Source organism: Pygocentrus nattereri, chromosome 10 (genome assembly GCF_015220715.1).
Source record: "Pygocentrus nattereri isolate fPygNat1 chromosome 10, fPygNat1.pri, whole genome shotgun sequence".
Taxonomy (NCBI): domain Eukaryota; kingdom Metazoa; phylum Chordata; class Actinopteri; order Characiformes; family Serrasalmidae; genus Pygocentrus; species Pygocentrus nattereri.
In genome coordinates this window covers 23054791-23126879 of record NC_051220.1, presented here as the reverse complement: position 1 = coordinate 23126879, position 72089 = coordinate 23054791, and the positions used below count along the sequence as shown (strand labels likewise).

Genomic DNA, 72089 nt, shown 5'->3' with positions numbered 1-72089 from the left:
TTAAATAGCTGTAAAAACTAACTCACAGAAAGATTCTACATTAAATGGAGACATTATTTTACAATAGTTTTAAGATTTTCTCCTATTTTACCACTACCAACATGACATCAAAACATTAAAACACTGAAGACACGCTGAAAAATCTGTGGAATTCTTATTCACTGTTGAGCATGTTATGATCACAGCAGAGAAAATATCATCTCAATAGAAAAGAAAGCTATAATAAAGAAAGGTGAAAGACAAGAATGATGTGCTGTAAAATGAAATCTGATCTCTTCAAAGCAAGTCAGACATGTAACTGTGACAACCAGCAATGAAGAACAATTTCCTTCTATTTAATAAGTTTAAGTATGCATGTCATGTAGTAGTTGTTGGCAGTGCCATGTGTGTGCCTATGTATGTGTGTTTGTTGGTGAGGGGTGGGGAAAGTTTGCTGATGTCTGGCTCCACCTATAAAAAACACGTTCTATGGTCCATGGTGTGAGACTGTAGGTGAACTCACTCCCCATGGAACACTCTACTTCTCGGTACTGTATATGTGTTTGTGAGGGTTTCTGGTTTCATCACCCCTGACGGCTGCTCTGGGTGGGGTGAGGTGAGTGTTTGGCCCTGGGCCTGGCTGCTTTTGTGTTTTCCTCGCTGGGCCTACCATCAACCTGTTCACTATGTAACAAAAGCAGGCTTGAATGTCATTAAAAACAGAGGGACTTTTGCAGGGTAAATCTCAGTGGCTGAAAGAAAGACTTCCACTCCCTGCCTCTACTAAGCAGGGCAGCCTCCTCTACTTGACACTAACGGCAAGTCTTTGGCCTTTGGCACAGTTCATGAACATGTACCTTTGAGAAAATGAAAGAGAACACATACAGTAAAACCAATGTAGTGTGAAAATAAAGCTGCTCAGAAAATACGTAAGATTTCCAATTACAAGAAAAATAGAGTAACTTTATTATTGTGTACTGTACTGTGCAAAAGTCAGATGCTTCCCTTCATTTATTTAATTTCTAGTAAATAGCTATGAAGTACAAGTGATGTATTGTTATGCATATACTTAGGAGATTAGATATTTGACATACATAGGGAAGAATAAAATACAGATGGTAAAAATTTTAATAACTTGAATAAATGGCTTTTTGACACGTAACTTCATAAAAAAGGGTGGTCTGACTTTTGAACAGTACTGTCAATCAGTATGTTGTATATCATTTTCATGTAGAGGCAGAAGAGTAATCATTTCCACCTTTTAGTATACTCTTCTTCTTAATAATGTGATTTCTAAACCTATTTTCTCAATATTTTGACATATAAAGTGTATGTGACACAGCCAACATTTAGATTTTTTTTAGTGTTGCAGCCCATCTTTTTCTTTTTGAGAAGAAAGCTGAAATGCAGCTCACTGTAAACTTTTGCAGCGCAACACTGTAGGCAGCATCATGCTTCTTTTATATAGCAATGGAATACATGGAAAGCTCAAGCTCCACATGCTGATCCAATTTACTTTGCCCAATGTGAATAAACATGTCTCAACTAATCTGGCAGCAGATTGTAATGAGTTAAAGAGGACAACATCAGAGTCTCTGAATGTATCGTCAGCATCTTGTTCAGTAAGACTCCAGCAGCCTGATGACTTTGCTCTGTGTGGATGACTGTTATCCTCCATGTTGAGTGCTAAAGCTGACTGATTGCTGGCTGCTAGCAGACAGGAAACACGCCACAGCACAACTAATGGAGTTCTTAAACCCAAAGGCCAGAGGAGGTATCATGACCTTTGAACTCTGCAAGGCCTTGCAGTTCCTGTAAACAGAGCAAACCAAGTCCAGAATGTTGACAGATGACATTCTGGCTCAAAAGGCCACTCGCAAGCATTTGAAGAAGCGTCTTTCACAATACTTCAGTCATACATCCTCCTCTCCAACGACTACAATCAGCTGCCCAAGAAACGTGACCACCAGCAGAGACTGAATGACAAAGACAATCGAGAGTCTGTCCCAGCCCGGCTGTGTGGCTGACCCACAACTTCCTGCTCAGTGAGGGTCTCCAGCCAGACCTCATATGAGAGAGATAGATGGAGATAGAAAGCAAGAGGGAAAGGGAGAGAGAGAGAGAGAGAGAGAGAGAGAGAGAGAGAGAGAGAGACTGAGGCGCCATGAGAGAGGTCCTTGTGCTGTGTCCAGCCGTCTGGCTTCAATCAGAGCCATCCTGGTGAACTGTTGCTTTGCACAAACAGGATAGAGCATGAGAAAGCAATCCAGCTCCATGGATACACTCTTAAAAATAAAGGTTCCTGAATGTTTTTTGCATTGGTCAAATGGTTCTAGCAAAATCCTTTGACTGACTCTGCCCAGAAATGTGTTGTTTTATAGCTGTTACAACGTTGGACAAGTTCTACAGTATCTTGGCAAAACTCTAATTCAACCTAATGAGAAACTGTAGCAAACTTTGTTTGGAGTCATAGCGAGTTTCCAGTCTGAAATGCTATGCTACTGAACTGGACTATGTAACTGTAGTTTTTATTATTCTGCTCCAAAACATCATAATAATCTGTGCCACAACATGGATTATGCAGAGTCCCCTCATTTTGCCATTTCTCATAGATTGAGTTGAAAATGCTCAAAGCAGTTGAAAAATGGTCAATGTCCACCAACGTCCAGGGTGTTGCCTGCCTTCTGCCCAATGACTGCTGGGTTAGGCTCCAGCTCCCCCAGCAACCCAGAAGGATCAGTGGCTTAGACAATGTGTGTGTTTGTGTGTGTGTGTGTGTGTGTTTGTGTGTGTGTGTGTGTGTGTGTGTGTGTGTGTGTGTGTGTGGTTACATTAGCTAATGCCTGAGACATTGTTTAACAATAGTTTTATGATAACATTGAAACATCTCAATAATCCATTTTTACCAAAGTTCTAAAAAGCTTAATGAATGAAATTATGAAAATAATGAAATTTTACTTTTAAAACTTTTACTTTTACACCATATGGAGGTTCTTTAAACTTTAAAAAGGTTGTTCACATTCATACATTTACAAAAAAAGGTTTTTTTGGGAACCAAAAGTGGCTGTTCTATGGCATCACTGGCCAATGCATTTTGGCACCTTTACTTTTAAGAGTGTATAAGTGCAGGAATTTTCTGGGAGGGAGCAGTTAAAGTAAGCAAAGGCTCTGTAATAGAGGCTGTCTGTAATGGCAGATACGGGTTTTGTGTGGTTTTTAGGTCTTTGTTACCTTATAAATTTCCCTCCCTTCTGACACCTGATACTGCAGGCTCATTTGTCATTTGTCACCAATGTTTACTTCAGGTGTGAAGGGGGTGCACTGATAACCAACCCCCCCCCCGCATGTGGAAGGATGGTGTCACTGACAGAGCGTAGAAAAAGCCTGAGGAGACCAAACCATTGTGTCAAAAGGGGATGAACAGGGACATGAGCAAGAGGACAAATCCACAGGCTCTCAATGCACTCCATGGAGCTGCCCTGAGGAGACACGGGCCATGTGCACACACTGCAGTGTGTTCTTGAGAGAAAAAAAAGAAGGAATAAGATAAAAGAAAAGAGAAGGAGGCATAAAGAGAGGGATGAATGGAGATGGGTGCTGAATGTGACAAGCATAGACTAGCAACCTGAATTCGTAACTAACTCTTTATGTGATTGTGAGTGTGTGAGTGTTAGTGTGTGTGTATGTGTGTGTGGGTATGTATGGTCTCTGTTCATCAAGGGAAACATATTGTCCATTGAGTGAGAGCAGCATTCTCTTGGTCCCTCCTCTCCTGTACTCCATCTATTCATTCACACAATGGTGTTCTACAGCAGCATCAATAAATATTCACCAGCTCTGCGGTGCAGGGAGGAGGAAAGAAAAGCAGAGCCGGGAAGAGAGAGAAAGGAGCCTCAATGAAAAGAGGAGATAAAAAGGGAGGGGAAGAAAAGAGAGAAGAGGAGACCAGGGGTATGAAAAGAAAAGAAGAAGAAGAAAAGGTTTTGGGAGCTGGAGTTGGGACGAGTTTTTCCAAAAAGCTGGGAGAGGTGCTGGCAAAGGGCCAAGAGGGTGAGACAATGCGAGACCTGGTGTGGGCCCTCTATAGAGGCTCAGTGGAGCATTGGCCTATTGGAGGAGAAAGTGAGGGCAGCTGGAAGCCTGCAAATCCAAGAGAGAGAGAAGAAGGGGGGGGGCTATAGTCTGGGAATCAGTAGAGTTATGGCCTTGGCCACTATATAAACCTGTTAGTGTTGGCTCTAGACTCTGGAGCGAGTTGTCCCAGACACCGAACACTGCATATCCCCTCACCTCCCTTTTCTCTCCCCCAAAGTCCCCCTCCCCGCCAACCACCCCTTCCATCCTGCCCTAAAGCAGGGGGGATAAGGGAATCCTTTTGGCAGAAAAGGAAAAATAAGATAATGAAAATATGTGATGTAATAAATAAGAAACAGGAATCCCTTTGGGAGTCGTGACTCTCGGTATGTTGTTTTTTTTAAATGGTTATATAATGAAAAACCCTTCCTGCCTTCTTAATTTCCTAATTTCCACCAGTGCCTTGTTGTTGGTTTGAAAGGGGGATGTTGGGGGTGGAGCTGGTGGAAGGTCAAGACTCACAGAGAAAGAGCTTTGGATGGGTGGTTTTTTGCTTGGCCCCCCAAAGATCAAAGCCTCATTTCCCCATTGTGCTGCCTTTACAATGGAGGCTATTAGAAGATACAGAGAAAGGAGGGGAGTTGACCCCCTGCTGGCCAACTGACAGCTCCCTCTGTGTGTATGTGTGTTTTACAGTGGAATGGGGGAGGCTAAGACTTACAGTAAAGCCTGGTTTGCTGGGGCATATTTACAGATTTATCAAAGGAGCTTACATGTGGTATACGTTTCCCACACATAATGAAGTGTCACGTCTCTGGTTTCAGTCTTCTTGGATCTTGAGGAAACTAAGTCTCTTGTATGTCTACTGTCTAACCCTTCTTATCTTTCCTTAGGTTTGCTGAAAATGTCATGCGAAGTTCTGTGAGTGACATTCAATAGCTTTCTTCAGATGAAGCCCCAGGGATACGTGCAGTTTCACCTGAGCTAGTCCTGACAGACAGCTGCTAATATTGAACTAATGCCACCAGAAAAGAGTGAGTGGTAGCTGCATGTACTGGCATTTACCAGAATTTGCTTCTGAGGAAAGCACTGCAAGGTAGAGTCAACTAGAAATTAAAATGTTAAAAATCAAAATAAAAAAAAAATAACGTAAAAATAAACAAATAAATAAACTAAATGGAGTTACAAGGTTGACTTAAGACACTGATGATAAGCTGGAGCTGCTCTGGGGCAGTGGAGGTAGTTTCATGGCTGGTGCAGAGGCCATTAGCCCCCTGTGCTGTGCTCTTTTCTCATCATTAATCTGCTGTGACAGCTTCACTGTTTACCAAATCCACCCGGAGAGATCCAGGGAGAGGGAGCCTTGGCGCCGTTCGCCTCCATTAACCCCTGACCCCAAGTGAGACAGCAGCAGAGCCAGGCCTGGGGTAGCCCCTTTACCTCTAGACCGGACACCTGTCCAGTCCTTGAGGAAAGACATCCTGCTGGACACTGTGACCACACAGATAAGGGAGAGATCATTCAGATACTTACTGCACAGAAAATTGAGAGGCTAACTTCAACACTTAAAAAACAGAAGTAAAAAATATGCATGAGAAAAAGGATTTACATGCAGAAATCACTAACAGTCTACCAGCTAGTTTTCTAATCATTAATGATTAAGATTATCAGCTTATGAAAGTGTTTATCTCAATTGTTCCTTAATTGTGCTTCATATATCTATTTGTTATTGTCATGTATTATCTTTTATATAAAAAGTGGAATAATCAACCAATTGCTGTTTGAATTTTAGCATCTTAGGCACTGTTATGATTTGAATACCTAGGCTAAAACATGCACTTTTCTTTAAAAGAGTTTCATGTATTTGGATATATTAATTTTCCTTTATTGATTATACTGAATGTGTTGGGCTTTTTATTATCGGTTATTTCATCTCTGTTCTTATGTTTTTGTTAATGTATGTTTATTTTAATTCTTTCTTTAATTGTTTATTTACTTTTTCTATTTCCTAAAGTTGCCTTATGGTACTTTTACAATACAAAAGCACTATATACGTAAAGCCGAGTTGTTTTGCTTTTAACAAAACATCATTTCATTTCAACTCAAATAAGGCTCAAAATTCTCATAAAAATCCCCTCGTTCATTTCTATATATGTGACCAGTGTAGATCCTCAAAAGGCTACATTGACCTGCTATGACTCCTTTGATCCCAGTGTAACCTATGATTCACATAAACACTATCTCTCCAAACACTGTCCCACAATGGCAGTGCATTTGAGTTTAGTTATCTCCACTTGACCTCCTTATCTTTACTCAATTACAATAACCCTAAAGCCTGGCACATGTCCACACCTCTCTCCAGCAATCCCTCTCAGCTAAGCAAGTCCTGATACGCTATCAACACATCAGTCATCCATCAATGTTATGTAACTGCCTGCGACCCACATAGCACCACGGTACCTTAAAAAGCCCCATGCAATACATTAGTAATGCCAACACAACTGATAAAACCAGTTGAAACAATATATTAGATCGAAGATATCACGTCCATCTTAGTTCATTATCCATATATCGGTATAGATAAGTCCAATATTGCACATACATGATTAGTCAGTAAACAACATTTGACTGGAGAGGTTCTATTAATACTTTGTAAATAGCAACAATGTGCATATGTCTTTGTGTCTGAGTTGTACTAGTTTACTTTGTTATGTGTTTTTCTGGTCATTCAGAAAATACCAAAATGTTACCAAAATGTTGTGCTGAATTTCAGAAACAAATGTCAATGTAGAGACGCAATACCCAGCTTTAACAATAGTTGGCAGTGTATGCTGCCTTCTTGCATCAAAACTGAACACTGGCCTACTGTACAAAACATTTATCTCACAAAAAGTAGTGAGGTCTTACACTCATATACTTCAATACATTCATATACTTTAACAGCTAAAAGCATATAGAGGTGAATATCAAACTGATTCATGTTTAAAATGACAAATATAACTGTAAAACAGCTTACTATTCCCCTGAAAAAGAGATCATGACAAACTATTGGCCTAATATACTGCTTATCTACTAACTATATTACTGTAATGGGCTTATGATGTACATTTGCCCTCATACCCTTGTACATTTGGCCCTGTTGTTAGTTATGGTCATTTTAGAGAGATTTAGAGAGTAAACAGAGAGCAGGGGACAGAAAGAGAGAAAGGGACAGTGTGTGTGTGTGTGTGTGTGTGTGTGTGTGTGTGTGAAAGAGAGAGAGAGAGAGAGAGAGATGAGACAGAAAGATAAGAGAAAAAGAATGAGAGATAAAAATGGCACAAAGAAAAATGACAGAAACCCACAAACCCACATGCACACAGGTCACAGTGTTGTTTGACAGACAAGTTTGTGGCCTGTCCATCAGCACCCTGACCCCTCCCAGGCCTGACCTTTGACCTTCGTGAGCACACGCTGTCATCACTAACTCCACTGCAATGTCCAAACAGCAGGGTCAGGAACTCAGTTTCAACACACTCGCAACAGCCAATGTGTACATGTGAGCATGTGTGTGTGACTGTGTGTATGAGTGTGTAACGGGTGGGGAAAGAGTGAAATGTTCAGCATCACTGATAGACTCACTTAGTTAAAGACACTTTTGAAGTGCCTATGCTGTAGTGTCCTGACACTGATCTGGCAAATTACACACACACACAAAAGAATAACAATCACATGTAAAGACAATATATTGTGTATTAAATGTTAGAATGATATTGACTTTAACAATAATGATCTCTGCAATATGTAAACAAACCCTCTAACAAATCGCAATGTTTGTACTGTATATTGTGAGCATTATGACAAATCAGTTCCAGATGTTTCTATGCATGTTATGATTTATCAATGTATGGTTTCTTTTGTGCAGCTGTCTTACTGTTTGGAGTGTACCTCTGAAAAACTTCTATATGGAGGGGCATGAAGCCCTAACACTTCACCCTACCCCTCTATCTCAACAAAAATCGGGACAGCCTAAGGCTAAGGCTAAGTGGTAGGGGCAAGGGGTGAAATGGGATTGGGCCTAAGAAGCTGTATCAGAAATAGATTATTCAATAGCCTAATTTAAACTGTAAGTAAGCCCTATTACTTAATAATAATAATAATAATAATAATAATAATAATAATAATAATAATAATAATAATAATAATAATAATAATAATAATAGGCAGCACGGTGGCGTGGTGGGTAGCGCTGTCGCCTCACAGCAAGGAGGGCCTAGGTTCGATTCCCCAGCCGGGTGACCGGGGTCCTCTCTGTGTGGAGTTTGTATGTTCTCCCCGTGTCTGCGTGGGTTTCCTCCGGGTTCTCCGGTTTCCTCCCACAGTCCAAAGACATGCAGTCAGGCCAATTGGACATGCTACATTGCCCCTAGGTGTGAGTGTGTGAGTGTCTGTCTGCCCTGCGATGGACTGGCGACCTGTCCAGGGTGTATCCTGCCTTCCGCCCGAAGACTGCTGGGATAGGCTCCAGCACCCCCCCGCGACCCTGACGGAGAAGCGGCTTAGAAAATGGATGGATGGATGGATGGATGGATGGATGGATGGATGGATGGATGGATGGATGGATGGATGGATGGATGGATGGATGGATAATAATAATAATGACCACTCTTGCTTCAGATCTGAAAAAATCCACAGGTGTTTCTGTCCATTCTTCCACTATGAGAAGACTACTCGGAGCTCGGGTCTAAAAGGATGTGTAGATGTCAAGAAGCCAGTATTGAGAAAAGGAAACAGACCAAAAAGAAGAACAAATCAAAAAAAGGAAGAGTGAGTCAACAAAGCAGCTGCGGGTGTTTTCAGAACAATCTAAACATCACTGAATGTGTTTGGGATTACTTGGCTCACGAGAAGCAGAAAATGCAACCAACTTCTGAGCTTTAGAGGTATGAAAACATATCTTTTCTTTGAAAAACTGTTAGCAAGTCTTCTGAAAATAAGAGAAGCTGTAATAAAGGGAGGGCACAATAAATAACAGAATAGTTCTTAAACTGAATAATGAATAACTTGGACTACATGTACCTTTCGGTGTAGTCCAGGACTAGACTTAATCCTTGTCTAGGAAACCAATCCTCTGTCTGTATCTGGGCCCACTCTTTAACTTTTCATTCTTTTAACAATATTTTCATTGTGGAGCAGTTAATGAACAATACAGTAGTACTAAATAATAGACATATTAAGATCAATAAGCTGAGTAAGATTCATAACTAGCCTGTAATTTAAAGGATGAACTATCAAACCAAGTGTCTCGGTGGTGATCCACTAAAACTAGAACTAAAACTGTTTAAATATGCCATGAGGTCACTTATGGCACGTGAATGTTCATGTTTGGCCATAATTAATCGCTTCAGCATAAAGAATAAGTGCCTTGTGCGTGCTACCATTTTTTTCTATTATAAAACATGCACAAGGTTTCCTTTTGGTAAACGTGATTGGTAAACACAGTTTTCCAAAAGCAGTTTAGAGTGACCATCACTATAATTGAAAGAAACAGTGGTCAGTGTGATGCTCACTCTACCATTTAAGACTCTTTAGAAACCTTGCCTTGATCGGAAAGCACTTATTAGTGTCAGAGTAACAATAACATGCAACAACAGTGCTGAAAAATCACATGATTATTAGAGAAGAGCAGATTAAATGCCAGAAACAGCCATGTATTTTGTCCAGGCCTAAAGGATTAAACTGAGTTTAGACAGGGTTTAATGGGTTGTCACTTTCAATCTAAAATCAATGGACAAAAAAGCAAGACAGAAAAAGTGCTGCTATGATGAACTGTTTGACCCAGATTCGTTAATGAGTCAAACACACACACACACATTCCCCATACCTTACACCTACTAATATGAGCCACAGTGGAATCTCTATAAACTCCACCCACCCCCTATAAATAAATTCACCCCCACAAACGCATGTCCTTTCACTGTCACACGCACATGCAAGAACATGCATGCGCTAAAACTCATGCACACTCATACACTCCCACAAGACACCCCTGCAAGTTTTATTTCTTTTTTCTTTCTCTCTCTCCTTGTCTTGCTCCACCAATCATTCTTAAGCCTCTTTCCACAAATCATACACTAATGTTTATGGTTTTTTCCACATATTAAACAAACAAAAAGGCCCAGAGAAGCAGACGAAGAGGAAAGCGGAGGGGCGGGGGATGCTGAAGAAACATTTGGGCATGGTATAAGCAAAGGCACAGGGCCAATAAACCCTCCTCAGTGCTAGAATTCTACACTCCCTTGAGAAAGTTCAGACAGCTGGAACACAATGACTGGAATACACTCAGAGGAAAAGAAAAGATTATGAGACATACATATATATATATATATTCATCAAATTTTGGGGTCACTTTGCCTTCTTTGAAAGTTCCAAATAAATATTTGCACTTCTGAGTTTTTTCAGTTTCTTTTTAATTAAGTACAAAAAATAAATGTAAAAGTTTTGTCAAAACAGTTATTTGCTAGTACTAACAAGCATATTTCCCAAGAGTCTTTGGCACGAAGAGTATGTTTTGCCTAGTTTCCAACCTATTGCTAAAAGCCCATTTTACAGGCCTTTTCCCCAAAGGTGGTTTATCCGTTCCAACTGTTTGTTCCCAAGGTAGTACTTTTGTCATTTTGCAGTTAACAGAAGAAAATGGCAATACCTGGACAACTTTCTGTCTAGTAAGTTACTGAAAACCAATAAAAAATGATATTCTCACGTATTAAAAAGAGCTTGATAAGCAAACTGTCACTAAATGTTTGATGGCCAATATTAGTCTATCAAAACAAGAATCAAGAGTGTTTAATAAAAACTTGAGATAATTCTTCCACACTCACAAACACCCAAATACAATGTAAATACTAATACAATATAAATGCAGTCTAAATGATTTGTACAGAACTTCAGAGAAATAATGCTTAGCTGCATGTTCCAGTAAAAACACATGACTGCAGATATGTTACTGACTACTTCAGCTTGTGTAAGAATATGATGCTAATGAATCACTGGTACCTCCCTTCAGGCCAAAATAAGAGGAGTGATATGTTCCTCAGCCAATATGCGCTGCTTCAGCTTAAGAAAGTGCCAAAAATTGTTGTTAAGCATGGAAGTCACACTGTTGGTAACTCCAGTACTTTCTCAAACAAGGGAAGTTTCACAACACCACACAAGTGCTCATCTGCAGCCTGAGAGAGATGAAGAAAGAGATTCATCTCTAGAGCTTTCATAGGTTTGTATTTCCAAAGATACAGAGGCAACACCCTTGCTACTATGTTTAGGCTCACTGCTAAAATCCTGATAGTGCTTGAAGGAATTTTCAGTGGTAAACCTTTAAAAAGGGAAATACTTCTAGATTTGCATTGTTAATTGTGTTAAAATGCACTTGGCATTGAGACATAAAGTCTTGAAGAACATCTAGTACAACCAGGATGGACAGACTTCAGCTGAATAGATGAAGGGGAAAAACATCTGTCATTTCTCAACAGAACAAATTATGCATGTGAAAGTAACTCTATATGTAATACTAAACCAGGGGTTGAGAAAGCCAAAACCTCAGTTAATAATGAGCTAGAGCAAAGTCTATCATTGTGAGGGAAACTGCTTATTGTTAGAGGGAAGGTGCTGAAATCTGTACTTAAGGAATCGTGATATTTACAACCATGCAACTCTAGATCCAGACCCTGGAACCCACTCCAGAAATATGAGTCTTGCTGGAATAAATAACATAAATTGTGTGCAGGCCCTAGACAATCTCCCCTAGACAGAATGACTTATTTTGGCATTCCCATTGTCCCCTTGAAGTGAACCTAAAGATAACTGTTGATTACTTGTTAAATCTAGGTCTTCATACTCCAAAATGTAATCAAAATGTGGATCAAATAAATGGTGTCAGACACTACCAATTATTTTGCTGATACAAACTGTGTCAATGTATGAAGATGAATCAAATTAGAATTTAAAAAATACTGTCATGAGTTTTATGCTTCATACATGATTTTTGTAGAAATATGCAACTGTACCTGCTTACACAACTTAGAAAACCTAAACCATTTTTCTTGGGTTTTCATCTTTGGACAGCTGTAAAAACTGTGCATCAAAGACCCAAAACGAGGTTAATTGGTCTCATGTTTTACATCAAGTCTCTATCTGGATATTGAGTCAAACTGAAATTAAGGCAAATTTAGTAAAGGGCCAATGCTGCGAATAAGGGAAATCAATGTCACAATTTCCATCATATTCACACAAGCATACCATCCCCATAGTGGTGCAACATCTTCCTCCAAGGACTGATGCGTGCTCCTTGGTTTGATGTAAAACCATTCCAATAAAAAACATGATATAAACTAGATTTTACTGGAGGAAACAAAAGTGGCTGTTGTACCTTTCAGCATTACCTTTTCATACAAAAGGACTTACAGTGTTTCAGAAGATCAACCATGAAATTGAAACCATTGCAGGACCTAGTATTGAACCCTGAAGCCAATGCCCATATGAAAGAGGCCGGTTTGCTCTTGCTGCCTCTCTTCTGAACATGTTGGTAAGTGGAGAGGCTCCTAGTTACCAGCTCCACCTGGTCCCTATTGCCTCTCATGCTGGCTTTTATTTAAAATAATGCGGCTAAAGTACCGAACACAGAAGAATGATGTCAGAGGAGTTTCAACAGGGATTGAACCCACAGCCCTCTGCTGGATCTGGCTATGAAACTGCTTGAGTATATGACACTTAAAGGGGAGAATGGCCCAGAGGTAGAGTTCAGAAACCCCTGACTGCACTTAAGCACTAGACCATGGAGAATGTGAAGGATCATGGCAACAAGGACGTATGAAATAGGTTTAAAAAATGGGTAGAACAGCAAGGTAGGGGTAGCACGGTAGTGATGTTTGGCCAGCAAACCATTTTGCCAGAAGTTGAGAGTTACGTTGAATTTGCTATACTGTCCAAATGCAATAATGCAGTCACACACTGAATTGCGATTACAAACCATTTACATTCTGGAACAACAGCTTCAAGTCACCATTGTCTTATCTTTTGCAATAGCAAGCAATGACTTCAAATTTAAATCAAAATAAAATATTTTGTACTTCTACTTATAAACACAAGTATGTATCAGTTGAGAGTTTATGGTCTGCACTTTTAAATTGCAACATACTTTATTCTATACTTTGTTATCACTGGCGAGTTACAAGGGTTAATGTTACCATACAATATCTGAAACTTTGAAATTTGTATGAGAAACATCTGAAGCCTATAGATCCAATTTTGACTCTAAATGACATGAAGAAGTTGGATATTCTACCTTATTTTATCTTTCCAAGACATAAGTGCGCTGTAAACCACCTAAATAACTGTAAAACTGAGGGAAACGTGAGTAAACAGATCCATTTCAGCTTCAAATAGCTGGAGGAGCTGGAGGAGTGCGATACAAATAGCACTGGCTGAAATATTTGGGAAGAGCGCCGTTTTCAGGCCGATCCTAATGATTCCATTCAGGCCTCATAAATTTGCTGGATGAAAAAGGCAGGCTAGCGAGGCAGCTACAGCACTGTTGCAGATATTGTTGCTGGGGAGATGCCACACTGGCCTCTTCCTCTTCCTAACTTGGTAGTGCTGGAGCTGAGAGAGGGAGAGAAGATAGGACTGTGAAACCTTCTCAATGAGCAAGAAGTGTGCATGCACAAACACACTACACAGTACACTACACATGTGCCAATGCACATCTGGGCCCGAGTGTTGATGTAGCCGGGAAGCACAGCCCTTTCCCATAATTCCCTCTGCAGTTCCCTCTGCAGTACTCATTAGCTCACTGGGTCTTTGTAGCCAGAACATACTTCCCACTACGGGTTTGTCACGGATTACACGCCGAGAGAGAACCCAGTAAAACGAAAGAGCAGCAGACTATCAGCAGTGGGGGTGGCTGGGAGCGGCAGCAAGCACCACGCACCATGACGCAAGGTGTTATAAAAGCCAGATGGCCATTCTAATGCTGAAAATATGTTCTGTTTTTGTTTGTTTGTGCTTCAGAGCTCAAACATTTAGGAAAACAGTGCCAAAGCCTAGATATTATACTATATTGCAGCAAATATTATTACCATCAAACTTTCTCTGGCATATGCAGAGGCCTACTATAGATGTCAGTGGTTTACTTTGCTCGTCCCAGAAGTTAAAACGCGATGCATGTACACTGAAATTCTGGGCACAGCTGTGATTTTTAAAGTTTGCAGTGTTTCACAATCATTCTTTAATAAGCCATTACAAAGCTTGTTTTATGAGTTTGTTACTTTGGAACACAGCTCTCACATCCCATCCAGCCTTTTCTCTCAGCTAATTAAAAGTAACACAATCGTCTGAGAACACTGATAACACTTTTTTGGCCTCCTTACAGTAACAATAGTCTGGAACAAACACCTACTTCGGTAATAAGTACATTCAGCGCATTATTTTACAGCTAGAGAGAATGAAGCCATGTCTGCTAAATGTGTCAATTAATAAACTTTGTGTGCTGACTGCAAACACACTCCAGAACCAGGAGGGCAGCACGTATTTAGGAAATAGCTCCAGTTGGAGGAATCGAATCCATCTATGGGGAATATCCCAAAATAAACCCCTCTGTTCTCCCGTATCAGGCCTTATATAAATAAGATATCACCACAGGCACAAGGCACCACGGGAAATAGCCAATCCAGTCCTGTAAACATCAGCCAATGACTTCTGGCAGGCTTGTGCTCTCTCCAGAGGCCTATGGGGGAGAAGGGAGGAGGGGGGGGGGGGGGACTCAGGGCTGGAATTCATAAATAAATCACTTTTTTAGGGGAGGATTATGTGTCCACAGACCCCTTCTACCCTTCCAGCCCCCTCCCCCCACCAAAACAAACAAGGCGAGGCAGAAATAGCTGATTCTAAGCACCACTACAGGAAATTATTTTAGCTTTGGTAATTTGGCCGATTACTTTACTAGCATTTGCATTATAGTTAAACCCAGACCCATTTAACCCTCCAATTCCCCTCCCAAAACACAGGCATAAGCACACACATACTTACAGAACACCTGGCCCCATCTATGGCGCCAACATTAAAAATGCTCGTAGCACTAGCATGAAGCTAACTGTTATGAAATTACAGTTAAATTTGGAACACTTAAGTTTCCATCATCCGCTAAGAAAAGGTCAAAAATGCAAAAACAATCTGACATTTATGATAGCAGTGAGCTGTAAGATGTCATTTGAGGAACTTTTGTAAAAGTATGACTTGTTTGCTAGTGCTTGTTTTTGGCCTCCTTATATCATTAACCCATTCCCAGAGGAAACCACTCTGGCTCTATTTAAACTCGCTTATCCTGGCCCTTCCCGTAATCACCCTCCTGAACAAACACAGGGGGCCAGAGAGCGCTATGTTTGCTGGACCATCACTGGGAAGGGTGTTAGTGGTTAGCCCCAAAAACAGGCATTCACCTTCTGTTCCAGTCTTCGAAGTGATTCTGTGATTCAGTAATGGAAACTACAAGACAAGAAAAGACCAGGGACATTACAAGCCTCTGTCGCCAGAAAATGTTGCAAAACAGCAAACAGACATAGTCTCTGTCTCTGTGTCCCTGACCCCAATGGCCTAGAATGAAGGGCCACGTAATTCTGAAAGCGTGAGTTCTGATCACTCTCAGACTAAACACAGAGCACTCTGGAATGGAAACATTTTGCAGCCATTTATACAGTATGGCATGATAATTCAATTTTTCAGGGGAACATTAATACTTCTGCAGTATTAGATGAAGCCCACTTCCTGTAAATAAGCCACTGCCAATAAGTTTGTAGGTGTTTTTCTTTTTAAATTAAATGAAGCGGAGATTCCTGAGTGGGCACGGAAAGGGTTAAATGCATGTGTTTCTGTGCTTCTGTGGGTTGCATATGTAGCTGTATATGTATGTGCACTCTGACAAGAAAGAACTGCTTCCACCTCTGCATGTTCCACTGAGCGAGACAGAGAGTAAGAGAGAGAGATGAAGTAGGGCAGGATGTTTTGAGGCTACTTTCTCCAGTGCCGACACCCTCTCTTTCTCTTTCTCTTAGATGCATACTCTTTACATAAACACACTTATACAAAGCTCATTGTCCCAAAAAAGTTGGTACAGGTCATAAAATGTAAACAACAATAAAAAGCAATGCCTCTAAATCCACTTTGAACTGTATTTAAACCAAAACACTACAAAGACAAGGCATTTAATGTTTAATATTTAAAGACATAATGTACTCTTTTAACAACTTCATTTTTTTCATTATTAAGCACATTCTGAAAGAAGAGCAATCATGCTTGAATATAAAAGGAGCATCCAGAAAAGGTCTAGTCCATTATAAGGAAGGATGGGTCAAGGCTCGTCACTTGGCCAAAAATATATTAGCAAATAATCTAACAGCCTCAACAGGAGATTGCAAGGATTATAGGTAATTTGCCCTCTGAGGGGTATAATATCATGTCATCAAAAGATCCAAGTACTTCTGAGAAATCCCTTTGCGTGAAAGCCTGTAACCTTCAAAGCCTCAGATGCCACTGCATTAAAAACTGTCAGGCTTTTGTGATGGCCACCACTACATTAGCTCAGGAATACTTTGATAAAATGTTGTCAATAAGCACCATTGTGCACTGCATCCACAAATGCAAGCTAAGATTGTCCCGTGCTCAATGGAAGCCAGATGTCAACAATGTCCACAAATGCCTGCTCACATCTCTGGGCTCATCATCTGAAATGGAATAACACACAATGAAAATGTGTATTTTGGACTGACAAGGAAACCTTTCAGATTGTTTATGTAAATAATGGACATGTTCTCTGGGCCAACCATTTATACTGTTACCAATGTAAAGTTAAAAAATGACTGTCTGTCTTGGTACTGGGTCTATTAGCACCCATGAAGTAGGTAATGTGCTGTGACAAAGACATATGTGCAATTTGAAGTAGAACCTCAATTCCAATGAAGTTGGGACATTGTGTGAAACATAAAGAAAAACAGAATACGAGGATTTGCAAATCCTTTTCAACCTATATTCAATTGAATACACTACAAAGACAAGATATTTAATGTTCAAGTGCATAAATTTTATTGTTTTTTGCAAATATTCACTCATTTTGAATTTGATGCCTGCAACATGTTCCAAAGAAGTTGAAGTTGAAGGCAACTGTTGAAGCTTTGTAGGTGGAATTCTTTCCCATTCTTGCTTGATGTACAACTTCAGTTGTTCAACAGTCTGGGGTCTCTGTTGTCGTATTTTGTGCTTCATAATGCGCCACACATTTTCAATGGGAGACAGGTCTGGACAACAGGCAAGTCAGTCAAGTACCCGTACTCTTTTACTACGAAGCCACGCTGTTGTAACACGTGCAGAATGTGGCTTGGCATTGTCTTGATGAAATAAGCAGGGACGTCCCTGAAAAAGACGTTGCTTGGATGGCAGCATAGGTTGCTCCAAAACCTGTATGTACCTTTCAGCATTAATGGTGCCTTCACAGATGTGCAAGTTCCCCATGCCATGGGCACTAACACACCCCCATACCATCAGAGATGCTGGCTTTTGAACTTTGCGCTGATAACAATCCAGGCAGTCCTTTTCCTCTTTGGCCCGGAGGACACGACGTCCATGATTTCCAAAAACAATTTGAAATGTGGATTCGTCAGACCACAGGACACTTTTCCACTTTGCGTCAGTCCATCTCAGATGAGCTCGGGCCCAGAGAAGCCGGCGGCGTTTCTGGGTGGTGTTGATATATGGCTTTCACTTTTCATGGCAGAGTTTTAACTGACAATGTTTTTCTGAAGTGTTCCTAAGCCCATGTGGTAATATCCGTTACAGAATGATGTCAGTTTTTAATGCCGCCTGAGGGTACGAAGGTCACGGGCATTCAATGTTAGTTTTCTGCCTTGCTGCTTACTTGCAGAGATTTCTCTATTTTCTCTGAATCTTTTGATGATATTATGGACTGTAGATGATGAAATCCCTTGCAATTGCATGTTGAGAAACGTTGTTCTTAAAGTGTTGGACTATTTGCTCACGTAGTTGTTCACGAAGTGGTGAACCTTGCCCTATCCTTACTTGTGAACGACTGAGCCTTTCAGGGATGCTCCCTTTGTACCCAATCATGACACTCACCTGTTTCCAATTAACCTGTTCACCTGTGGAATGTTCCAAACAGGTGGCTTTTGAGCATTCCTCAACTTTCCCAGTCTTTTGTTGCCCCTGTCCCAACTTCTTTGGAACATGTTACAGACATCAAATTCAAAATGAGTGAACATTTGCAAAAAACAATAAAGTTTATCCATTTGAACATTAAATATCTTGTCTTTTTAGTGTATTCAATTGAATATAGGTTGAAAAGGATTTACAAATCATCGTATTCTGTTTTTATTTATGTTTTACACAACGTCCCAACTTCATTGGAATTGGGGTTGTAACATAAGTTGCCAAATCTTTTTCAAAGATGTCCATGCTTATGATATCACATCAGTTACAACAGTATGACTGTATAGTCAGAGAGTGCAAGTGCAAGACAGGTCTCCCTACAGTCCAGATTTGTCTGGAAATGTGAGGTGCATTATGAAGCACAAGATATGACAACAAAAGCTCCTTATGCCGTGCAGCTGAAGACGTGTGTAATGGAAGTGGAATGTGTGGAATGGAAAAAATCAACTTTCCAATAAAATCAGTTGGTGTCTTCGGTCCCCAAACGATTACTTAGTGCTTATCTTTTTTTGGAACATGTTGCAAGCATAAAAGTTTCACTGAGCGTACATTTACAAAAGATTAACTGATAAAGTGATTCTTTTATTGGCAAAAAAAGATTTAAAAAAGAATCTACTAATAATTTTCTTCTAAATATTTCATTAGCATCTCTTACCTTTCTTAGAACTGAGGTTTGTACACTCTTACATGCCTACAACACAATGTCATTTACATATCATGATAAGGTACATTCATATAGCAAATGCAACTCTCGGCAAATAGCGATGTATTAACTGCATGTAGATTAGAAGTATTCGAGTAATAATGGTAAAAACTATGAAATGTTGTTGTTTTATTTATACAGTTGCTTTCCCAAGCTCAAGGTTACATACAAAATCAATGATAGAAATAAAAAGAAGATATACATCACAGCAAGTACTAAAACAACTGCCATATATTGTTGACATATACTACAATATATTGTCATTGGCAGTCCCAAATGTCTTGAGAAGGACTAATTTCAGAGACATCATTCAGTAGTGACAGTAGCTTTGACAGGAATCCTCATATTATGAAGCAATATTTGAGTTGAAACTCCTGGAAATGGTGCAATTCTAAAAACTGAAGCAGTCATAACACTTGTTTCACTATTACACATACGGCAAAACATTCAGCCTTTATGAATAAAGTCTGAAATGAGTAACTGGTGTAATTTGGAGAAAAAAAGTGTTCTCCTAAGCTCTGCAACAAGCTGGAAGGCCCACAAAGGAGTGTAACTCTCTCTCACTCACTTACCCGCCACAGTTACAACAGGGCCATCAAGTTCCTGGGAGATAACTGTGTCATAAAAATCTGACACTAAAACTTTGTGTACTAACAACCATTGTGTCAGAGGGAACAGTTTGTCTCTTTCCACACCATACTAGGCCAATAGCGTCTCTGCTTTGCTAAGTGCAGCAGCAGACTCAGCATAAATACACTTTGAGTCACACTTTGTTTGCCTAAAGACAAAAGGAAAGCGCAATCTGCCATGGACTTCACCTCTTTTATGTGGGCCTTGTTTGTTCCTCAAGTAGAATGCTGCTAGTGGTACATTATAATGTTTTGCTTATGGAGCTCTAATCTGTATGAATGCTGCTTCTTCACTGTACACTGTATATACACTGCACTGTATTTTATTACTGATGAAAGACTTGAAACCTACCATGATGAGCTGTTCCTTTGTGTGGTCTTACCTTTGTTGACCATTAAAAAAAGGCACTGTTTTTATGATTGAATTATAAACAATATAAATGAAATTAATTATAAACAATATAAATATATACGTTTAGTTTCTTATACTCATTTCCTGTTACACCTTAAGTGATGCAGCAGTTACATTCAGATGCCTGTAAGGGCAGTAGCGTGTAAGTGCTGAAGTATTTAAGGTGGAAATGGAAATTTAAATAAGAATCGAACATCAGCCTTAAGACATTAGGATGTCAAATTCAGTGTGGTGGTGTAAATCTGGTACTGGTTGATGCAACAGGCAGTGCTCCACAGAGTTATTTACTTTTTGTATTACCAATTTAGCAAGTTTCATTTGTAAGCCATGTGAAGATGAATAGCAGCAACAAGAGCTGCAAAAAATCATGATGGCACCAAGAAGATGTATGAAAAAGATATTTAAGGAGATTGAGGACAAATTCAAGCAGGTGTGCAAAGAGAAATGGTGTAAAGACCTGCTGTAAAGACTAGACAAAGTACGACTTTTATTTCAGACATTTGTATTTGTTTTAATGGTTGTTATTGTTGAGACGTTGTGTAAAACATAAATAAAAACAGAACACAATGATTTGCAAATCCTTTTCAACCTTTATTCAACTGACTACACTACAAAGACAAGATATTTAATGTTCAATCGGATAAACTTTATTGTTTTTTGCAAATATTCACTCATTTTGAATTTAATGCCTGCAACACATTCCAAAGAAGTTTGGACAGGGGCATATTTACCACTGTGTTACATCACCTTTCCTTTTAATAACACTCAATAAGCGTTTGGGAACTGATGACACTAATTGTTGAAGCTTTGTAGGTGGAATTCTTTCCCATTCTTGCTTGATGAACGACTTCAGTTGCTCAACAGTCCGGGGTCTCTGTTGTCGTGTTTTGTGCTTCATAAAGAGTCACACATTTTCAATGGGAGACAGGTCTGGACAACAGGCAAGTCAGTCAAGTACCCGTACTCTTTTACTACGAAGCCACGCTGTTGTAACACGTGCAGAATGTGGCTTGGCATTGTCTTGATGATTTGAAAATGTAGACTCGTCAGACCACAGGACACTTTTCCACTTTGCGTCAGTCCATCTCAGATGAGCTCGGGCCCAGACTTGCACTTGTAGACGGAGTGACGAACTGTGTTCACTGACAATGTTTTTCTGAAGTGTTCCTGAGCCCATGTTGTAATATCCATTACAGAATAATGTCGGTTTTTAATGCAGTGCCGCCTGAGGGATCGAAGATCACGGGCAATGTTGGTTTTCTGCCTTGGCCGCTTACTTGCAGAGATTTCTCCAGATTCTCTGAATCTTTTGATGATATTATGGACTGTAGATGATGAAATCCCTAAATTCATTGCAATTGCATGTTGAGAAACGTTGTTCTTAAACTGTTGGACTATTTGCTCACGCAGTTGTTCACAAAGTGGTGAACCTCGCCCCATCCTTGCTTATGAACGACTGAGCCTTTCAGGGATGCTCCCTTCATACCCACTCATGACACTCACCTGTTTCCAATTAACCTGTTCACCTGTGGAATGTTCCAAACAGGTGTTTTTTGAGCATTCCTCAACTTTCCCAATCTTTTGTTGCCCCTGTCCCAACTTCTTTGGAATGTGTTACAGGCATCAAATTCAAAATGAAGTGAATATTTAAAAAAACCCAATGAAGTTTATCCATTTGAACATTAAATATCTTGTCTTTGTAGTGTATTCAATTGAATATAGGTTGAAAAGGATTTTCAAATCATCGTATTCTGTTTCTATTTATGTTTTACACAATGTCCCAATTTCATTGGAATTGGGGTTGTATGATAAAATACTATAAGTTAGAATATGTAGTCAAACTGTTAAGTTACAGTAAAAAGTTTTTTTCTAAGAAATTAAATCACCATAATTTGACAGATTTTTAACTTTCAATGAGAAAACTTATAAAATTGTTTAAACTTTTTAAAACTGTTAAATTACTGGTTTTGTCCGACACTTCACAAGTGAGCTATTTGGATGTGTTTGCCTCGGATGTGATTCCTGTTGTCACTGTGCTACAGAAACTGTTATTAAAAGAAACAGATGATTAAAACTATGAATAGTATTTTACTTACATATTTCTGATTTAACTGTTGAGGTATATCACACAAATTTTCTACTAAATTTAAGTAGGTTACTCAGTATGGTATTGGAACCGATATTAACAAGTATTTTAAATATATACTTGTACTTAGCTTGGAAAAAAAACAGGATTCATGTATCACAAGTATATTTGTTATACTACTATGTTCTTTTTTTCTCTTAGTTTTAGAAATACATATCTACATCCACAGGATCCTGACAGGTTCATGACCACAGTCAGACCAATTTGGGAAGAACTCATTTTGCTGTAAGGCTGACTGTTTGGAATGATTTAGTTACGTTAAAAATATCTTTTGCAATTTGGTCAGTTTAAAGATGACCAAAAAAGCTTTTAGATGACCAACTTAGTAAGAGCTTTATATTTTAGTATATTTTGATATGTTATTATCTATTTCACCCAATAAACAAATTCAAAATTTAACAAGTCTCACACAACACATCAGAACACTATATTGAGTTAAACTGCATATGTACTTATAAAGAAGCTTTAGATGTCATTGGTAGGAAAGATTTTTTACTTACAGTTGTGTATCTAATAATACATCAAAAACAAAATAAAGGGAAAAAAGCCCTGGAAATTCTAGGGTCCCGAGGCCAATTTCCATCGTGGTACACTGTGGCAGGAAATGACCTCACTTCCTGAAAAAGGGCCTGCTAAGACTAGAGGAAGTATAGAGCGAGGCACCCCACTTACTGCCTATCTCACAGTGTGCCACTGAGCTGTTGCTCTCTACTGATAAAGGAACATTACACATTTTAATGAAAGAATACTGGAGGAATAATCAGCCCCCTTTCGGAAAATAGCCCCTAAATGACCTGACATTTCTATGCGTATGTGTTACATCAAACAGAGTTGACCCTGTGTGCTGTCGTGTTGGGGAGTACAGCTTGTGAGGTGCTGACTTTTGTGAGACGTAAACAATGTGCAGCAAACGAGCAAGGAGTCGTCATCACTGACTCATTTCTCTGAGAGCCGAGCTCCATGTGTGACATCAATGCAGGCCTGTGAGTAGGAGAGCAGACAGACAGACAGACAGAGAGAGAGAGAGAGAGAGAGAGAGTCCTAAGAGGCTAGCAGGCACATTGTGAAACATTAAAGTTGATTGTTGAACTCTCTTAAGGGCCAGGTTCACCGTATGACTCATAGTGATGGTACTCAGCAGTAAGTAAACAATACGACACCGAGCCTTTGCATGATCTTCACAGCAGTGAGAGTGGCCCGGAAAGTACCAAGAAAGCTCCCTTGTTCGTGGGGAAATCTCTCCTGTTGAGAACTCTTAATCTGGTTACATATGGTGCTGGCTTGAACTGATAAAATTCCAAATCAAAATGCTTTCTAAATACATTACTGTGCAAACTTCTTTGGCACTTCAGCACATTATTTTAAAGTATTTATTTTGGCAAATAGTATGTTTGTCTTTGGAAAAACATCATCTATCAGATGTAACATGAAGAAACAGAAAAAGTAACAAGAATTTTTTATTTTGAAATAAATAGCTTGTGAGCTAGTTCAAAGAACAAAGCTTGGTTCCAGAAGTCTCCTCAATGCCCCAGCCTTCCCACAGATTTTTTGAATTCCAGAAGCAGCACAGGTTTGGAAATGGTTTAATAAACACACTGACATGTTAATTCACTACTGATTCTATTAATGTCATTTGTATTTATTCTAATATTTGTGTTTTTTAAATAAGTGTTTACCGCTCAGGCAATCTACTTTTCAATTTTTACTTTTTTAGGGGTCTAAAACCATTGCACAGTACAAACAATATATCACCATAGTATCATATTTAAAATCGCACTGGCAACGGTAACGAAGCCATGCTTCCTCAGTATTGCTATGCTATGCTAAAATGATATCTTGCAGAGATGACATGGCTTTGTCTGACTGGACTGTTAATCTTATCTTAATGTTACACCAAAGGGAACGATACACAGTATTTTAAATTTTAGGACAGAAACCACATTGCTATCAACAAATAATTAGGAAGAAAATGAATATTTATTTTTTATTTAGTTCTTTCAAAACTATCTTAAGCACCTGGTAAACTAAATATTGCAGTGTTATTACTCACTACAACTAAAAATGTTCTGTGACACCAATATCGGTATATTGATAGAGCACTAATTACCTTCAAAAGTGATATGCACTTCTCGTCAGTGTCTCGAAATGAAATAAAAAATAAAGACGGTCCTTTTTTAAATGAGGTCAACATTTCACTGCTGTGTTTGGTTTGGCTCTTAGCACATGACAAAAGCCATGGAGTATGTTTAGCAATAGTGAGACGGGCTGGTAAATAAGCCCAGTGGGATTGAACCACAGAGCTGAGCTTTGGCCTGGGGAGAACAGTGGAATGACTCAGAATGGCTGATCCCAATTCCCCCCACACCCCGCACCCCCACACCCCCACCCAGAAAAAGGAGCTCATGGCCAGGTCATCGTGCCTCTCACTGCCTGATAACAGAGGATATGTGAGGACAAAGGGCAAAGGTCAAGTTACAAAGTCAAGTCCCATTCATACAACACAAGTACACACACACACACACACACACACATTCACACTCATACAGGAGAATAAAGTCACCATATAAAACAAACACACACAGAATTTAACTAACTGTGTATATATATATATATATATATATATATATATATATATATATATATATATATTCACCAGCCACTTTATTTGGTACACCTGTTCAGTTGCTTGTTAAGACAAATAGCTAATCAGCCAATCACATGGTTGCAGCTCAATGCATTTAGGCATGTAGAAGTGGTCAAGACAACTAGCTGAACATCGAGCATCAGAATGGAGAAGAAAGGTGATTTAAGTGATTTAAGTTAACTTTGAACGTGGCGTGGTTGCTGCTGCCAGACGGGCTGGTCTGAGTATTTCAGAAACTGCTGATCTACTGGGATTTTCACACATAACCATCTCTAGGGTTTACAGAGAATGGTCAGAAAAAGAGAAACTATCCAGTGAGCAGCAGATGTGTGGACGAAAATGCCTTGTTGATGTGAGAGGTCAGAGGAGAATGGGCAGACTGGTTCGAGATGATAGAAAGGCAACAGTAACTCAAATAACCAACCAAAATCTCTGAGGAATGTTTCCAACACCTTGTTGAAAGTATGCCATGAAGAATTAAGGCAGTTCTGAAGGCAAAAGGGGGTCCAACCTTTTACTAGCAAATACCTAATTAAGCAAGTACCTAATAAAGTGGCTGATGAGTGTGTGTGTGTGTGTGTATACAATTATTAGGCAAGTCTTATTTTTGAGGATTATCTTTATTAATGACCAACTACAGTGCTCTCGGTTAATCCAAGATGTTAATAAACCTCAAACATGAATGTTTAAGAAAAATAAAGTGAAGTTTTGGCTTTCTTAGGAGAATATCTATATCTATATATACATTTATTGGGCAACTATAACGGTGCAGAATTATTACGCAGCTAAATGAAAAACACACATTTTCCCATCTCACTTTTTTTTAAAAATCTGTTCAAGTGAGAATTATAAAAAAACAACTCAAAGCTTTCCAATGAACATTTCTGAGAAAAAAAAAAAAATAGTGACCAATATAGCCACCCTTCTTTTCAATAACAGTGATAAGCCTTTCATTCATGGAGTCTGTCAGTTTCTTGATCTGTTGACGATCAACTTTTTGTGCAGCAGCAACCACAGCCTCCCAGCCTTCCACACACACACACACACACACACACACACACACACACACACACACACACACACACACACATATGTACTCACACTTCCATTTTAAACACATATTAGACATATTATTCCACATACAGACAGACACAGCCACATAAGCAGACATGAGCAAAGACCACACAAACATTACCCAGTATCAGATAAGGTCATGCACACAGGAAGTGAAGAGAGAGGGGAGTTCTTTACGACCAAAATAGAACACAAACACGCAAAAATAAGGTATGTCGACACACGCTTTGGTCAGGTTTGAGCACACTTGCTGTGGAAAACACCGAAAATGTCAAATCTCTTACCAGAGGCGGCTCATTTATCTCAAGCCTGTTTCATTTTAAAGGGAGGTTCTAAAACACTGTACCATGTTTGACCTTATTAGAACCACAATAAATTAACTCCAAGAACCATCAGATCATGTTAAGACTTATTCAATAACTACTTTTACTTTATAAGCCTTAGCATGTAATATGTTTGGGAGATATTTTAAGTAGTCAAACCAAATGTAAAATCAAAACTTTTTGTAATTTTTTTTAATCTAAAGAGCCATCGCCAACACAAGTTCTATATAGAACCATGAACACTCAAAGAACCCTTTGGTTTCTTGCATCCTGAAATTATTCTTCAAATTGATGGAGAATGTGCTGTAGATGGTTCTATATGGAAACTTTTTGAAAAGGGTTCTATATAGCACCAAAAAGGGTTATTCTATTGTAACAAGCTATTGTAACAATTGTAATGATCTATTTAGAATCATTTTCTTTACTAAAGAACCCATGAAGATGGTACAATTTTCTTTTATTTAATTTGCTTGTTTTTTGTGTGTGTTTTTTTGATATATACATACACACTTTCTAGGCAGCTTATTCCTCCGGGTGGCTGGGGAAGCTGGAGCCAATCCAAGTGTTCTTGGGGTGGAAGACAGGAAACACCCTGGACAGGTCGAAAGTCAGACACACAGACATATACATTCACACACACGTTAGTAGACTGGCCTGACTATGTTTTTGACCGTGGGAGGAAACCCACACAGACACGGGGGGAACATACAAACTCCACACAGAAAGGACCCTGGTTGCCTGGCTAGTAATCGAACCCAGGCCCTTCTTGCTGTGAGGCAACATTCAGTGCCCCACTGTGCCACCCACATCATAAACAGGTAAAATAAATATTTACATGAACAGTTTTCAGGAATCACACTCCTCAGCCTCCCTGGCAAGGTCTATGCAGGGGTACTGGAGAAGAGAGTCCGGCTTATAGTCGAACCTCGGATCCAGGAGGAACAGTGCGGGTTCCGCCCTGGTCGTGGAACACTGGACCAACTCTTCACCCTCTCAAGGATTCTGGAGGGTTCATGGGAGTTTGCCCAACCAGTCCACATGTGCTTTGTGGATCTGGAGAAGGCATTCGACTGTGTTCCCCGGGGTATTCTGTGGGAGGTGCTTCGGGAGTACGGGGTACATGGCTCTTTGCTACGAGCCATTCAGGCCCTGTACAAACAAAGCTGGAGTTTGGTTCGCATAGCCGGCAGTAAGTCAGACTCGTTCCCAGTGAGAGTTGGACTCCGTCAGGGCTGCCCTTTGTCACCAATTCTATTCATAATTTTTATGGATAGAATTTCTAGGCGCAGTCAAGAGATGGAGGGTGTCCGGTTTGGTAACCTCAGGGTCACATCACTGCTGTTTGCAGATGATGTGGTCCTATTGGGGACATCAGGCTGCGACCTTCAGCTTTCGCTGGATCGGTTTGCAGCCGAGTGTGAAGCGGCTGGGATGAGAATCAGTACCTCTAAATCCGAGACCATGGTTCTCAGGCGGAAAAGGGTGGAGAGCCCTCTCTGGGTCGGGGATAGGCTCTTGCCTCAAGTGGAGGAGTTCAAGTATCTCAGGGTCTTGTTCACGAGTGATGGTACAAGGGAGCGGGAGATTGACAGGTAGATTGGTGCTGGGTCAGCAGTGATGCGGGCTCTTTACCGGTCTGTTGTGGTAAAGAAAGAGCTGAGCCATAAGGCAAGGCTCTCGATTTACCGGTCGATCTACGTTCCCACCCTCACCTATGGTCATGAGCTTTGGGTAATGACCGAAAGAACGAGATCGCGAATACAAGCGGCTGAAATGAGTTTCCTCCGCAGGGTGTCTGGACTCTCCCTTAGAGATAGGGTGAGAAGTTCAGTCATCCGGGAGGGACTCAGAGTAGAGCCACTGCTTCTTCACATCGAGAGGAGCCAGCTGAGGTGGTTCGGGCATCTGGTTAGGATGCCTCCTGGATGCCTCCCTTGGGAGGTGTCACAGGCAAGTCCACCTGGGAGGAGACCCCGGGGAAGACCCAGGACACGCTGGCGTGACTATATCGCCCAGCTGGCCTGTGAGCGCCTCGGAATCCCCCTTGGAGAGCTGGTGGAAATGGCTGGGGAAAGGGAGGTCTGGGCTTCATTGTTTAGGATGCTGCCCCCGCGACCCGAACCCCGGAGAAGCGGAAGATAATGGATGGATGGATGGACAGTTTTCAACCTTGCTTTATCTCTTAGAATTAAACAGGCTTTTTGTAAATGTGTTGATGACTTCACAAAAACATTTGATTCAAAATAGGCAGACATTTAAGGCATTTGGCAGATGCTCTTATTCAGAGCGACTTACAATTTGATTGTTTTAAGTAGGTAGGCAAAAGTAGTGTTAGGAATCTTGCCCAAGGACCTTTATTGGTATAGTGTAGAGTGCTTGCCCAGCTGGGAGATTGAACCCCAGTCTACAGTGCTTTTTTCCACATATGGACTCTATGGACTCAGGATTGAATGGAACATTTTGAAAATTGCATTATGTTTACATACTGCAGCTTGATATTCTTTTATAATATATATATATATATATATATATATATACATATCAAGGAAAAGTCAGTTTCCCATGGCATGAGCCATTTAAATGAAAAATGAGTTCAGAGCTTATTATATACTCAAGCCCTCTTCTCACTGAGCGAGCCACATTTCCACCCACTATAGGCACCAGCATACCCATCAAGCCCTATTGTGCCCACTGCAGACAGCAAACACTTTCTGTACCCCATAAACAAAGAGCTTGGGGTCAGAACAAACAAAACAACGTTAGCAAGCTCATCAAAAGTTGCTGTGGCAGACCAAAGCTCCTCAGACCCGTTCCACAACACAATTTCAGTGGACATAAACAAGCTATAGTCTTGCTTATTTCATCTTCACCCGATTACATAACTGTTTATCCTATTTAAAGTGAGCCATTCTTCCCATGGTGATGTTTACACACTTCTCCGTGGCATCACTTCCCACCCTCATGTTTCTATTATGCCTCTGCACAAACAAAAATGCATTTTTGTGTTAATAGATGAATGCATGACTGATTTTTAGTCACAAAGCAGACAAAGAGTGAAATCTGCTTGGTTAAGTAGAATTATGGGCCATGTATGCAACACATATTCTCATCTACAATACTGTGCAAAAATCAGAGACCACGTTTCATTAAATTCCAGTCAAAATAATCATTATGTGCAAGTTATTCATTTTTCAGCTTTACAAGAAAGTAGGAAAAATACATTTAACAGAAAATTACACAGAGGCCTCAACACCTAAATGTGTTTTACTTTCTCAGTATATAGTGTGTCTACTCTTTGCCTTTACTATAGCCTTCATTCTTTTCAGAAGACTTGCTTTCAACTCCAAAGAAAACTGCAGGGAAATTTTTCCACACCTTCAAAGTTTAGTCTTAGAAGTTGGTTGGATTTTCTGCTTTTCATTAGACAAGATATCTCAAATGTACTCAATGATGGTGGAGTCTGGACCATGGGCTGGACAGACCATTGTTCTGAGAACAGAAGCAGCGTCTTTGTTTGATTTGGGAATTTTCTACCCTTTGTTTTGTTTTTGTTTTTTTTATTCCAGTTTTGGAAACTTTTTTCACTTATTTTCCTATGACTTTTCCTTCCTTATACAAGTGGATTATCTTATACTGAATCTTCTCAGAAATATCTCTTGAAAATGTAATGACTTATACTTAATAGCTTTTTGACTATAAATGAAATAAATGAAGGATGGTCTCTGACTTTTGCACAGAATTGTAATATATAATACATGGAAATAAAACCAACCAAACATACACAACCACAGGTGCATTTAATCATGCTTTGGTTAGTGCTGACTGCATTTGCTGTGGCAGTGGTTGCTTTGGAAACCCCCAAAATATCCAATATGTTGTCACATCTAAATATCATACTGTATGTGTATATGTGTATATGTTAAGTTATCAACATATTTTTCCTACACAGATTGACATTTTTATTACAAATTAATATACTCTAACACCAAAAGGCCAAAAAAGTTCTTCTGATCCTTTGAATAGGTTTAAAAAAAAATGAAACATGGCATTTGTTTAAGTATTCAAATCCCTGAGCTCTGGAAACTCCATGCTTGTACAGATGCCAAAACATTCTAAATAACATATAAACTATTAAAGTAACTGCCATACTGTAGACAAAAAAACACTGTGTTTAAAGATCATTGGCCAGGTTGTAAAATAGAAGGGAAAATAATATAAATTAATAAATTAAGAAAAGAATTTCAAATAATATCAAAGGGTTCAGATCTCCCAATGAGATTAGGAAGTGTAAGCAGCATCACAACACACATACATTAGAAAAGGCTGCCTTTTAAATCTAAACATCTGAGCAAGATGCTTTTTGAGGGAAGCCACAGAGATGCCAAAAAGTCACTTTGAAGGAGTTACAGAGTTCAGAGGCTGAAATTGGAGTAAAGGTGCACCAGTCTGCAATATCGAGAGTTCTGCAAAAAACGGGGTGGCACGAAACAAGCTATTACTCAAGAAGAAGAATATGAAAACATGAGAGAAAGCAAGAGAATGACCCAGCTCAGACATGGGAAAATGTTTTTGGTCAAGTGAGACCAAGACGGAGCTTTTAGGTCAAAACTCAAAGCACTGTGTATTGTGCAAATCTAACACTGTCCATCAATAAACAACATCCCTATAGTAAAATACGGTGGTGGCAGTAAAATGCTGTGACATACTCTGAAGCTTGACAGATCACATTCAGCAGTACAATAATCCAAAATTCAACAATCCAAAGCACAACATAAAAGTAACTTTGAAATGGCCCCAAATCAAAACAATAAATAGTTTCTTAGTGGCCTGTTTAGGTCGGACATCAATCCCATTGAGAATCTTGTTATTATACATAAAAGGTACAAAAATAGTTCACACAAAATATTAAAAATCCTAAGTATTGTGGAAGCACCATTGTGGAAGCACAAGTTATCATTCTGTACACGTAAATCACAAAGATAAACAACTAAATCAAACAGACCATGGGGTACACATAACCTCTTGTAGTAACAACATGTAATAAACAAAGGCTTAAAACCTTTTTTTTAAGATGCCAAGCACTCCAGTCATTGACTGGTCTGTGACTCACTTACACGTGTTTAGTGAGCTGAAGTTTATCCACAAGGAGGGAAAACTCTTATCAACAGGATCTTACGAATATGTTTGCACGCAGTTATTAACTATAATATTGATACATACAACATACAGGGTATATTGCATGGATATTTAGACATTGTTTGCCCTTGTTTATTCATAACACTATAAAATATTTTCTTGTTGGGTTATGTAAGTCAGAAGCAATTACCTCTTCCTCCCTGCTTACCCAAAAAGAATTAAAGCTGTTATTGCAACAAAAGGGAGCTCTACAAAATGTTAAGTTTAATTACAAATAGCATGTTACAGAGTCGGTGACATCTTTTACAAATAAAAATAATGCATGGCCACGACTTAGTAAGGCAGGGGAACAAGTCGTGGTCATGATTTAGTAAGTCTTGGGAATAAGATCCAAAGGCATGGGAATGAGATCCTAATGCGTGCCCAAGACTTGGTAAGGCATGATTTTGTTCCCATGCCTTATTAAGTCATGGCCACAACTTAATTATCTCATTCCCATCATGGCATGTTAATATGGTGTAGCTACACATTATTTTTATTTATACAGGATGGAACCAGCAGGGCTCTGCCCTAAGTGGAAAAATAAGTCTATGTAACATAACACTAGATAACTTTCAAGGGGATTGAATACTTCAAGACACTGTACAAACAGTAATATGTTGACTACAAGCGCACTCTCTGCCTTGCAGCCACAGGTGATGAGTGGAAGCTGATTGTGCTTTTAAAGTTGAAAAGAGTTATGGATGAAATATTTTGATTACTAAACTGACCAACAGCAGTGAGGGTAGGCTTATATAATTGTAGAACTGAAATGGTGTGAACCAGTGTGGTATATAGCTATGTTCAATAGGGATAAGTACATGAGGAGACAGTCAAATCTTCTGTTACACACAGGTCGGTAAGGAAGGAAGGTCCACCCTGCTCCCTTCAGAGAGGTTCTGCTTGGCTCTCCCCTCTCCATCCTGCCCTCTTCCTCTCAACTCACCAGCACTCTAAAAAGTAAAAGTTCCTTTAAAAGTTCTTGGATATGTGATTCTGCCTTTACATTATGTGGAGGTACTTTACATTTCCAAAAGTTTCTTCAAATTCATACATATTATTTACAAAAGTGGTTCTTTAGGAATGCCAGAGTTGTTCTTCTATGGCATCCCTCCTAATAACCCTTTTTTGGCACTGTTATTTTTAAGAGTGTAAAGAAATAAATAATCCTGATGTGGGCTCCAACTCTACCAAGTACAGCAGGCCCTCCACCTCCATCTCCACTTGTCTCCTCCACTCTACTCCTCCGCTCCCTTCCCCCGCTCTCCCGCCTCTCACACTGACAGCTGTCTCTGATTAAGGCTGTGAAAAATGAAGCAGTCACGCCAGCCATCTCGCCTGCAGCATTCCTGCAGCATGACTCCGCACTTTCTCCCTAATGGTTGTTCTCCTCCTTCTCCTCCTCTCTCTCTCTCTCTTTCCCTCTCCCCTCCACTTTTACCAACTCCCTTAACATTTACTTCCTCTGTTTGCTTCACCTCTTTCTACAGGCTGTTTTTTTGTACTCCCAGTCACACTATGACTGAGTGTAAGAAATCGACAACAGTTTTGGTGAGGGGCTGGGGTTTGGGGAGGTGGGGGGAGTTGGGGTATTATGAAATTAAAGAGAGAAAAAAAGAAAAGAGTTGCTGAATAGAAACCAGGTCACAGTGTGGGTTGAGAGAGAGTTGTTGGGTGTCTAAATGTTTGCGTCAGATTGAGAGAGATATTTGTGGGCCGCATGAAGAAGCGTGGGAGGGCGAGTGTGAGATTTGTGGGGTTCTTGAGTCCATGTGACTAGAAGTGCGAGAGGTTTATGGAGGTTTATGAGCATGAATGAAATGGAAAGAACTGCATATTCATGTGGTGTACAGTTGGGGGGGGATGAGGGTTGAGAGAGAGAGAGCGAAAACTCTACAGGATTGAAACTTGCTGCTCTAATCCTTAAGTCACCACAGAAACAGTAAACATATGCGGTCTTCTTAACCCATAGAGGAAAACCTAACCTCAAGCTCTTTCCCCAGCCAACATTTTTCACTTTGCAGTACAACCATATTTACACCACATTAAAATTATCTCATGGTAATTACAACCTGCTTCAATGGTCTCATTCTTGTGGCTGTTTTGCTTCATGTTCATATTTATTTGTTCAGGGTCTGTTAGACGACCTCGACAGAGTCCACACATTTCCCTGTACATGAGGCAGTGTGTGGAGGAGGAGAGCAAAAGCCTCTGTCATCCAGGCTCTCCCAGCGGACGACTGCTGATCCACTTCCAGATGTTTCCTGTACTGTCATTCGTTTCTGCTTATTCAAGCAAAAAAAAAAAAAGAACTACTAACACGAAGCTACAGACACAGACCCTCCAGCTTAACAAGCATATCTTAGTGTAACTCATAATTACTGTCATAGATTTTACAGAGTCTTAACTGTAGAATTAGTTGTCCTACTCTTGCTGGCTAGTGCCAACTGGAGCTTTTCTTGGCAATATTCCTCTTACAGCAAGAATGTAGTCTTGCATCTGTCCACCACAGATGGGGTATTGGGAAAGACAATGAATTATATCTGTGTGATTGGGCAGTTGAGCTGGCAATCAGGCACAGAGATTAGCATTAGCAAAAACAGCGCAATGAAATGTGTTCCTTTTAACCATGTCCTCTTTAACGAGGAGTTCAAGGCCAAAGCTCTTCATGAAAACAAGAAAAAACTTGATTCCAAATTAGTTTAACAAGGCTTTTCCTGTTACTTTATCAGAGCATGTTCACTCAGAACTCATGTGGCTGGAATATTTCTTTGCAAAGGAATGAATTGGAGAGGGAGGCCAATACTGGTGGGCAGGGGCCCTATCGCAGCCTAGCAGATGCCTTGTGTCAGATTTCATAAACAAGCGGGAACATTTTCATCCATCACTCCATTAAATTGGAAGAGCAGGGAGCTTTTAATACGGCTGAAAGAGTCTCGTTGAAGCTTAGACATTTCCAGGGCGCCGCGCATGATTCCTTTTCATCCCTGATAAATTATGAGCCTGTCTTTTACAAACATGAACCCTGCCCTCTTTCAACGAGTCATGCTAGTGTGGCCTTTTCTTTTCCTCTCTATTCACTCCACAGTCAAAACTGTTTAAATGTAAGCCACAAGTGTGCACTTGCTCTGTTCTGGGCTAAATAAATAAAATGGAAAGACGTAACAAACGTAGCAAACAATAACAGTAATAATAAAAAATCAATGGTTTTACACTAGCCTGCCTACATAACTCATCTTGCTCTATGCCCGTAGAGTGGTACAAGAGCTACTCAGAGGAAAGAAGAGAGAGATAAGGGGCACTGAACTAATACATTCTAACACTGGATGAGATGCAAGACAGATAAAGAAGTATTTTTTAGAGGAAAGCTTATCAGCTTCAGCTTACAATCTTAACCTCTTAATCATTATTATGAATTTAAGGATATTTACAACAATAAAGGATAACTTCTGTCTGATGTGAGATATCTGCTGCCCTTTAGCTAGCCTGCAATGGAACCAAGAGCAGTTAATATTACACACACAAACACATACACTCACAAGCCACATCAAGAAAAACATCAAAACATCAACTTTCCAGTGTTCACTCAGTGAAGTACATGTGCCAGTGTGGGAGTTGTGCATTGATCTAATCGCAGACACGCAGACTTACCAGGCCCTACCAAACCAACTCTAAAGGTCACAGGCCTCTGAAGGAACATCTTCATTCACAGTAAGCATGACTCATTTAAGAATTGAACCTCTGATCCCACAGTAAATGTCTCTACAGTATGCTTACGTTCACTGTATGGGACCTAGCACATCACTCCCACTCTCAACAAAAGACTCCATGATACACTGTCAATTTCAATCACAAGATTGTAACAAATTAAACAACCGATAACCATGTCATATTCAAAACACACTGTTAACAAGTTTGTTTTACTTAGTACATTACTCAGTGCAGCAATATATAATATATAATGTAATATTATACAACCCCAATTCCAATGAAGTTGGGACATTGTGTAAAACATAAATAAAACCAGAATACAGTGATTTGCAAATCCTTTTCAACCTATGTTCAATTGAATACACTACAAAGACAAGATATTTAATGTTCAAACGGATAAACTTTATTGTTTTTTGCAAATATTCACTCATTTTGAATTTGATGCCTGCAACACGTTCCAAAGAACAGGGGCATGTTTACTGCTGTGTTACATCACCTTTCCTTTTAACAACACTCAATAAGCATTTGGGAACACTAATTGTTGAAGCTTTGTAGGTATAATTGGCATTGTCTTGCTGAAATAAGCAGGGACGTCCCTGAAAAAGATGTTGCTTGGATGGCAGCATATGTTGCTCCAAAACCTGTATGTACCTTTCAGCATTAATGGCGCCTTCACAAATGTGCAAGTTCCCCATGCCATGGGCACTAACACACCCCCACACCATCAGAGATGCTGGCTTTTGAACTTTGCACTGATAACAATCCGGACAATCCTTTTCCTCTTTGGCCCGGAGGACACGACGTCCATGATTTCCAAAACCAATCTGAAATGTGGACTCGTCAGACCACAGGGCACTTTTCCACTTTGCGTGTTGCAGGCATCAAATTCAAAATGAGTGAATATTTGCAAAAAATTATAAAGTTTATCCATTTGAACATTAAATATCTTGTCTTTGTAGTGATTATTGTCTTTGTAGTGATTGATTATAGGTTGAAAAGGATTTGCAAATCATTGTATTCTGTTTTTATTTATGTTTTACACAACGTCCCAACTTCATTGGAATTAGTGTTGTGATATACTACATAACATTATTCAATTATGTGCAAAATATGACAATGTGAGTGAACACTTACATTCTGATAGTTTTCTTTTTTTGTTTGATAATGTCTATTTAAGTATAGCAGTTGAGGAGTTGTTCGCTAATGTAGCCAGTCAGTTGGGAAGCAGTGGGCTGACCTTATTCTGATCTCTTGGTTCCTGGAAATAACACTGCAGGCCAAGCATATGCAGGCTCACCCCTGATTGTTTTAATTTCAAAACTTTGAATTACTGAAATCACATATTAAACGTATTAATAGTCTTTCCAGTGGGTACCGTTTTCATCTGGAAAGCATTTTGTCCACTTTTTCATTATTTCAGAACCACATTTGCTGGAGGACTGGACAACCTGGGTGGTGTTCAAGCACAGAGCCAGGAATGTCAATAAGAAATAAGTGAGCCATCCAGTGTTTGCAAGTTCTGATACTGCATTGGGGTCTTCCGCAAGCTTTTTTGCTGGAGCCACTGAGTGGGAAAGTGTGTAGACTCATGAGGGACGTGGATTTGAATAGAGATTGGGTAGGATCAGAAGGAGTAAGTGGGTGTAGCAGGACATTAATGTCAGTGGTGGCCAATGTTTGGTGAATGTGTCCTGAAGTGGAATGAATGAGGACAGGGGCTCATAAAACACTGATTCTGGGAAAGTCATTTATTTTACTGGATTTCACAGAGCGTATAAGCACACAAGGCAAACAAAATGCAAACCAGCACTATTAAACAAGCACCAAAAGAGTTTCCATACACCACTGTCACACAATACAGACATAATGTTGGGACACAGAAATGGGTTGACAAAACAGGGCAGGCATGCATGTGAGCATGGCCTTTGAGAAATGGAGTTGGCTTGGAGAGGCTGAGGTTAGGGGCTTGTATATGCGTGGGTATGCCAGCAATATCCACAGTGGACACACAGGGTGGAGGGCTTAATTGATTCCAGTTTCCTGTTGGCTTAGAAGCGCTCTCTCTCTCTCTCTCTCTCTCTCTCTCTCTGTTTCTCTTTGCCATATCCATACACAAGAAATCTATGTATTATTCCAAAAAAACAAATGGAGGAGTACCTAATGAAGCATACCTTCACACACAGGATAGACAATATTTGGTTAAATAGCCTTTGTTGTTAGCCTAAAGCAAAGTAAAGAGTGGAAATGCAACACAGAGAAATGTGAATGCCCCTCTGATCTGGAACAACTCAGTCCACTGTAGAAGCACAGGGGAACAAAATGCAGCAAATGAGCTGATCAGTTCCTTTATGAAACCCTGAGGACTCCACACAGCTGCACCTCAGCCCTGCTCCACACTCAGAGACACAGAGGTTTCTCCAACATCTGCACAAGGCTCGGAAGGCTAAAACTGAGCACTAAACACTTTCCATAAACAAAAATAGGTATGCTCCTCAGATGAGGACAGAAACAGCACAGTTTCATACTGAGTGTTTGATAATGGTCTGTGATGGGGCTACACAAAGGCACCTTTCTTAGCTGTCTTCTTCTTCTAGCTGTATCTTCCTCCATTTCAAGCCCTACTTTTGTGTTAGCCTGAAAATAATCTGAATGAGCTGTGAGAATGAAAGTGTGATAAATGTTCTTATAAGAGCTATACAAATATCTAGTCTGGCTGTGACTCACCCAGTTGTTATGTCTGCCTGACAACAGTTCTGAAAAGGAAGGGAAAAGAAATTTCAAAGCACGGTATGTTCTTTGTGGTCACCATATGTCTCAAGAGGAAGGTCATTTCAATTTTCATTTTAACTTTGCCTTTAGAAATTTAAAAAAGGGTTGGTTGAAGGAAAGAGCTCATTTACGGAAAGAAAATGGCATGGACACACCACTCTTTTACCAACCAGTGTTTTAATGTCCAGGACTTTATGCATGGATTTTAGCCAGCAAAAAACATTCAAAGTCAATTTCTCAGCATATGACTGAAACCATTTGTGAAATCAAAATCAAAAGTCAACCATTGATCTTTTTAGGCAGAGCAGAGGCACATGAAAATCCACTGCCTTGCTTGCTCTCTGGATGAAAACAGAGAAAAGAGCAATTTACGGCATTGCGGTTACACAACCTCGGCCCACATACCTTTAGCGTTGCACACTGGGCTTCTCTTTCCCCTCCTAATCATTAATACAAGAAATGACTAGAGGTATGGCATTGCAACAGGGTAGTGAGAGGCATATAAAAACCCTAGGTTCACATAAGAACACTGAGTTGTCTGAGAAATGAGTTTTATGTGTTTCTGTTTTTGGCTCGCCAGGCTGGAGACACCTGTAGCTTTATGATGGGGAGTAAGTATAATGGTGAGTTAACCACATTTCTTTACCACTCACCGAAAAAACAGTAATCCCCGAGTGCCCACGAGTGCATCTTGAAAAACTCCCAACACCACATACGAGCATAGAAGCGAATGCACACCCTCTCCTGTGGACATAATTGGGACAAATGTGCGAGTGTGAATCAAAAGTACAGGTTTAAGAGCAGAGCTGCTGGGTAAATTGAGGATAACAATAATTACAGCAGCAGAGAGAAGCATCAAACTGGCACTTTCAGGCAAAGATAGAGAGTAAGAGAGAATGACACAGAGTGAGAGACATTAGACGGTACTTACAAACAACATAGTGCAAGGACCGTAACTAGTCATAAGTCATCTCAGGACTCAAGATAGATTCATCTTACCAATCATAGCTTCACAACTCTTCAATAACATGTCTGCATAACAGTGATAAATGTACAATGTTTAAATATGGAAACCTTTCTCCCACAACCTTCGACTTCACAAATCATAATCATATCAGTCTGGGAGTTTGTATTGCAATTCAAGTGGCTTCATTTCATTTTGTTTATTGTCCGGCACTGGACACATGGCCTCTGTAACTTTAGTCCAAAGATGGCCACACAGGAGAGGTGCAGAGGGGAGGTGGCTGCAGAAAGTAGACAGATGGACAGAGGGCAGTTCTTATAGAGAGAATGGCCTCCACTGTTCCCGCACTGGCCACCACTTGCAAAGCTCATTGATTTTGCCCATGCCGTGTGAAGGGCTCGCCAATATCTTGTTTCAATGGTGCTCGCATCACGGCCATGACACCTGTCCCTGGGTCAGGTCGGAGGGATGCCTCACCCTGGGGAGGTCCTTGTCCTACATCTCAGTCAAGACCAATCTGTTTCTCTCAGGCCAATGAATCTACAACTACTGCAATGTGATACGGATTTAAAGGCCTTTATGTGAATTAAGTGGATTTCTTATTCTGCATATATTGCCTTCGTTCAGTCATCGTTATTAATAAATCAGGTGGTTTCAGTCTAAAATCTGGATGGGTCACATTTAAAGCCAGTGTAAAGTACTTCTGTAGAAGCCTAAACACCCCAAGCCAAATTATCTTTTGTTGATTTTCTACTTAAAAAAATAAGTAAACACTTTTTCTATAGGAGACACTTAAATCTGCCATTTTCTGTACAGTCTCAATTTGCTTGCTGAGTTTAACATATTAGAAAAAATGAAAACATAAAATACATTTTATTTTTCACCCCAATGAGATAAATTTACCAAATATACAGTAAATGTGCAATGAAATCTGTAGATGTGTGTTCTCAGTAGAGGCCTGTAGTACTTTGTAGTGCACAGCTTTTCTCTTTAAAAAATATACAAATACACGTAATAACAAATATTTAATATAAACATTTGCACACCTGTATGACCACACACACTAACTTCTATACAGTTATTAAAAACCATTCTGTTTTTGAACTATACTGCTTTGTAGAAGGATTGTTTGTGATTATTATTATTTACTATATAAATTATTAGTAAATCACACCAACCCTAACATTGCCCTTTTGATCACCACGGCTTTGAATGGTGACTGATCATGTGTGTGTTTGTTTTTAGATGACTATGACAACCTGAGTATAAAGATGGACCCTGCTGTGGTCAGTTGGCAGATTCCACCCTTCCTCTTGGTCTGCAGGGCAGGAAACCTGTTTAGGGAGGAAACTGACCTGACAATTCACATGCAAAACTCTAACGGCAGACTTCCCAGTGTCAGCAAATTCTATTTCAATAACTATGCTCATTGCTCCCTTTGTTTCCCATTATTAAACCTTGACACCTTTTTTCCTCCCTTGGGGCGCAGGGGTTGTTGCCCTACATAAGGTTTATAGTCAGCTGCAGTGCCCAGTATATCAGTGAACTTCACAAGCCTAAAATGAGGAGTGAAACGAGTAAAGATTGAAATTGCAAAAAAAAAGTATACAAATGATATGCTATACAGACAATTCTATATCTACACATTACACATACAGAAGCTTTTATGACATCCCATTCTAAATACATAGGCATTAATATGGAGTTGGTCCCCCCTCTTTGCAGCTATAACAGTTTCCACTTTTCTGGGAAGCTTTCTACAAGATTTTATAGGGTGTCTGTAGGAATTTTGCTCATTCTTCCAAAAGAGCATTTGTGACATCAGACACTGATGTTGAACGGAGAGGGCCTGGCTTGTGATTTCCATTTAAGTTCATCGTGTTTGATGGGCTTAAGGTCAGGGCTCTGTGAGGGCCAGTCAAGTTCTTCCACACCAAATTCATCCAACCATGCCTTTATGTACCATGCATTGCCAATGCCTTCCCCAGACTGTTCCCAGAAAGTTGTAAGCATACAATTGTCCAAAATGTCTTGGTCTGCTAAAGCATTAAGATTTCCCTTCACTGGAACAAAGGGGTCTAGGCCAACCCTTGAAAAACAACCACATAGTATTATCCCTCCTCCACCAAACTTTACAATGGCACAATGCAGTCAGGCAAGTAACATTCTCTTTGCATTTGCCAAACCCAGACTTGTCCATCAGACTGCCAGATAGAGAAGCGCGATTTGTGACTCCACACATGTTTTCACTGCTCCAGAGTCTAGTGGCAGTGTGCTTTACACCACTCCATCCAAAGCTTGGCATTGTGTTTGGTGATGTAAGCCTTACATGCAGCTGTTCGACCACGGAAACCCATGTCACGAAGCTCCTGATATATTTTTTGTGTTGATGTTAATGACAGAGGAGGTTTGGAACTCTGCAGTTATTGAGTCAGCAGAGTGTTGATTACTTTTATGCACTATGTGAGCTCTCAATGATCCCACTTTGTAACTTCACATGATCTGCCATTTCTTGGCTGAGTTACTGTGGTTCCTAAATTTTTCAATAATACCACACACAGTTGATCATTACAGGACCTAGCTCAAATTCAGTGAACTCTTTAGAACAACTCATTCTTTCATGAAAAAACAAAACAAAAAAATAACTGTATGGCTAGGTGATGATTTTATACACCTGTGGCAATAGGACTGAATGAAAACACCCGAATTCAATGACTCAGAAGTGTGTCCTAACATCTTGGTCCATATAATGTATGTTTTAATCTCTTGATGTTAAACTGTTCTTACACTACATACACCAGTGAGCTCATCCAAAGTAGCTGGCAAGATAAACCATTCTTGTTTGTGTTTTCCCCTCAATAAGAGACATCTTTTTAACATTACTTTCAACAGAAAGCCCCTGGGTTTTCCAGCAAACACAAATCATGGTTCATCTGAAGCCCCTCTATAAAAAGGGATAGAGGCAAAAAACAGTACTACGGAAGAGTTTCATGGGAACAGAAAGAGTGGAGAGGACGGGTGGTGCACCACTAACAATGCTGTGGTCAAGCTTTTATGGTCAATTAATTTCTTCTCATTTTGATTTTCCCGCTTGGCCTGAGCAGCACGAAACAGACAGAAGACCATAATCACAGAGCACACACTGGCATGTGACCTAGAGCAAAGTAAACATTAAAGACATGAAAATATCATATGCTTTTCTTGTTTCATAGAAGTTGACTAATGTGACATAAACATGATTCTGAACAAAACAGCCCAAAACGTTATAATAAATAAAAAGATGCCCACATTGTATTTCTTTGCCCTGGAGATTAAATCATGTTCTTTTCTAAATATACAAACTGGACAGGACAATCCTAAAATCCATCTGACTTACTTCCATATGGCTCAGCCAATATAAAACAGATTTAATAACTAGCATGGACAAGAGAGATGAAAGCCTGCAATATGTAATGGTAAGGATGACTTTTGAGGAGTTGCACACTCCCTCTACAGGTCAGTAGCCTATACTGCAGAAATGTTTAGAAAAAAAAGTGTGCATAATGTGTTTGTTAACTGTACTTTTTTTTTAACACAACTATTGGAATGCAATTTCAGAGTTGTCATTTTAAATACAAAAGTTCACACTATGCTCATAGTGTGATTGTATGAAGAACAAGATGATATATGGCTTAAAAAAAAACCCAAAAGATTTTATGAGGTCTATGACAGGGTATTTAGATTAACTGCAGGTGACAAGTGAAAGTTACACATATCTCCTCATTCTCTCAAGCTTTCAGTCTCAATCTCAACCATTCTTCTTGAGATTATAGATATTATGATATGGATATTCACTCCTAGGTCAAAGATCCTTTGAAGTGTAGACGTGATTTGCATTGCTCCTTACAATGTACAGCCCCGTCTCTTAAACACCCCAGGGGGAGATTACTCCATGTGGCTAAAACTTGTAAAACTTCTTTTATGTGGAAAAAACCACACACCTTCCTCCTCACAGTCTCTAAACATTATGGGCAGATGCCAAGTCTCATGAGGAGAAAATACGAAGCAAGGGCCAGTATAGTGTTCAGGTAAGTTGCTTATGCTTTAACTTCTTATAAGTGCCACTTTATTTACAATTTATTCAGAGGCGCAGCACACAAAAGCCCAATGTGAAGTCTTCCACCTCTAGCTGAGCAGAGGTTGAAAGAGGGGAATGTTTTGAGCACGCTCCCCCTTCCCCTCTTACACACCCACACACACCCTGGAGAGTTGTAATAAACGTTGTCTGTAAATCTTCCCCCTTCACCATTCCCTCTTCTAACTTTTTTTTTTGTAAACAACTTCTTTTCTTCTCCCTAGCTCTGCTTATTTCGTCCTCCACTAATCACCCAGAGAGTGACACTGCACGTATGCACAGCGAACAGCTGCACAGTCATGGAACAGGAGGATGAAGACTTTTGTTTGCCACAATGGATTTGGATACAGTTACATTCAAAGGATTTCATAGTTCTCACTGTTATCTAGAAGCAGAATGACTATATGAACTTTATGAGGTCACCCGGGTCTTGAGTTTCTTTTGCAGTCACTAAAATATCCTGAAATACTAGTCTGCTAGGCAACTTCTAGTCGGGCCTTGACATTTCTTCATGTGAAGCAGTATGAACAATCACCTGTTCTCAAATTGTGCACCTAAAATCCTTACATTACTACGTTTGGTATGTTTGGTAATCAAAGCACAGTGCACAATGCCATTTAATCTGCAGTAATATGATCTGAGTAAAGCTGTGTTGTTGTATGTGCTGGACCACACTCTTTGTAAAGGGTTAAATAAGCCAGGAGCACCGGAAAGTCCCACATGTGACGTTTGAGGAGAACAATTAAGTGCTGGCTACATTAATTACACAGCGGATATGTAGCTGAAGGCCAAGGATACAATCAAGGGTAGTGTCTTGAAATAAACAAGTTCTCTGAGTCCAGCTGTAATTATTTAAATAATGTCAGTGTTGTAAGAATTTGAATAGTCATGTTATGGAATGTTGGTGCAATAAGGTGGACAAGTGTGAGCAGAAAAGTGTCTAAAACTGCAACATGGCAGCAAACAAAAACAAAAATCCACTTTTTAAACACAGGTATAGTCTTATTAATCAAATACACAAATCTTCTGAATAGTATGCACTTGATTCAATCACTGAAGTTAACTGTAAAGTGTTGCTCATAAAATCAAACAGTTGTACATGTGAGTAAAGTCGAAGGCTAAACTATAGTAAGATCACATAAGCTATGGTTATAGTAAGAGCCAAAAAGAAGATTCCATTATCTCCCACCTAACAGTGCAAACTGTTTTGTGCGTTCATTAATCCTCATTGTTGCATGCATGAAGTTTCGCCGCAGCAGCAGCAGCAGCGCATGTACGAGATCAAGATCTTCTGTTTCAAATCCCGGGTACTGCAAGGTCTGAGCTGAAGAGGGAGGGAGAAAAACTTGATTCACAAGAAAAAAAAGAGGCAGAAAGAAACGCCCTAAACTATTGACGCTCTCTTAGCTCCTCCTGCATGCTTTTATAAAGGAAATGCTGGGCGCGCAAGCAGGGTAGAGGGGGTTCTCTGTGAGGGCAAAAAAAAGGAAAAGTTCACAGGACAAGAACCCGTTTGTAAAGCATCGTCATATCGCAGTAGTTTCGCGCCTTTTCGCTGTTACTTTCCTCCTTTCGAAGATGACCACGGCTGTAGTGCCGCCTCTTTTTGACTTCAGCGAAGTTATCAACAACAACAACAACAAGGTACGGGAAGTTTTGCTGTCCTACGTAGCCAGTTAGCCCAGCTAGCTTTAACTTGGTGCTGTGGAATGTGAGACACGAGTGGCTGTTTAGGCGCGTGAGCTGGCGTCCTTTTGGTAGCATAACGTGTTTTTAAAAGAGTTCTGGTTAAAAACTGCCCTTGTTTTCGTGAGGCTATGGTTTTGTGTGGAGATAACAGGTAGTCTTATAGGTGCTGTTTTAGCTGAAGCAGAGTCGCTGCAGACCGAGATTTGTTGGGCCCAGCTCACCGCAGCACTCGCGCTACGGGCTCGTGAAGTTCACGTGTTCACTCGCGACATTTTACCGTTAAATTTCGGAGGGAGTGAAACGCGTTTGAACGGGAGCGGCCAAGTCAGTATACCAGCATCAGCGATGAATGGGAGACGTAACTTAACCGCTGTACCCTACTCGGCCGAACCTTAAAAGTTTGTTGTTGTAGGTCACAGTTTCCACTTTAATAACAGCAAAATGACGGAAACGAATAATGTTGTTAAAAAGAAAACAGGACGGTCTCCTGACCTAGATAAACCCTGGCAGAGAACTGTCTGAAACTTGTAGAAATCGCGACTTGATCTGGCGAACTTGAGAACTAAGATTGCCTACTTATTGTGCTTGTAAATCAGTTACGCCTTTAGTCAAGTTGCTTACTAACTGGCGAGCTCTCTAACTTGATGTTTTCCAGGCGATACGTCAAGAACTATTAGTCCTGGTAAAGCTGGATATCTAGCCAGCTAACGTTCGTCTAGATCCCTGCCGAGACTGTTCTCCACACTTTAAACACATTACACGTTATAATGGCCTCTACAATTATTTTGCACGTGGCAAAGAGGGTTGTTGAATAGACAGCAGCTATCGTAGACAAGTTAATGGTCGGATCACCACTTTCAAGCCTTTAAATCGAAGTACAGTAAATTTTATTTCTTGCAAATGTCGCACACTGTGCGTTGAGCTTTACAGCCTTATGCTAAAGGCCAATGAAAAGAGTATTGTTTATATTAAATGAAGAGGAGAGAAAGGCAGGTGGACATCTAAAGTAGATATTGCCTGTTGAAGACCATCAACTTGGACTTTGTTATCGGTGTCGCGAAGATACAGAGAAATTCCCTTGTACGATACAGAACTTTCATTAAGGCCACAGAGCGTGGTTAGTTCTTCCACATGAGCCTGTTGCGCTCGCTCGTCTCCCTGCGTTACATGTACTCAAGCGGCCATGCATTCCTCTGGTGGGCAACTTGCCAAACCAGCTGCTCCATAGGCCTGTATTTCCTCACTGGTTTAAAATAACATTAACCAAAGGTTGTATGCAGCAACGCTGTATATCTAGGAGTTTGATGTACTATTTCATTCATGCCTTGTCTAAGATTTCCAGACAAGGCTGTTTAAATTAGCATGATGTGACTTTTTTTTCTTTTTTCTCAGACTTCACTGAGGTAAACCGTATTCTCAACATTTCAATGTCTCTTTCGTTTGCAGAACAACAAAATGCTGAATTACAATAATAACATACTCAGTTCTCCACACACCATATCTCTGCCCTGCACTGGAGCAAATCTTCCCATCTCCAACCCCACTGGGAGCCTGCTGGACAGGAAGGCTGTGGGGACACCCTCCATTGGTGGAGTTTACCAACGACGGCACTCAGTCACTTTGCCCAGCAGCAAGCTCAACCAGAACCAATTCCTGAACAAGGCAGACCCAACCTTGCTGGGGACAGGGATGGGTAGCACTGGTGGTAGCAACAAAGAAAACCGCCTCCGAGACCGCTCTTTCTCAGAGACTGGGGACCGCCTGCTGCAGAAATGTACAGGCCTTGGAGGCAGCCAGGTCAACTCCAGCCGCTATAAAACGGAGCTCTGCAGGCCCTTTGAGGAGAATGGTGCCTGCAAGTATGGCGACAAGTGCCAGTTTGCCCATGGCATTCATGAGCTGCGTAGCCTCACCCGCCATCCCAAGTACAAGACAGAGCTCTGCAGAACCTTCCACACCATCGGCTTCTGCCCCTACGGGCCCCGCTGCCACTTCATCCATAATGCAGAAGAACGCCGTGGGCCTCCTCCTGCCCCGTCCCCACTCTCCACTTCCAACAAGCTGGAGAGACCACGTCTACAGCACAGCTACAGTTTTGCTGGGTTCCCCAGCTCTGGTGGCTTGAGAGACAGCCCCACCTCTGTCACCCCTCCCCCCATGTTCTCTCCAGATGAGCTGCCCGAATGGCCCAGCAGCAATCCCTTCACATATTCCAGCCAGGAGCTGGCCAACCTCTTTGGCCCCAGCTTGGGAAGTGGACCCTCGTCTGCAGCTGATCCCACTGCCCACACACCATCCTCTCCATCTACAACTCCTTACTACTTCAGGCCCATGTCGGAGTCTCCTCACCTTTTCGAGTCTCCGTCCAGCCAGCCAGACTCCCTCTCTGACCAGGAGGGTTACCAGAGCAGCTCGGGTAGCAGCCTGAGTGGCTCAGAATCGCCCGTCCTTGACACCACACGCCGACTGCCCATCTTCAGCAGGCTCTCCGTCTCAGATGACTGAGGTGACCATTCCTGCATTGCACGCAGTAGTAGTGGTCAGAAAGCATGAGGGACAAATACTCCCTCTACCTCCTGCCTACTCTTTAGCCTTCTAGAGGCAGTAGACTTCCCTCGTTCTATCACTTAGGCTTTAAAAAAAGATGCAAAAAACCAACAAAAAAGATGCAGTGAATTAAGGGAACTCCTTTTGAATTTATTTAACCACAACAAGCAAAAACTCCCTCTTCGGCCCAAAAGCCTGTTTGCTGCCTTGGCCTCATCTCATAGACGGCCTGCCATGACATGTGTGACTGTGCCAAAACAACTAGAACAGGAAGTGGAATGGTGAAAGGTAAGAGACTGTTGTGCCAGGTACTACTGCTTCAGTAGTGCATAGCAGAGCCACAGGTGGCATGTTGAGGGAGTAGTTCTGCGCTGAGGACCCTTTTTCCCCCTTTTATAGCACCACTCAACTCAAGGACACTCTCCTAACTAGCTGAATGGGTTTGCTAGAGTCTCGCTTAGATCATTCACAGCTGTCTGAATGCAGACCAACGTAAGAAAAAAGGAAATAAAAGTGCCTGGGGTTCATCATGCAAGTGTTGAGGTGAAAGGACTACTGTCATGTTTTTGTTTTGTTTGTTTGCCCCCCCCCCGTTAGTTTCTTACAGCCTGATGTAGTAGCTCTTGCTCTGAGCATTTTACCACCCTCCTGTTAGATGGCAGATATGAGTCTGCAGGAAGGACTTCTCATGAGGTTGAAAATGGGAGTTCAAGAATATATTTGGCACGTTTTGGTTTTAACATGTGCTGCCTGCTCTGGCTTTCTCACAAAACTAGCGCAAAACCCTGAGATTGGGTGCCTTCACTCAATAATGAACAATTTTTGCTGTCCCCACCCCATTGTGGCTGGTCACTTGGTGTTTGTTGGGAAGGGAATGCCTAACTGGCTATTAAACTTTAAAGACTTTCTACCCACCTTCCAATCAGCAGAGGGGAATTCCAGCATTCTCAAGGTGCAGCTGAACTTCCTGTGACTTTATTTAGATCTCCAAGCTAATTTGCTTTTCCATAGAATCTGCTCAGATGATCACTTTGTAATTTCATCACATCTTTCCACCTCTTTTGTTTGACTTATTGTCATTGTTTATTATGGTTATTATATTATTATTATTATTATTATTATTATTATTATTATTATTATTATTATTGTTGTTGTTGTTTGGAAAAGAGAACTTTCAAGACAGAAGGTTTTGCTTGTCACTGCTTATTTAACTTATCAAACATATTTATTGGTGATCATATGCATTTTTTTGTTAATTTTGTTTGTATTTATCTTGATAATGAAACGATAGAATATATTTTCTTTTATGTTAAATTATGATCTTCTGTATTAATCTTAAGATTGTGAAGACTTGTCAACTTTCTTTTTTCACAGTTTAATATATTGTACTACAATTACTTGTTTGCAACTACACTTTGATAAAAATGAAACTTAATTTAAAGAAAAAACAAAAAAATCCTCTGCATTTTGATTATTTATTGTAGATTTTTCATTCTTTTTCCCAAATATTGGACTGCAAAACCATTAGGCCTAATGTTTCCTTGATGTAGATATTTGGACTCACTAGAAAGCTTGACATCAGTACATTCATCTTTTAATTCTTTAGTCAATCTTCAGTTGTTGCGCCCCTTTTGTTTAAGTTGAGGCAAGTTTAGTCCTCACATGTAGCACCCCACCCCCCACCCCCCCTTAGTACCAGAGATGGTAGCGGAAGATACAGCACCAGTTTGAAATACTGAACTGTATACTGTGAGTTCTAGATATCTTGTCAGAATATCTCAAGGAGACACATTTTATCAGAACGTTGTTACTAGAGACAGAAGTGAGTTCAATTCAAGTTGGACTTTAATGGCCTTAAAGCTTCTGCTTCCATTTAAGTATCACCTGAAGTGCATTCTGTTGTTGCATTTGTGTTCATTGAGATGATTGTGGTGTGAGATCAATGCAGGTTACAAAACTTCAGTGTTAAAAGCAGTTCTTCCAGTTACATGTGTGAATTAGATGAATTGCAGGCAATAACTGTGACCAAATGGGCTGGAGAATAGGTGTCCTTTATTTTCGTTTCTAATTGGTTTTTGGAACCCTTCTTCCAGCCCAAATGTAAAGTGCCTCTTTTTATACATTCCATTGAGCTTACGCTCCCTGCCTTGAATAATGATGCAGACGATGATTAAAATACGTTTGAGTAGTTATTCCTTGTTTCCTCGATGGAATTGAAGATTGAGAAGATTTGGTTAACAGGATAGACACAACGAAAGTATCTAGCCTAAACTGTTGAATGTAATTTTTTTTTTTTTTTTTTTTTTAAACAGCTTTTGCTGTTCACTACAGTAATTTCTATGAGTTTATATAAAATTGATTGATTGATTGCTTTGTTATGACTGATTGCAGTTAAAACCAATAAACCCCATATTTTTCAAAAAATTTATAGGCTGGAGTGTTTTTTGTACGTTGGACTATGTGGACATCACATTGGATGAGTACGAGTGAATGTGTGCCTCACTAGCAAATACTATTAAAACGATTACATAAATTGCAGTAATAATGCAGTGATTGTGCAGAGGAAAGTGTTTCTGGCAAGCGCTGTCATAGCTGGCTCCATTCTGATTTCTGATCATTATGCCTTTCCTAATCATTGTGAAGATGATTGGGCAACATAAATGCTAAAAAGGTCTGGGTACAGCATATTATGGAACACCAATTTCTGTCTGTGTTTAGAAATGAGGGAGTTACTAAGAGAAGCATGATCATTGGTAGTCTGGAGAGGATTGGTGGGGTATTGACCGGACCAAGATCAAACTTCAACTGAGTATAGCTGATTACACAGAGGAAATGGTGGTAAATGTCCATGGATTCTCCTAAACAGCTGACTAATTCATCAGAATTCCAGACTACTCCCAGAAGAGCCATGTACTGAGAATCAAGCTGTCAGAAAAATTAGAATTGAGGTGATGCTGAAATTCTGAGGGCCACCATATGATTGTGATTGCTTAGCCTTCTCTCTCAAGCTGTATAAAGAGCTAGCCTGTTGTGATTTGCTATTATGTAACCCCATCAAAGTTAACTGAATATTCTCTTTTATACACCCATACAATATTTCACTGCAGATTTTTTATTTCTGGTGATCCTGAGATCTAAATCTAAAAGGCTGGAGAAGCATATAAACCAAATGTATTTTCCTCTGCTTTTAGGCCCAACTACACAAAAATGTAATATATAGATGTAAATGTAATGATAATTATTTTATGTTTGACATAGGCCTGCTAGTTTTAAAATGAGTTATAGAAGGCCATATGCGCAAAACGTCAAAACAAAAAAAAAAAACAGGCATGCCAAATACCAACAGCGTTAAATGTGGCACAGTGTGTCTTTATCTCTCAGGTGAGTGGCAGTGGAAGAGTTAGCTATCAACCACCATATCTTCCGGACTGTGTGCTCTTTGAGCACATGCCTCATGCGTGATATGAAACAAAGAGCTGTTTCCTGTTTATGAGGTGCATGCTAAGTGTATGTATGAGCTACACTGATATGTGCACATTACAAAAGTGCTGCAGGATGTGGCTTTACTCTGAAGGTGAAGGGTGGAGGTGTGTGTGTGTGTATGTGTGTGCGAGTTCTTTATATAGGCAAACCTACAATGCAAACTCTCCAGAACATGGTGTAGGTTGCTTTCCATCACCTGCACAATGGAAATTAGACAGATGCTGAGAACGCTATTGTATGCTAATTATGTACGGTAATAACTCCAGGCAAAGCTGACAATCTGTTCTCTGCACTATGTAGCTAGATTGAGCAATGTTCCTACAGTTGGTAGACTTTGTAATGCTTCTATCAGAGTTTACTCTACGTCTCTGTTTGAGAAGCAAGAAAGTAAACAGTAAATTTCCAAATTCTGCTCTTTCCCTGCTTGTGTGTGGATGCGTAGATCTGTGTACATGTACAATACTAGTAGAATGTCAGAGAAAGGCTTGAATATTGTTCATAATATAGAGATGGCATTTCAGTATCAATAGGTATCAGTATCGAACTAATATCAGCAAGAAAGTTTAATAAAGACCTAATTTATTCATATTCACAGTGTTCTGTGATGCTGTTAGCTTGGTTTGTGTTTTGAGCATGATAGACCACTTTGATGTTCATTTTAAGGGAAGTGCTTCAGTTAAAAATCATTTATTTAAACTTTAGCAGTTTGTAAATAAATGTTGAATCAGTTTCATCTGACATTCAAGGTTTCAATATCGGTATTTCAGAAAAGAGGTATCATTCTATATCTATCATACAATTTGGCCTTTTCCCTGCACTAACACATGACTAACTCCCTGATGAATCTGGCAATTGAATTGAAGTGCTGTAATAATGTGAAAATGTGATGTGGCCCTTGAGGAGTAGATTTTTAGGAGCACTGTTCTGATGGAACTTCAAACATGTGAAACTATCAGAACTTGTTCTAATGGCTAAAATAGCCCTGTTGTATGCATTCTATCCACAAAAATCCTACCAAACAGTTAACAAATAATAGCTAACTTGTAAACAAAACTATCTGTTGGCTCACATCCTCCCAGACAGTTTAAGATTACAACATAGGAAAACCTGTTGACAGAGAAGAGAATATGCTGATACCTTTATCTGCATATATCTTAGTTAAGATCTGAAGCACTAGGCCATTACAACAGCTATAGCATGTCTAGTGATAAACTACCATTTAGTGAAATATACTGTCTAAGCCTGTGTATAATTTGGCTCTGAGAATCTACGCTGATAGAACAAGTCTGGTAGCCAGACTAGTCATTAATAAAACTTTTCACTGTCATCAATAAAATGTCTCTCAGATTGGAGATTTAGTTCATTTCACACTTTGGTTGTGTAGCCATGTAATGATTCTCATAGTCACTCAGATTCACCTTAGCCTCCTGGCAGTCATCTCGTCACATGCTCTTTTTCTTTTACTGCTGTAAAACAACCTTCGACCTACGAAAAAGAGAATCATAGGGGGGAAAGCTGAGGGTTAAGGAGAACTTGAAGTATGTGTGGTTTCAAAAACGTGTGGTTTGGGAAATGGTTGCCTGTGTTTTCTCCGAGAACCCTGAGCAGCATCTGCAGTGCTGCTCTGGCTTCAGCCTAGCTGTTGATAAGATCAGAGAGAAGTTTCAGTAGAGTCAGAGCCAATAGAGTGGTTTCATTCTATCACAGCTCAAATGTGCAGCTTGTGTACTGCACTGGGCTAAAGTACAGTACAGGCATCTCTGAGAGCTCATGGCCAGTATGAGGTCAGCAACTCACTGCTGGCAACACTGCAGTAAAACGCTTTGAAAAGTAAGCAGGTAGAAGGCCATAAACAGGACTAAATGCTCCAAACAGTGTCTGTTCAGAACAAAAGGCAATTATTATCTCCTGCATGTGTAAATCTGTATGAGGGCCGCATGATCAATCCGCAGTATGCAAATAAGTTTCTAACGAGTTTATTGTGCTGTGTTGAGTGTTTGCATGAATTAAGTATTGCACATAATCCAACAATAATGAATGGTTTTCTTTAGAAATAATTTAACTACATTACATCAAATGTATCTTGATGTTTTTTGAACATATTTTGAGCATATTATAATTTAATTTTAATATATATATGGTGGCGTGGTGGGTAGCGCTGTCGCCTCACAGGTAGCGCTGTCGCCAGGTGACCGGGGTCCTCTCTGTGTGGAGTTTGCATGTTCTCCCTTTGGCTGCGTCGGTTTCCTCCCACAGTCCATAGACATGCAGTCAGGCCAATTGCCCCTTGGTGTGAGTGTGTGAGTGACTGTCTGTGTCTGTCTGTCTGCCCTGCGATGGACTGGCGACCTGCCAGGGTGTATCCTGCCTTCCGCCCGAAGACTGCTGGGATAGGCTCCAGCACCCCTCCGCGACACTGACGGAGAAGCGGCTTAGAAAATGGAGTAGTCTGTATGTACAATATGTGTTTGCATTTATGCGTATGATGCTCCAGACACCAATGAAAATGCAAATAGCACTAAAAACGCAAATAGTAAAAACGAAAAGCCCCTGTGGCATACGTAGAGGTTAAACTTCTCAACCTGTCTGCTTCTGCGACTCTACGTTGGCTTTGACATTTCAGGTCCGTCAAAATGGCAGACTGACACGCACACATATATAGATTTGCAAAAGCTTTAACCCACCTCTCACTTTCAAGTACTTCCTGCCTCACACCTCCCTCATAACCTGTGCAGAACCACATGAAACCCCGTTGTCACAACGTCACATGCTCTTGATTCTATTCCCTCATAAGTCACACAAACTTAACTCCATCATGTGCGGTTGGTTAGAAAGCCACTTAGTAAAAGCAAATGTCCACACTCTTTAAAAAAGATTCTTAAATGGTTCTTGGCTTGATAGACTTATCGCCCTAAGAAATAGCTTTAATTGGTATAGAATCTTGACATAATGTGGAGGTTCATTTACATTTACAAAAAAATGTTCTTTAAGGCAACCAAAAGTTGTTCCAAAGAGCTTTGTTTGGATCTTTTTTTATTAAGAGGCCAGTTGGACAAAGCTGCTCTTGGTCATGGAAGTATTACTGAACTATTTGGGGAAAATATCTAGTTGCAATATTGTGACAGCTGTAAACTGTGATTACTTTCTACAATTTAATGTCATGGCCTGTTTTTGGCTAGGAAGACCAGCAGACCCACTTTTTCTTCCATCAGTCTCAAATGTTAAACTGAGACAGAAGACAGACAGTTTTGGTTGTGTTTTAATGTATGCATCATGTGGGTGTTCAGTTACTCACAGACTTGCAGGTCACCAGTTTGTTTTTAGGTAAAAAAAAAATCCCCACTCACATCTGGTAGAATACAGTTGAAATTGCAACTCTTATGCTCTTTAAAACTGTAATTCCAATATAAAAATGATGAATCTTTCAGCACTACATGGGGGATGTGAAGAGAACCAGTTACCTCTTGGAAGCCTGTAAGCATTTGTGTACAAAGCATTGAAACAGACCTCTTCCACAGACGTTGATACCTCAGTGTGTGACAAAGACAGTTTACTCATCTTATGTTGTCCCAGCATACTTACACTAGACACTGGCTGGCTGATAACCTTGTCTGTTCATTAAATATATATACGTGTGGTAGTACTTTAGCTTTTGTGTTTGGCCAAAGCTGTAATGTAATATGGCAAACACCTCTATCAGCACATTCCAGAGATACCTGTATAAATTAGCCATTACAAACCAAGAAGAAAAAACATCTAAGCTTCTTAACAAATGCAGGGCAACCATATAAAGTAGATTCTGGATTTTTTTCCCCAAACTTTAATTTTGGAACTCATTCTATTGCTTGTTTCTCCCTCATTGGTTTCAGGCCTGCATCTGTTTCCTGCAGGCAGTCAAGCGGCACTGCAGTCTCCACTCTTTCAGGCCTCAACATGTCACACACTCGCCAATGAGCTGCTTATCTTCAGGATAAACCATAAGTAAATGCCAAAGGTAAACAGAGCTTATTGCCTCTACCCTCCCCCTTTTTCCTCGCACATGCACACACAAGTTCCCCCACACGTAGCACCGTCCTTATCTGTAGTGAATCAAGGTGGACCTTGAGTGTGTGCTAAGAAACGCTTCCATGCTTCGATAACCTACTTTTCTCAAAGTAACCTCAGATAACAAGTGTAATCGCAGACAGAAAAGGACTGGAAAACAAATAGTAAGATTATCTTCTGACTGGTTCCAAATGACTCACCTGTCTGCTGAGGATACTAGTGAATAGCGGTGAGTGTCTGAGAATAAGTCATTCATTTGAGCAAGTAAACCCCAATAGACGTAAAGAACATCAGGATGTAAGGGAGACTTTCATGGCCCCATTGCTTGAGGAACTTACTTAAAGGATTCTCTCCTGTTTCAAAACATTATCAGCTGACAACATCCTGACAAGTGATAACATGTCTGAAAAAGCACAGATGGATGGTGCTGGTGTGCACATGCACACACGCACACATACTTACACAAATCATAATATGTTCAGCTGACAATAAGGAGTAAAAAGTCGAAGCTCTGAGTGGGGTAGCTGTGTGGACGGGACTTCACAGAGAGAACGTGTTTGTAAATCTCCCCACATATTCTCTGAGGCTATGTTCCATCAAGATAAAGGCCTGAAACCAGTCAGGCCTGCTCCTGTCATCCATCCTCTTACCCTCAGGGCTTGCTAACCTGCTCAGACATGACATAAGTACGCACACACACACACACACACACACACACACTTGTTTTCATAGATGGGAACCCCTACACATTAAAAACCCTACACCGTAAAACACTAAAAATAAGGTTTTTTTTTCATTTATATATTTACTTTAATACTGTGCATGAGCTAATCACATTCTGTGTAAGTCAGCAAATTTGCCTTAACCTTTCTTAACCTTTTTCAGCAAAAGGCTATGGGCAGTTTTATTATACAGTGTACTGAACGGGGAAAAATAAATAAATGAAAGTCACAGCATGAAAAACAAAAGAGCATGAGAGAAAAATTTTTATGACTTCTGATTGAAAATAAGGGGGGAAATATGTTTTTGCTTTTGGACATGAAACTGAATCAGAGTATATTTATATCTATTTAGTAAAAAAACTCATATCTGTATATGTACATCATATATGTATGTATAAGCCATCCTGTTGCTGAAAAATAAAATAAATCTTTACTTAATGGTCATTTTGACTGAAACTGAAACTAACGCAAGTCCTGAGACAGATGAAAAGAGCACCCCCCCCCCTCCGATTCTCACCACCACCTTCTACAGAGGCACTGTAGAGAGCATACTGACCAGGTGCATCTCTGTCTGGGCAGGAGCCTGCAGCGCCTCTGACTGGAAGTCCCTGCAGATGGTGGTAAGGACAGCAGAGAGAATTATTGAGACTTCACTTCCTTCCATACAGGACATTGCAACAAGTCGCTGTCTGACAAGAGCTCAGAACATAAACAGAGACCCCTCCCACCCCCACCATGGACTGTTCTCGCTGCTGGCCTCTGGAAGGAGGTTCTGAAGTCTTCAACGCAGAACAGCCAGGTTCAAAAACAGCTTCTTCCCACATGCCATAAGATTGCTGAACTCTAAATAAAATGCTGCTCCAATATTTTTTTTGATTACTCCTTATCTGGGAGCTCCAATGCAATACACGCTCTTATGTATATATACTTATTTAAAATGTATTTATCTGTTGCTATACATATATTTACATACGCACTACACTTTGCATTGTATTATTTATTATTTTTCTTTCTTTTCTCCCTGATCTACTCTGAGCCAATGCAACGTAATTTCGTTCTAATCCACACTGTACGGTGTAAATTTGAATGACAATGAAGTCTGTCTAGTCTATGACGTACGTCTAAGTCTAACCCACCTACTTTGCTGGTCCTGACTTTGTACAAAAACATACAGTGGCAGTAGAAGGCATACGTTCACATACACTCTAAAATGTGAAATGTGTCTTGCATGCTCTGAGTTCTTCACACTTGTATCCTGGTTTAGAAATATCAGTGAGAGGATGTGGGTGCCCAGATAAAGGTCACAGCATCAGAAGTGCACTTTCAATATATTTTGACCCCACTGTGTAAAAGGATTGTTAACTATTACTTTGCTGAAGCACTGTACTGTCCGCAGGTAATAATGCTGGACTGGCAGTTTTAGAATAACCAGCTGCTCAAGAGAGGTCAAAGGGTGTAAGTTCAAGTAACCTTTTAGCACTCTTCAAACAATAACACAAACACACACCCCTGACCTTTTGACCCAGAAAGCAGAGAACAGTATACAAACACACACATACACACACAAGTTGAAATCAATTGCTACCTCAAGGAGTCTCAAGAGTGAGCTTGTAAAATGCAGAACATAGGCAATGCTCCTAACTCTATGGCTTATCTGAACCAGAAGCAATAGGTGATTATTTCACAAATGTAGGATTTTACACTTAGCCAGATAACTCAAGCCCACAGTGAGGATTGTCCAATAGGAAAACAGGTAAAAGACATTACATTTGGACAGTCCTCACTTCTGGCTTATCCAGCTTACTGAGAATTTCTGCATTTTTAAATATCCCTCAGGTCTTATGTGTCCTCTAGTTTGCAAACAAAACCTGCAACCTTGGACATAAAGGTGTGAAAAGGGATATTTGAAGCAAAGAGCTATGGGTTCCCTAAAAGAGCTGTATCTGAGATGTGCAAGTGTGCAAAAACCTTTGTTTTACCAGATATACCAATTAATATTTTTCCTAGAACTGTTCAAGAACTGTCTGAGATAAGCACCATTTAGAAGTGCAGTCTGTACTCTGGATCTTATTTGAATCCAAACACTTGTAATAGTTGTGAAGGTAGTATTAGCATTACAATTTTTTACTGATTTACTCTGGTAAATGAACCCAGTTCAAATATATTTTCCTGAAAATATAACACAATCATGGTTAGAAAATAATAACGTCTTCACTCTCTAAGCTAAACAATGTAGTCTGAGGACAAAGTGGCCTGTTCTCATACACAGGAGGTCCAGCAGCACTGCTGTATGCAAGACATGGCAGCATGAAGAGCAGGGAGGAAGAGCTGCACAATGAAACTCAGAGGAGAGCTCAATAAATCACAGCCTAACTGATCCACCACCTGTATGTGTGTGCGCAAATGAGTCCACCTTTTTCCCAGAAAGACTCGCCTTGCTGCTCTAAGACATGAGTGCTGGAAATAGGTCTTCCAAATCTTAACCCTTTAAACCCTGTAGCTACGTAGGTCCACACTTTAGTTCCTCTTGCTTATATCTACATAACTTGTTATAGTGAATAATTCATACTAAATCACAAGCCTCAACACCTAAATATATTCTTGTATATAATATATCTATTTAATGTGTCCACCATTTGCTTTTTACTACAGCTTGCACTGTTTTTCATTTGCTTGTAGTTTTTCAAACAGTGCCAGCATTCAGTTTTAGAAGTTGGAAGGTTGCATTTTCTGCTGAGATCTTGTTCTGACAAAAACGGCAGCTTCTTTGTTGGATTCTTTTCTATTTTCTCTTCTCAGTCACAGCTTCTTGGAAGCTACACATCATTTCAGACCTAAAACACTGAGATTTTGTCTCACAATGGAAGGAAGGACAGCAACATGTTTGTTTGCGTGGTTGTTAGGAGATCTGTTTTCTCTCTATCTTCCATCCTCTATCTTTCTATCAATTTTTGGAAACTCCTGTTGTTTTTCACTTATTTTCCTTTGACTCTCCCCTTCCTTATGCAAGGGGATTATCTTTTATCTAATCTTGAATTATTTCCTGAAAATGAACAACTTGCACATACCTAGTTTTACTTATGTTTTTCCTGGAAATTACAGAAATGAAGGGAGTTCTCTGAGTTTTGCACAATACTGTACTTTCTATTCTGTGGTGGTTGTAAAAATCAGTAGTGCCATGTGACCAAAAAACTGAATTTAACATACAAACTTTTTAGCCATACTGTTTAATGAGTTTTTTTCTTTTACATTAGTGCTCAGGTAAGCTCAGAGAACATCTTGACCGGAGAAATACCTCCTAAGAAACTTAAGTTACTTTAGTTCAATTGAAAATTAAATAAATTAAGTGTGGTAACTGATGTTAACAAAGTACTTTATCCGTTCTAAAAAAAGACATAAAAAACTGAATAATGCATGTTGACATTAGCAGCAATTACAAATGATGAAAAGTAAAGCGTAATAAAATCATAATTTTACTTTATTTAAAAGTAAATTGAATTACGTTTATACAACTTTTTTTTGAGTGTGTGTGCCATAGATCGTTGCAAGACTGTGATGAAGGTTGACTAATCAATGATAACTAATACCACAGGAGAAGGGAATGTTTTGTGTTAAGCAACCTTAAAAATCCAACTTTAAAAATCTGTGATAAAGCCAAACTTCACAGGTCATGTTCCCTTTCCAACAAGCCTTTGCTAGCCTTCAGGGAACCAGAAATATGGACCCTGGAATCTCGCAAATTTGTATCTAGGCGGTCTTGTAGAGATGCTCATGCTCACTAGAGGGCCGGAGAGCCAGAGTAATTTAGAGTGCTACAACTCCCTGCAATAGGAGTAACCGACTTCAAACTCTATAGGTTTATAGGGCATTCTGCCCCCTCTCCAAAGGTAAATGTCTTTTTATAGTAGACTTTGGAACACCGCAGATAACAACCTTCAATATCTGATATTTGAGGCACTGTAGATATGTTAATGTTGTTAGTGTCATAATCACGTGATCAGCATCTATTCGACATCAAGCTTAAAATGTCATCACCAAGCAGTAAAGCAATACTCTGCACAACCCCAAATGTGCTACACACATTGTAATGGATGTGACCAATCTCAATGTCTTATTATTTACAGTAAAGCTGGTAATCCGGTCCAGGTGTGCCGACATCTTTCCACGAGCCAAAACTTTCCATAATCCATTACAGCTTTGACTGGAATAGAGTTATAATGAGTTATGGTGCGCTCCCCTTTTTGTCGCATTGCCAGTAAAACGCATATCTGTAGTGGATAAGCCTGTTGGGATGGGTGGGGAGGGGGTGGGTGTATAGGGGTTGACTGGGTGTTTGTTTACTTGGGCAAAGGCTCAAAAAAGTTCTGCTGGCCGACCTCACTTCCTGTGCCTCTGCAGAGTGGACTGGATCGTCTAGTCAGCCGCCGCCAGCTGACAAACAGACGCCATGGTAAAATTATTATTACTGCAGTTCACAGCCCACAGTGGACAGTGCAAGAGAACACAGCAAGGCCCCAGAGATGGATTTTATTAATAAAAAAATTTCTTTACCCTTACCTCTCCCCACTCACTCTCTATCTCTCTTCAAACCAAGGCCAGACCAACAACACAAAGTGTGAGTCACATTCTCAGGAAACACTTTGCCTATCGTCTATTGGCTCTCACTCACAAAGCTCTGCAAATGAACAGCAGTAGACAATGTGTCAGGATTATCAGTAAAAGATGCTTTATGTAACTGTGGCTCATTCTCTGACTCAGGCAAAAAGCTCAATGAAACCTGGAAACACCCAGTTATTTCTTATCAGCCTCATCTAAAGGCTTACTTTAGCTGAAATTTGTTTATGTATTGCATATGTCATGTATTACATTCTGCCTAGTATCAATCTGAAGTGTTACTCTATCTGTATCCACTGCCTTTGTGAAGTGACCTGTGGTTTATGAAATACACAGGAAAACATTATTTATTTATTTGTCATGATGTCCTTCTGACTTTTTGACATTACACAAAATGTTTTGGGAGTTGTAGGATGGTTGCCAAAAAGTACACAGCTGAGTTGCAAAACTGTTGTCAGACATCACTTATTATATAGTTGCCATTTATATTTTAGCTTTGTTTTGGTTTAATGGTCAAACAGACCAAAAGGAAAGAAGTACTGTACTGTCCTGGAATCATTGTAGTCATTCATTACATTGTAGTCAATCATTACAGTACTGATTATACACTGCTCAAAAAAAAAAGGGAACACTCAAATAACACATCCTAGATCTGAATGAATGAAATATTCTCATTGAATACTTTGTTCTGTACAAAATTGAATGTGCTGACAACAAAATCACACAAAAATCATCAATGGAAATCAAATTTATTAACCAATGGAGGCCTGGATTTGGAGTCACACACAAAATTAAAGTGGAAAAACACACTACAGGCTGATCCAACTTTGATGTAATGTCCTTAAAACAAGTCAAAATGAGGCTCAGTATTGTGTGTGGCCTCCACGGATTCAGGTCTGGGGAACGGGCGGGCTGGTCCATAGCTTCAATGCCCTTATCTTGCAGGAACTGCTGACACACTCCAGCCACATGAGGTCTAGCATTGTCCTGCATTAGGAGGAACCCAGGGCCAACCACACCAGCATATGGTCTCACAAGGGGTCTGAGGATTTCATCTCCGTACCTAATGGCAGTCAGGCTACCTCTGGCGCGCATATGGAGGGCTGTGCAGCCCTCCAAAGAAATGCCACCCCACACCATTACTGATCCACTGGCAAACTGGTCATGCTCAAGGATGTTGCAGGCAGCAGATCGCTCTCCACGGCAAAACCTTCTTGCCACAGCTCGCATTGATGTGTCATCCTGGATGAGCTGCACTACCTCAGACACTTGTGTGGGTTGTAGAGTCCGTCTCATGCTACCACGAGTGTGAAAGCACCACCAACATTCAAAAGTGACCAAAACATCAGCCAGAAAGCAGAAAGGTACTGAGAAGTGGTCTGTGGTCCCCACCTGCAGAACCACTCCTTTATTGAGTGTGTCTTGCTAATTGCCAATAATTTCCACCTGTTGTCTATTCCATTTGCACAACAGCTGTGAAATTGATTATCAATCAGTGTTGCTTCCTAAGTGGACAGTTTGATTTCACAGAAGTTTAATTTACTTGGAGTTATATTGTGTTGTTTAACTGTTCTCTTTATTTTTTTGAGCAGTGTAGTATAGTACAGCACTGTAGAATTTTGGTAAAATCTTTATAATGTAGATCAGTCTAAGAATTTTAGTGCAACAATGAAACAAAAAAATGGCAGGAAATTGTTATGATATTAATATATTCCTATTATTTATTGTTGATAGATAGATAGATAGATAGATAGATAGATAGATAGATAGATAGATAGATAGATAGATAGATAGATAGATAGATAGATAGATAGCTCACACTAAGAAGCACTGGCTGAAAATAGATGACCTAGTCTCTCAGAAATATTCACATTCCCCCATGACATAAGAAAACAGCATGCTACTTTTCAACAAATACAAATGTTAGTAGTTGCTTTCATTTGACTTGCGTAGGTGGAGGCTTGGGTCACATTCCATTGTGTTATACTTCTTACCCAGTTGCTGTGGGGGTAAAGGTCTATTAAGCGGCACATGATCTAAAGCCATAGACCTGCAGTGTGTATGCACCCGAAAGTGGATGAGTTCCCCCTGATTTACACTGCTGAAAGTGTAGCAGCTTCCTGGACAGTGAGCTGGGCCTCCCCCTGGGCGCCAGGCAGCTGGGGCAATATCTGATACAAGCTGGGAAGGGTTATGGAGATCAGTTTGGAGGGAAAAACCTCTCCAGTGTGCTCCAGCTTTGATTTAGCTGGAAGAAAAAAAAACATGGCATAAAAAAACAGAGGAGGACTGTCTTGAAATGCACACCTTGGTGAAAGCTGCTGGTGTATAATGTATCAGAGGTAGGCCCCTCTCTGGACTGCTGCCAAGCCTGTGGCCACTATTGGCCATCTCATTAATCCAGAGCAAGAATAATAGCAGGAGAGGAGGGGCAGGGGCTGAAACATTACCTGACAATTACAGGGGAAAGGTGGGGAGAAGGGGCGAATAGGGAAAATGCACAACATATGGAAGGCAACGTAAGTTTGGACACCTGACCTGTGCTCCCATTATATTCACTTATGGCAATGCTAAAAGGCTACAGCAAGACCGTGGCTGGCTGTGGTCTTACATAATTTTGCTCATTAAACCCTCTCTGCCTCCACTATGTAGCACTATGCAGAACCCCTTTCCACAGCCCTGAACCACAGCCGGCTATACACACAGCCAACATACACACCGCAAATGCTCCAACTGATTGGAAAAGCTGAGAGGCGAGAAGTATTCTTTAACACATTGCTGACAGGCCACTTCACAATGTTCTGACTTGGAACATGTCGAGGAAGACATGAACAGATTACATTACTGAATATACGGTTGTGACTAACTTACTGGTTCAAGAGGTGTGCAGCTACAGAGGTAAAGCAATGGTTTAAGCCCACCAGCCAAGAGCATGTTTGGTTTCTGAACATTATTTCTTTAGTTCTGAACCATGAGGCTAATCTAGCTAACAAGCAAGTAAAGTTATAGCCACAACTGTTGTATAATGTGCGTTAGTTATAACAATTTGGTCAGACTCTGAAGATGAGACTTTACTAAATTCCCAAACTGTCATTACCACTGAGCAAGCTTTTCAGTTGGCAGCTCTGACAGGAGAACACCTGAACAACCTGGAATTAGCCAGAAATTAACTGAATACCACTCGCCAAACGTGTAGTCTCAACTTCAGAGTCTAACCCTAAGCCAAATATATCTTGGTGTACCGATTACATTTGGGCTCAGGGGAAATTGTTTGACTTTGATTTTTGTCCAAATTACTGCTTTTTCTTCTTATGTGCTGATGACCTGCAGACCTGCCATTACTCATAATAAAAACTGATACATGGTTGCGAGTTCGGAAGCTAGGCCGACTAATAAACCTCTTACTTGTCTAGGCACTGATGTGGAGGTCTAATCTCTTACTGGCCATTTTTTCCACTGGGCTAGACCTTGTTCCAGCCATTAGGATACAGAGGTGAGGGGAGACGGCTGGTTGGAAAGTGTTCCCACGCTCAGTATAAAACTTAAGAGAGTGGAGACATATCTGCTGACCTCTCTTATAATGCACTTAACATCTTGCTCTGACCATGCCGATTTAGGCAAAGAGGAAACCATGAAAAACACATAAATGCAGAAAAGTTGGTTAAGTGTTGTCTTACGCAGTTCATCTCTTGACCTGCACCACAGAGAAGTCAGTTTGAGGAGGGAAAAACAGGCACCGAATGGGAAAGCCAGAGAGAGAGGTGGAGGGAGGGCTGCTGATGAAAGCAGAACGGAGGGAATATAAACTGGAGTTGCGGCAGCTGTGTCCAGGGCTGCAGGGACGACTCTGCCGGCCAAGTTCCATGTCCGCTCTGATTATAGGTCTGGAACAATGCATCCCATTGTAGGCCTGCTCTCGCGCTGCTCAAAAGAGGAGTCCCTCATCCCCAGCCCCTCAGTACATCCCCCCACCGCTCATGCACAAGCACACATTGTCACCGTTATTTGAAAGTTTCAATTTCTTCATTTTATACTTTATGCTATTTGAAAACTCCAGCTGTCTTTCACATAGAATAAACATTACATAAATCATGGACCAATACAAATGTTCCAGATTGACTTTCCATTAAATGTCACTGCATAGCATGCAGTGAAGTGGAAGCTTTCCTTTCTCCAATAAAACAACGTTTTCTGAAATAACCTTTTACCTTCCATCTCACACAAAGATACATTACAATATATAAAGCAAAACTTACATAGAGAATATTTCAGTAAAAAAATAATCACACAACTCTATTTATAGAGCACTTTACATACTAATAATAATACTTTTAAAAGATAAAAAGCTACCTAGTGACTGTGAATTGTCTTTGCATTAAATGGTGTTACACTAGTGGTTGGTATAGTGTAGTGGGTAACACCTCTGCCTTCTACACTGTAGACTGGGGTTCAATCCCTGCCTGGGTAAACAACCTACACTATACCAATAAGAGTCCTTGGGCAAGACTCCTAACACTACCTTCACCTGTGTAATATGACTGAGTTGTAAGTTGCTCTGGTTAAGAGCATCTGTCAGATGCCATAAATGTAAAACTAGCATACATTAAAGTAAAAACTTTCTCCTATAGTTACCTTTTATGATTTACTCATTTTGGCTTTTGTTTTGACAGTGAAAATATTCATAAATACACTGTCCATCTCACAAAGATACATACCAATTTACGAAGCAAAATTACATATATAACTATTATAATGGAAAAATAAGTTAGTTTTTTGAAAGCACAGGAAGCAGGTGAAATACTGAGTTACAAAATGTGGGGAATGTAATGAGAGCACTGATTAGAGAGAAAGAAGTTAAAGGAACTCCCTATTCTTCTTCATATGGGGTGAGTCAGCCTCTGTAAGGTGAGTCAGTCAAAACCTGTTTTAACTATCAGCTAACACCCAGAGCAAGAAAAGAGGAGAGAGCACCCAGACAAAACCCTTTGTGCTATTAGTCTACCCTTGCACTAAACCCTCACAGAAATATTTCAGTGACAAATATCATTTTAATTAGAAGTCGTCAATCAACCAAGACATGGGCAGTGTCAGAGGTTTGTTCAATATCTGAAGTTTTTTTTAAGTTTTGCAGTGGAGTTGTGAGACTAATGTAAACAACAAGCAATGAAAATTAGCATTAGATGGTTATCATTAAACAAAATACATTTAAAAATCATTACATATGTACATCAAGTTTTAGCTAACTATGGGCATTAAATATGTGTTGGCTGACTACATTGTAGGGTCTATGGGAAAACTGTGGTATCTCTACCACATTAGTGCTACAGCAAGTCCTTCAACAGCTTGTTTCGTTGCAATGCTTAGCTTAACAGGGTTAGCATGTCAGTCCTAGTGCACATACTGGGATCTAGAATGTTGTTCTCTTTTTTCAGTGCCTTCCCCGTTCTTGATGCACATTTTCTTGTGGAAATGGCCAGTGTTAATAGAGGTTTTAGGCTAGGTGTGCTCTCGTAATGCATCTTGTTCTGTAACCTGAAAAGGCCACAAAGGACTCACTACGGTCCTTTAGCAGACGTCCTGTACCAGACACCAAACCCCAGGTCTAACTGCATAATGCACACTAAGTCTTGCATAACTTGTGTTATGAGGGGTGGCTGAGGCTGTACACCTCAGCGCTTTAAGATGGATTAAATCAGGGTGGCTGCCTCGGCCTATTTCAGAACGTAACTTTGTTACAGTGTACACATAATTGGACCAGGCCTTTGTGATCTTTATTAACTTAGATTAAACAATAATAGAAGACCAACCCACCTTTGACACTGTAGGTGCAGAATTAGCCCTTCTGGCTCTAAGATAAGAGAGCACCCCTTCCGTCCATGCATCCACCAACCTTCAAAATGGCCCATAAGAAAAGTCACACAGGAGACTAATGAGGATGAACTCCAAGGAAACCAGGTCATGACACTCTAATGATCATTAATCAGCCCGCATCCTTCCTCAAGTAATGTGACACAGCAATGTATGTGCTAAAACTACTGATATACCGCAACACCTAGTCCCAGGTAAAATGTACAAATGTAGATAGATAGAATAATTTATTAATCTCAGAGAGAAAGTTTGTCATTACAGCAGCAATGTAAGATACAACAAAGTTACCAGACACTAAAAACAAAAAAGTAAACAGAATACAGTCTGGTGCAAATTAGTAAGTATAAGTAAGTAAATTGGATAAAAAATGAATAAATACAAACACAAACACCTATCCAGTAGGCCAAACATTTTACAATGTTCAGCCATGTAGTATATTGCACCCTATATGACCAAAAGTATGTGAACAACTGACCATCATATCTATATGAGACCTTATTGGATTATAACCAAAACCGTGGGCGTTAATATGGCCTCCACACCTCTGGGAAGGCTTTCCACTAAATTTTGGAATGTGTCTCTGAGAATTTGTGCCCATTCAGTCAAAAGAGCATTTGTGAGGTCAAGCAGAAGATTCCAAAGGTGTTCATCAGGGTTGAGGTCAGAATTTTGTGCAGGCCACTGGACTTCCTGGACAAACCCATCAAGCCATGTCTTTATGGGCCTTGCTTTGTATATCCACAATCTATCTACCTGCCTAATAGTGAAGTGTAATTCATCTCTCCAGAGAATACATTTACACTCAAAGTCCTGCGCCATCATCCTTTTACCACCCCAGCCAATGCCTGATGGTATGCATAGTGATCTTAGATTTGTACGTAGCTGCTTGCCCATGGACATGCATTTAATGAAGCTCCAGATACACAGTTCTTGTGCTGATGTTGCTTCCAGAGGCAGTTTGGAACTATGTAAGTGAATAATGCAACAGAGGATGGGTGATTTTTTTTTTTGCACTGCACATCAGCATTCGGCAGCCCTGCTTTGTAAGTTTGCGTGGCCTACTGCTTCGTGGCTGAGCTGTTTCACAATAATAGCACTTGCAGTTGACTGGGGTAGATCAAACAAGGCAGAAATGTCACAAACTGACTTGAAGCAAAGGGGGCATCCTGTGACAGTGTCACATTTTGCCACAAGTATTGCCCAATCTGATAATAGGGTCTCTTTGTACAATGTCTATAAGAACATTTCTGACGTGATTTGACATTTGAGTTTAAGCATTACTGGGAGAGCTGCTTCAAATTTGGGGCGCTACAATGTGATTGGATGCATGTGTAGGAGAAACCCAGAGCACCATGGGAAGTGAGAGCACATTTGGATTCTAAGCATGGTGTGTGTGTGTCATGTTTTTTGCAAGAGGCCAAGAGTGTCACAGAAAAGTGTTTGTGCCTGTGCTCATTCAAACACAAGCACAAAGATTACACAGAGTTTAAAGTTTTACCCTGATCTTTGCCCTGTCTATGAGAATTTGACTGTATCTGGCTATAAATAGACCAGCCATGTGCATCATGTGTCTCTCTACTAACTCATTAATATTCAAACTAGAAACTTCCAGAATGAATGGCTGGTGTTTCCATTTCACCACTTTGGTGTCTCATTACAAAAATAAGGTGTGATAATAAGCAGGGATGTATCAAAGTATCTGAATCAAACTGAATCAAGGAGAAATTTGAATCTGGTTTCCAAAAGAATCATTATCAAAATGAACTGTTGTGAGGTCACAGCTTTAGGCTACTAGTAATGAAGCAGTGTAGTCTGTCTGAAAGTTGCAAAATAAATATGGGGAACTTGCAGCTCTAATGAACGTACCAGGTTGGCATGAAAACAGCCAAGAATACGTCTAGAGGCCCATTGTGATACACACCCGTCAGAGTGTCTGACTCTTGGGTTGTTGACAAGTCTCCACAGGTTTCTAACCATATGACTGTACAGCCGGGTGAACTCTAGGTGTGAAACAATCATTTCACACAAGGGGAGGCCTGTGGAAGAATGCCGCAGGCTGGCGGCATTACAGAGAACACAGCTTTTTCGTGTGTCAGTTTCAGATTGGGAAAGAACTACCAGCATCAAGAACCTGCAATAGCCTCGATAAGACATAAAACATCATAAACAGGATTTCTCGCCTCAAGTCCACAGAGCAGTTCATTCCAAAATAGACAGGATAAGGCAAGCCTGAGGTTTCCAAAGCAAGTTTTACAGAAAAAGATTACTGTTGGTGGCACAATGGATATAACTGCAATACCAGCAAGAACAGGAACATACACTAATGGATAAATACAAAGAATATAGTGCACGACAGAAAAGTGGATGATTAATGAATATACTAAAAGATTCAAATGAGTGTGATCATGTAATGTTTGTGTCTGTTCATCCTGTGCACACTTATTCTTGGGAGAATAGCAGAGCTAAATCTTGCTAAACCTTGAAAAAGTAACAGAGCAAAAGAAAGAACATAGCCCTCCTCCCATTCCCATTCCAGCTTATTAAATGTGTGGTTAACCTAAAATAGCCATCGGTGAGGGGAAGAGAAGTTGAGAATTCTTTTGCTCTGGGTTCAGTGGTGGATCTGGAGGATATGCTGAGACTGATTTCTTGGCTCGAGCTCTCACCATGGCAGATAAATAAAGCCAGAGTGTGAGAAGTGTGTGTGGGGAGCAGATGGACAAAACAAAAAAGAAACAAGTCCAAGGTCTTGGAGAATGGTATGGTTTTAAGGTGGAAAATTAAAATAAATAATAATAGAAACAAAGAAATTAGGAGAGAGTTTAGGAGGGAGAGACTTCAGGAGAGAGAGAAAGATAGTACACAATGACAAAAAGATGAGGTGAGAACAGCAAGACAAAAGGAAAGAGAGAGACGGCACTACAGAGAGAGGGAAAAAAAGTCAGGTGGAGGCAAAAAAAGAATAGATGGAGTGAAAGAAAATAGAAAAAGAGAACAATTTAAGTTGTAGCCAAACTACAACGAGAAGACAGGAAAGAGAAACTGTGTGTGAGAGAGAGAGAACGAGAGACAAAAGACGGCATGACGGAGAGAGAAAGAGAGACACATAACGCTATATGTATTAAAAAAAATGAAGTGTACTGTAGTGTAGCTAGTGCAGCTAAAGAGCGCAACAGGAAGAAAGGAAAGAGAAGCAGCTCAACAGAGAGAGAGGGAAAGAAAGAAAGAAAAAAAAGGGGGGGGAGAGGGAGTGACGGAGCATTGCTTTTCAAGAGCAGGCAGAACAAAGAGGGCTTTGTGTGGAGTGCTGAGAGACTGGATTGGAGCCAGGGTTTAGGGAGTGTTCAGCAGTGTGCACTAACTGCATTCCTGCACTGGGATTACAAGACTCTTCTCATTTAGACTGCTCCAGGAAACGCACTTAACCCTCTCCTTCCCTCTGTCTTTCTTTTCTCTCTCACTCATGCTCTCATTCCCTTTCTTCATCTCCCTCAACCTTACTCTTTATCTTTTTCTTTCTCTCCTTCACTCTTCTCTCTCTCTCTCTCTCTTTCTCTCAGTTCCACACTCTCCTTTCCTCATTCTTTCTATCTTTACTCTCTTTCTCTCTCTCTCGCTCTTGCTCTCACTCTCCCTCCTTTATTCTTTTTTTAACCTCTTTTACTCCTGGTTGGTCCATTCTATTCCCTTCCTCCTCCTTTGAGATGACTTGACATGTTTTCTCTCCAAATACTAACTTCCCCGTATGACTCAGTTCATGTTCGTAGGGATTTTGGACACTGGCTGTGTTGTTAAGCCACTTGTCCATAGTCAGTATATTTACCCACAGCAGACACACACTGAGGTCCTTAAACTAATAAACATCTTTCTGGGTCAGTTTTATAGCCCGTATGAAGGATTTAGGTATACTAGATTAACCAAAACTGCTTCATATTTTCTAAAATAAAAATATTAAATCAAAAATTCTGTTATTAAAAAAAAATTGGTAAAGGCACATAAAGGGTTCTTTGGAAGGAAAGACAATAACAGCTTTTGGTTCCCCAAGACAACGAAACTGATGATTGCGAGCTGAAAGAGCATTCAAAGAGAAATCAGTCAAAACATGTCTTCCAAGGAAGTGAATTGTGTAGTATTTTTATCATATTTTCATCAGCATTATTTTGATTTAAAAGACTTTCTTTTTGAGCCTGTTTGTGTGGTGTTAATACGTAAAGACGTATGATATGGTCCGAAAAACTCATCCAACTTGATACCTCTGACTTCAGTCAGGCTTATTATTATTATTATTTCAGGCTTTACAGGGTGACTCACAGCAGTGCACACACAACATATTTTAGTATTTTTTTTTCTTATGAATCAGCCATGCTTTTATTTGTACCAAAAATATCTCACATAGTGCATATTAAATAAGAATTTTTATAAAATAGATGTGTGATTGTGAAGGACCCCAACATAATAAAAGTGAACCAAAGATTATAGACAAGCTAGAGATCGTAATATATGTGCCTCATGCTTATCCAAGAAGATCTTTTGTACTGATTCGGCAGATACTGCAGTACTCTTTGGAAACGATTACACTGGTTCTATGAAAATAGCTTTAAACCATTTGAATTGGTTGCACCTCTGCTGTAATTCTCTAGGGGAAGTTGTAGTGAGAGTTAGCTTTATGATGGTATAACTGAGATCATTATTGATATTATTTTAAATAGCATTATTATAAGCATTTTGTGTTCCTTTCGTAAACGAGGGCTTTCATGTAGTGTAATCCCAGCATCAGCTCTTTGCTTATAAAGCCAAGAGAAATAAGCTGGTAAATGTAGTCCCCCTCTCTTTTTGCTCTGTTATAGCTGGCTGACCTCTCTTCCCTCTAAAAACTCACACACTGCACCATTGTCCTACAAGTAGAGCACTTCAAAATATCACGGACAGCCCTCGCTATCTAATTTGGCAAATAAAATTTGGGCGAACAGCATCCTAACATTGCTTGGTTCTGAGCAAAAGAGAGAGAGACAGATAGAGAAAGGCAAAGGAGGAGAGGTAGGCCAGTCACCTCTGGCCCTTCGCAATGCCGACATAAAAAGTGTCTGGAAGTCATCAGTACAGTGTACAATCCAGAGGAAACATCTGACACAGGAACGTTTCATACTCCCACACTGCTTCAGCCTTCAACTCGAGTCTGGCCCTGTAACTTCAAACTTCAAACTTATATAACAGCAAACAGGCCACTCGCTTCCCCACTGTTTTTCCACCGCGTTTAGTGATCCATGAAAAGTGGTTTAATTCATGTCCGCTCTTTATGCCATAACAAAAACACTGTTACAAGGCTTTTCATAGGCTTGCCTCATATTTCTTCAGCTTTTTTACTCCACAGCTGTTTTGTGCGAAAAAAAAACAAACAAAAAAAAAAACTACACAACCGTGTCTCTTCCTGTTTGCCAAGTCCAAATCCAGGCCTGACCACGTAATCAGACTCAGAAAGATGAAAAAACGGGCCAAACCTCACAGGTCACCCTACTGAGAGGGAAAGCAGGTAAGAAAGAGAGGACAAAATAAAAGGCACAAAGAAAGAAAAGGCCCGAAATGCTATTCAAGAGAATGTCCCCCTTCAAAGAAGACAGAATGGAGGCCATTTCCAGAAAGACAGGAAGAAATGCAATTAGTCCTTCACCCCCAACCCCCCCCCCCCAACCACACACACAAACTTTCAGTCCCCAGTTTCTACTCTCACTTCTTTTTATCTCTTCTTTTAATTCCTCCACTCAGCACTTTCTAAAACCTCTTGTTCCTCCTCACCAATGCAATGCTCGCTCGCTCGCTCGCTCTTTGAAAGTCTGCTCTAAGGAGGGTACAGAGACAGAGACAAAGGATGAAAAGCATGTGGAGTTTTTAGGTGTGTGTGTGCTGTGGGCAAGTTGAATTTCAAGCATGGTGTCTTTAGTGCTTTCCCATTTGTACACAGAGACAGAGAAGCAGTTGGACTGGGGCCTAATCACTGCCTCCCTCTAACACACACCAGTTTGTTTTTATGCCTTGTCAGACATGGTCTCATACATACAGCAGTATGCAAAAGTTTGAACATCCCTGGTAAAATGACATGTGAATATGCATTCAGGGAACAATATATAATTTTTTTTTTTTTCTGCAAATTTTTGAGAATA

General features: G+C 40.2%; 1 protein-coding gene across 1 annotated transcript; it reads left to right on the top strand.

The window, feature by feature from the left end:
• The first annotated feature begins 44405 nt into the window (after positions 1-44405).
• Positions 44406-49624, top strand: zfp36l1a (zinc finger protein 36, C3H type-like 1a). Its single transcript, XM_017694502.1, has 2 exons — positions 44406-44608; positions 46100-49624. The coding sequence occupies exons 1-2, from the start codon at positions 44543-44545 to the stop codon at positions 47156-47158; spliced, it is 1125 nt and encodes a 374-aa protein (XP_017549991.1). The 5' UTR covers positions 44406-44542; the 3' UTR covers positions 47159-49624.
• Positions 49625-72089: the final 22465 nt, after the last annotated feature.

What these genes read in the sequence shown, in the direction of transcription:
- zfp36l1a (XM_017694502.1), top strand. Translation starts at nt 44,543, where the DNA reads ATGACCACGGCTGTAGTGCCGCCTCTTTTTGACTTCAGCGAAGTTATC. An exon ending in TCAACAACAACAACAACAAG is followed by an intron (nt 44,609 to 46,099) that starts GTACGGGAAGTT and finishes TTTCGTTTGCAG; the next exon opens with AACAACAAAATGCTGAATTA.